The 72,089-nt window shown below is 45.0% G+C and overlaps 4 protein-coding genes and 1 long non-coding RNA gene across 5 annotated transcripts in view; 3 read left to right on the top strand and 2 right to left on the bottom strand.

Annotated features, from left to right (window-relative positions):
* Positions 1-2,144, top strand: part of LOC109751506 (uncharacterized) — a 4,270-nt gene extending 2,126 nt beyond the window's left edge. The window contains exons 3-5 of the mRNA XM_020310388.4: positions 1,511-1,562; positions 1,642-1,711; positions 1,903-2,144. Coding sequence (XP_020165977.1) covers positions 1,511-1,562; positions 1,642-1,711; positions 1,903-1,986 — 206 coding nt within the window. The 3' untranslated portion in view covers positions 1,987-2,144. The remainder of the gene's footprint in view (positions 1-1,510; positions 1,563-1,641; positions 1,712-1,902) is intronic.
* Positions 2,145-6,017: 3,873 nt separating this feature from the next.
* Positions 6,018-7,757, top strand: LOC109751505 (uncharacterized). The gene is made up of 2 exons (XM_073500540.1): positions 6,018-7,073; positions 7,151-7,757. The coding sequence occupies exons 1-2, from the start codon at positions 6,066-6,068 to the stop codon at positions 7,505-7,507; spliced, it is 1,365 nt and encodes a 454-aa protein (XP_073356641.1). The 5' UTR covers positions 6,018-6,065; the 3' UTR covers positions 7,508-7,757.
* A 39,825-nt stretch (positions 7,758-47,582) lies between these two features.
* On the bottom strand, positions 47,583-49,263 carry LOC109751504 (uncharacterized). The gene is made up of 3 exons (XR_002230122.4): positions 49,115-49,263; positions 48,366-49,016; positions 47,583-48,287 (listed from the first exon to the last, which is right to left on the bottom strand). It is a non-coding gene; the product is annotated as an uncharacterized lncRNA (long non-coding RNA).
* A 3,173-nt stretch (positions 49,264-52,436) lies between these two features.
* LOC109751502 (uncharacterized) lies at positions 52,437-53,454 on the top strand. The gene has a single exon (XM_020310386.4). The coding sequence runs from the start codon at positions 52,694-52,696 to the stop codon at positions 53,075-53,077; it is 384 nt and encodes a 127-aa protein (XP_020165975.1). The 5' UTR covers positions 52,437-52,693; the 3' UTR covers positions 53,078-53,454.
* Positions 53,455-54,992: 1,538 nt separating this feature from the next.
* On the bottom strand, positions 54,993-58,083 carry LOC109751501 (uncharacterized). Its single transcript, XM_020310385.4, has 6 exons — positions 57,654-58,083; positions 57,412-57,561; positions 57,073-57,331; positions 56,752-56,970; positions 55,692-55,834; positions 54,993-55,484 (listed from the first exon to the last, which is right to left on the bottom strand). The coding sequence occupies exons 1-6, from the start codon at positions 57,906-57,908 to the stop codon at positions 55,185-55,187; spliced, it is 1,326 nt and encodes a 441-aa protein (XP_020165974.1). The 5' UTR covers positions 57,909-58,083; the 3' UTR covers positions 54,993-55,184.
* Positions 58,084-72,089: the final 14,006 nt, after the last annotated feature.

Genomic DNA, 72,089 nt, shown 5'->3' with positions numbered 1-72,089 from the left:
TTCCTGGATTTGATGAGGTTGTAAGGAGTGGCTAGTCATTCATTTGCCTTTTAATCGCACTCTGTCATGGGGGCCAGCAACCATGGATGGAGACAGCCATCACTCCATATGTAATGGGGTACGGCTGTATGCATAAATTGCTTCTTTTGGAAGGGCATCCAACTAAGAAGAATAGTCTATCATCAATTACCAAGTTTAACAGCAGAAAAGAAACCACGAAACATGGCGAGCAGTGCTGGCGAGGGGCGTACCCAGTGCTGAAGGGCCCGTTTGGATTCAGCCCATGCGCGCCCTACCAATACTTGGCGCACCAATATATTGACGAGCAAATCCGCCACCAGCATTTCGCCCGCGTGCCTGCGTAAGATCTGAACTGCGAACTAACTTTTTGGCATGGTTCCGAAATTTTGGCCCCCATCCAAGCGGCAGCCAATCCTACAGGTCAACGCCAATTTTTTGGTGCGGCAACTCCCGGCTATATCCAAATAGCCCCATAAGCTTCATGCATGGAGGCCGGTTCGAACCCAAGACCTCGAGGCCACAAGTGGAGAGACTGTACCACTGTACTAGGCTCGCCCTTCCGAGCAGTGCTGGCGAGGCTTTGCATAAATCTATTATGTAACTAGAATTGCTGGGGCTAAGTTTTAATCTCTGTGCGGTCAATTAGCATTAAACATTTAACTTTAGAATATGGTACACACAGGCTGTATTATCCTAATTTGACAAAGTTGCTACATTTAGGAGATCTTATTTCGCAGCTCGAAACGAGCACAGGATTATTTAGGAATAGATATTCAAACTTACAATATTATGTAGTGTAGAGATCAAAAGAAACTTAGAAGATATCGACACCTTTTTTCTGTAGTGTGCTTGATCTTGATTGCTTTTTGCTGGATTTGATGAGATTTTAAGGAGTGGCTAGTCATTCATTTGTCTTTTAATTGCACTCTGTCATGGGGGCCAGCAACCATGGAGGAAGACAGCCATCCCTCCATATATAATTGGGGTACGGCTGTATGCATAAGTTTCTTCTTTCGGAGGGGCATCCAACTGTCTGTTGAAAGCTGTACTCAGCTAGCTCTAGCTGGCATAGATTGGTCCTTTGAGTGCATGCAATTAGAAAGTGTTGAGTATGGATTTCTTTGGAGCGTTTTCAGATCTGTCACAAAAGTAAAATTTATGGTTTAAAGTTCTGAAAGAAATGTCCTCCTAGTGTTAATTGTGTGTGTGTGTGTGCGCGCACTGTTTTTGTTAACATGTCAATGCTTGCATACAAGGTGAATATAGGAAAAGAACTTCAGAAAAAAACAATCGGACACAGAACTAGCTCAACTCACAGAGCTACAAGCTTTTGCACACTGATCCTGTGTCCTGCCTTGGCACTGGGTGTTTTGGCAAAAAATGGTTTTGCAGATGTTTGTTACATACAGGATACAGCTGTTGAAATGCTGATGGAGAATTTTGTGTATATTTTTGTTCAGTATGCATTCTAAAGCTTGTGTGCTTGTAGGCATTCATCGCCACTTCATTCTATACGGCCTCATGGAATACTTGAGAAAAAGGTGACCATATGAGAATTCTTCAGTTTGCGGTTCCATGAAATTAGCGGGATCTGGGCTGACAACCTATGAATTCTTTCAGCCTTGACAGACAATTCTCCGCGGATGAAGTTCTGCAACTGCTGGACCGCTTCTTCAACCTAGAGATGCTGGTGATTGAAACACTCATCGATTTGGACTACTTTGTTGCTGCTTCTCTTTTAGCTTTTGTGATTGTTTTGCATCGACGCTGACTCAAATGAGAGCTTGTCTTTTGAAGACATGTTTACTTTAATCTTCCTTTTCCTTAGTTTCGGGAGTATGGACGTTATTTTTACACACGGTTTTGTTAAACCAAATGCAGAAACCAGACGACGACGAGAAGGATAACTTCGGCCAGACTGAAGAATTCGCCTTGCCGGACAATTTTTTCAAGAAGGAAGATTGATGTGCAAGTTAGCTGCTGCTTTGTTTTCTTTTCGCCCTGTAGTCTTTGCCCTAGAGGCCTGGAACAGAACACCCATATATATGCTGAAGAGCTGTGTTGGTTGCTGGTTGGTGTTCACTGACTTGACCTGTGCTGTTGTACAGCTTCTGTTGTGCTCGGATACCCGACGAACTGTTATGAGTCTGCTCATTTAGGTTCAGAATCACGTGTTTCGCTTCGATTGTTCCCTCTGTGTCATCAGTCCGTTGTTAGCTGAAACTGAAAGTAGTCTGCCGATCTGGGCCCCCGCGGTGTGTGCCTGGGGATGATCGTGTGGCTGCTGCATATTGACTGCGATCACCCCGCCACCTCCGCTGGCACAAATCAGTCGTCTGCCCTCTCGTTGTTCAGCATGGGTGGTCCGGACAAATCTTTCAGGCGCTCTTTGGACTGCAAGGATTTTACAGGATTTCTTTCCTAAGGATTAGTGGATTGCCTTTGGATCAAATGAATGTTGGCACTCACATTCTATTCCATAGAAATTAGAGCATCCACTGGAACCCATTTTAAAAGTCAGTCATGTAGGATCGAGACTACTTTCCTGTGTTTGTCTATGTTCCATTCAAACGACTATTCCTGTATTTTTCAAGCAAATTCTACTGTCTTTGGTCCATATCAATCTTGAATAAATGACACGCGTATTTGAGAAACAAAATTTATCGTTCATTTAGGATCGAAAAGGCCCCGAGGCTTTTGTGGAGGGGACAAAGAACGAGTGAATCGTCGGGCACTTGTCAGGGCCTAGTTGTTCTACGAGATCAGAGTAGTAATTTGTGTGGACGAATTTCAGAGAATTGCGAGGAAAGAGACCCCGACTTGGGAGCTATATTACTATCGGTTGTGCCGTATACGTTTAGGGTTCATCCCTGAGAGGAATTCTGGAAGATTCGATGCCCAGCTCAGCCACAACCCGGCTGTTAAGTAGGTGGATGCCTCGCGGTAAACAGCGGAGTGTGAATAGTAACAGTAACGGAAAGTAAATCTAACGGTTGACGATGAAAGTAGCTTGAGGAGTCTCTTGGACCGTTGGATTGGCTGAATCGGTATGTGCCGGAAATGGCACAGTTAACTGAAGAATAATCTTCAGATACCGTGACCTAACATTACCTCCAACTTCAACTTGGCTAGTTGAAAAGCACAATTGGGAACTACAGCAGCAGAAAGCAGCAGACCTCCTCTAGCTACTGATACCGTTCTAGGTCTGACAAGGAGCAATTGACAGTTTGATTTAATAGCAAACTGTTCACTGATAAAAGAAGTTGAACTGCCTGAATCCAGTAGTGCTACTGCTCTTTTTCCATTGACATACACTATTACTGTAGGAGATTGTACAACAAGCTACTGGCCCATAGCATGTGCAGAGATAAACATTGCTTGCTCTTGCTGTTCTGTTCCTTCCTCTACTACTTCCTGTTGATCAATGTCAGTTTCATATGGACCAGTTTCTTCCATTTCTTGCTGTAACATGTGCACATTAGGTACTAAAGTGCATTTGTGGCCATGAAACCACTTATCTCCACACCTCCAACATTCACCTGCTTTCCTGCTTTTCTGAATATGACTGTTAACATGTTCATTGTTCTTTGTGTTACTAGTTGTTGGAGCTGTTGCAGTGTTGATCACCTGTTTCCCTGCTGTGGGCACTACATTTTTCTGCCAGTAGTTATTGTAAGGAGTTGTTGACTTCTTGATATGTGTCACAGGAGGGGGGTGACAAGGTTCAATCTCTTTTGCCAAACAGTAGGCATCAGTTAGGGAAGTGGGTCTAAGAAGTCTCAATTGGTACTTAATTCCATCTCTCATCCCATTAACATAGCACTTTACAAACCAGAGTTCAGATAATGTAGGATTTTCCTCCTGCAGTTCAGCCATTAAATCTTCAAACATCTTGGTATACTCTGACACTGAATTGCTTCCTTGTTTCAGAGAAGTGAATTGTTCAGTGAGGTCATAAGAGCCTTGGGCAGAAAATCTCTTAATGATTTCTTTTCCAAATTCTTGCCATGACAGTTGTTTCTTGAGTAGGCCAGATCTCCTCAACCATACATCAGCATCTCCTGTCATGTACATTTGAGAGAGTGATACCTTATATTCTTCAGGTGCTCCTGCCATTTGGAAGTACTTGTTGCACTGTCGAATCCAGCCAACAGGATCTTCACCAGAAAATCTAGGAAAATCCATCCTTGGACCTTTTGTCATTGCTTTCATGAACTGAACCTGCATATCCTGCTCATAGGTTCTAAAGTAATCCTGCCACAACTGTCTGTCTCTAGCTGGTTGCTGATATTGTTGGAAAGCAGGAGTATGATCTCCCCTTCTTTGTGTTACTGGTGTTCCCATAGCACTTGCTGTTTCCAAGTTAGCATGAGCTCCAAAACCAGGTGGTGCTGTAGTTCTGCCAGTCCTGATTGGAGGTAATTTCTGCATGTGTATCTCTTCCAGTTGTCTGGTCTTTTCCTTTTCCGCTTCTAATTGTTGCCTCAACTGTTCAGTTCTGCTAGGTGGTCTTTCTCAGGTTGTTTCTCTGCTCTAGTTCCTGACCCAGATGGAGCCACTAATTTCTGCAAGACCGAACTCATCGTGGACAATTGTTTCCCCAGATCTAACACAACTTTTTCAATTCCTCCAACTTGTAGAGCTATTTCGCCTTGTTTGGAACTAATTGACTGAACATCTTCCTGTAATTTTGACACATCAGTTCGCATCGTTGCGTTTTCCTGTTGAACCGCACCAAATTCATCTCGAAGAGAGAGGACCTCTTGCCACTCGGCCTCATCAATTGCCTTCGAGCGCCCCATCACCTTGATCCAGAGAAGAGAGGGGGAATTTTACCACCGCAGATGCGGCAACCAGCATCTCAATTCCAGATCCTGCCGCCGCCAAAGCTCCACGCCACCAAGGTACACGGATCAGCGAAGGACGTGGAATTTTACCTTGCTGGAAGGGATCCAGCACAACCACTCCGCGCTACTGATCTGCACCCGAACGAACACCGCCTCCTGCGCCGCCCTGGATCCGCCGCCGCCTGACGTCGCAGTGAAGGCACGCCTCCACCGCTCGCCTCAATCGTCGCCCGCCATCACCACACAACACAGGGAGGGAATTGGGTGGGTATTCTTGCCTCTCTTGGAAAAAAATTGATCCGATCAGAAGCTACCGAGGAACCACTGCTCCGATTACCAATTTGTCAGGACCTAGTTGTTCTACGAGATCAGAGTAGAGATTTGTGTGGACGAATTTCAGAGAATTGCGAGGAAAGAGACCCCGATTTGGGAGCTATATTACCATCGGCTGTGCCATATACGTTTAGGGTTCATCCCTAACAGCGTGTTTGGTTCGGGGGAATTCGAGATGGGGAATGGGAGTTGAGAGGTGGGGAGATTAAAAGTCCACTGTTTGATTAGAGGGAATGGGAGTTTAAGTAGGAAGGGGAATGGGAGTTGAGGAAGCCAATTCCCACCTATTTCTTCCCGGGGGTACCTTGTTAATTCGTGAGCAGAGTTTTATCCCACGCTAATTCCCATCATATACCAAACAAGGGAATGAGAGTAAAAATCTACTTCCCATGACTAATCCCTTCATAAACACCCTTGTGCAAACTCCCATTCCTCTGCCTAAGTGTTTACCAAACAGGCTGTAAGAGGAATTCTGGAAGATCCGATGCCCAGCTCAGCCACAACCCGGCTGTTAAGTAGGTGGATGCCTCGCGGTAAACAGCGGAGCATGAATAGTAACAATAACGGAAAGTAAATCTAACGGTTGACGACGAAAGTAGCTTGAGGAGTCTCTTGGACCGTTGGATTGGCTGAATCGGTATGTGCCGGAAATGGCACGACCTGACAGCACTGGGCAGTGGCACAACAGAACAGTCCAGTCCCCAAACCCTCACCAAACACACTTCGTGCGAGCCCGTGCAAACCCACGGGCTGCTTGATTTCCGTGCCTTGTGAGCAGATCTATGGATAAACCCTGGCGACGTCAGAGCGCGCCCCACCAGTCGGCGACCCACGCCGTGGCCGGCACCCCCTGCGGGCACGCACATGGGGACGGGGGCGCCACTCCCACTCGCGCACACTTCCTCCCCCGCTCCCTTTCCCTTGACGCCTTGCCGATGTGATCCCCCGCCGCCTCCGCCCGCACTCCGTCCCCGCGCCGATCCCATCGCCCCTCGCCCCCAGGAAATGTCTCGCCACCACCACCACGACCCGGCCCCGCCGCCCTGCTGCTCCTGCTGCGCCTGCGCCTGCGGCTGCTCCCCGCCGGCCCCCGCCCCGGCGCCGTGCGGCTACTACCCCGCGCCGCCTCCCCAGCCGGCGCCCGCGTCGGACCAGCTCCTCCACGCCATCGCCGCGCATCTCCTGCTAAGCTCCGCTCCCCCGCCTCCCACGCCGCCCCAGGCCCAACCGCCGCCCCAGCCCCACCCGCAGCACCAGCCCCACCCTCAGCCGCCGCCGAATTCCGCCGCGCACCACGCGAATCTCTACGCCTCCTACGCTTACCAGTACCAGCACCAGCAGCAGCCGGGATCCGCCCCCCACGCGGCCTATCCCCAGCCGCCCGCGGCCGCCCCTGCGCCGCCGCCGCCGCAGCATCAGCACCAGCAGCCGAACCCGCCCGACCACGGCCAGCTCCTGCTCCACTCTCTCCTGCGCCGCGTGGCCGCGCTCGAGACGACCTTGCCGCACTGCTTCCCCTCCCCTCCCGCGCCGCACCCCCAGCAGCCCAACCCTCGCCGGCACCACCGCGCGGGCGCGCACCAGGAGGGCCCGCGCTCGCGCTCGCCCTCGCCCCCGCCGCGTCGCGCGCGCCGGGGGCCGCAGCCGCCGACCGAGAGGGAGCTCGCGGCGCGCACCATCCAGGAGCACTTCCGGCGCTTCCTGGCGCGGCGCTCCCGCACGCTGCGCCAGCTCAAGGAGCTCGCCATGCTCCGCTCCAAGGCCGCGTCTCTCCGGGCGTCCCTCTCCGGCTCCGGCCGCCGCCGGTGCAAGGACCCGATGGCTATCTCGGAGGCCGCCCTGGGCATGCTCTACCGCCTCGACGGGATCCAGGTGATGCAACGACCTCTGTTCGGTTCCATCAGTTATGCCATTGGTGTGTCTGGTTTTGATGGTGGGTTTCGGACCAGGGAGGGGACCCCATGATCCGGGAGGGGAAGCACGCCGTGAGCCGGGAGCTCGGCAGGATACTGGAGTTCGTTGACAAGGTGCTCCTCAAAGAGCAGGAGGAGATGGGCATGGATGGCGCATTCGACGATTATCCTGAAGGTTGTCATGGGATGAATCGCCCAACTGTGAACAGGAAGGTAGGTTTCCGCGGTAATGAGGACAACACCGAGGCTGATGAGAGCTCTGAGAGCTCGAGTTCTACCGAGGCTGCTGAGACGAAGGCTGCAAACAGCAAGAAGAGTGCCAATGGCAAGCCTGGGCTTGCAGCCCCAGTGCCTGTACACATGGAGTCAAGGAGAACTGGAGGGGAAATGTGATAACTCGGTCTTGCATCTTGTAATGTTACCTCTTGTTTAGAATCATGGGGATTGTCTTGCTCTTACATTACCATGGTTCTTCTTCCGAACCGATGTTTCTTGAAATTAGATTGGAGCCTGCTAGATGGTAGAGTTTGTGCCGCAACTACGATGTTTAGACTGTTGTATTGCCTCTCTGTTACATTTGTTACTGCATTGTACTACTGGTAGTTTTGAACATTGAGAATCTAGCCTGGATCATTTTGTCGCACTTGTGGATCATTTTGTTGCGCTAATTATGTCATGGTTCTTGTGGGATCTTGGTCAAACAACATGTGTTCAGGTGAGCTGTACGTCATGCTCATCTCCTTATCAATGAACGCGCCTACACAACTGCACCTTGTTCTGATGTTGTCATTAATAGTTTTAGATCGCTTCTTGACCTTGACAGATTGAAGTTGTAGCTTTATCCTTTGGCCTGCTTGGTAATTATCGCATGGGGTCAGTTTGGTTGTGCCTAAGTAGGCTGCTTACATGTGCTGCATACGTTTTTATCCATTAGTTGGGCCATCCATGTGATGATGTTTTGAGCCATAACTTGTAACAAGTTTTCTCTGGGACTGGGTGTTTCATCGTTAAGTCGGTATTGTCTGAATCTGTTGAATGAAATCAACTTTTCCTATTTTGGATCAAGAAAATAACATTTTGCTTGGGGCTTGCTAACGTTTCTTGCTTCGTCTGATCGTTGGGCCTGATTTCTTATACAGGGTTGATCATTTTAGCAGGACCATGAAAAAGAACATGTGAATCGCAGCAGGGCTTGAGTCTCATCGGTGCTCAATATACACCGTCAGGTAGGCATTTATAGCATGACTGTACAGGGTTCTTGAAATTATAAATGAATAAGAGCCGTTACTGGCATTGTTCTAGAACATGGGACTTACTAAGGCTGAGGTGATGCTAGTTTTTGTATGCTGAAAAATTCATGTTGTTTTAACGCTTCAATAGAGGATCTGTGTTGTTTTTCGTAAATGTGTATTTTCTTTAGTTTTTGAGATTTGTGATAGCTCAGGCTTGCATCTTGTAATGCTGCCTCATGTTTAGAGTCATGTGGTTTGTCTTGCTCTTACATTACCAAGGTTCTTCTTCTGCACTGATGTTTCATGGGAAAAGATTGAAACCTTTTAGTTGGTTGAGTTTGTGCTGCAACTACTATGATTAGACTGCTCTATTGCCTCTGTTACATTTGTTACTGCATTGTACTACTGGTAGTTTGAACATTGAGAATATAGCTTGGATCATTTTGTTGCACTAATTTCGTCATGGTTCTTCTCGGATCTTGGGCAAACAGCATGTGTGTTGTTTGTCATGGTCATTTTTGTCAATGAATCAGAACGCGTCTACACAACTGCACTGAGTTCTGATGTTGTCATTAACAGTTCCAGATCGCTTCTCGGCCTTGATTGGTTCAAGTTGTAGCTTTATTCTTTGGCCCACTTGTTGATTATCGTATGGGGTCAGTTTGATTGTGTCTACATATGCTGCTTACATGTGTCACATAATTCTAGTGTTTCTCCGGGAGTTGGGCCATCCATGTGATGATGTTTTGAGACATAAGCCCATAACTTGTGACGAGTGTCTCTGGGTGTTTCATCGTTAAGTCGGTATTGTCTGAATCTGTTGAATGAAATCAGCTTGCCCATTTTGGATCCGGAAATATAATCTTCTTTGGGCCTTGCTAACATTTCTTTGCTGGGCCTGGTTCATTATATGGGGATTGATCATTTTAGCAGTACTATGAAAAAAGGACGTGATTCTCAAGAAAAAATAAAAATAAATGAAAGAAGGACATGTGAACTGCATCTTGTATCATGTTTAGACTGTTGTTTTTTATCTCTGTTACACGTGTTACTGAATTATACTAATAGTTTTAAACATTGAGAGTCTAGCTTGGATCATTTTGTCCCACTAATTATGTCATGGTTCTTGTGGGATCTTGGGCAAACAACATGTTAGGTGAACTGTACGTCATGCTCGCTGCCTTATCAATGAATCAGAACGCGTCTACACAACTGCACCGAGTTCTGATTTTGTCATTAATAGTTCTAGATTGCTTCTTGACCTTGACAGATTGAAGTTGTAGCTTTATCCTTTGGCCCGCTTGTTAATTATTGCATGGGGTCAGTTTGGTTGCGTCTGCTTATGCTGCTTACATGTGTTGCATAAGTGTTTCTCCATTAGCTGGGCCAAGTGTTTCTCCATTAGCTGGGCCATCCATGTGATGATGTTTTCAGCCATAACTCAGTAACAATTGTATCTGGATGTTTCATTGTTAAGTTGCTATTGTCTGCTCTGTTGATTGGAATCATCTTGCCCATTTTGGATCCGGAAATAAAATTTCTCTTATTCTTTTTTTTTTATCGCTGGGCTTGGTTCGTTATGCAGGGTTGATCATTTTAGCAGGACCATGATGAGAAGAACATGTGAACCGCAGCAGGGCTCGAGTCCCTTCGGTGCTCAATATACACTGTCAGGTAGGCATTTCTGGCATGATTGTACATGGACAGGGTTCTTGAAATTAGAAATGAATCAGCTCCGTTACTTGCCTCTTGCTTGAACATGCGACTTACTAAGGCTGAGGTGATGCTACCTTAATGTAGTTTTCTGTATGCTGAGAAGACTCGTGTTGTTTTAACGCTTCAGTTGAGGATCTGTGTTGTTTTTCGTAAATGTGTGGTCTCTGTAGTCTTCAGATAGTAGCTTAACTAATACTAGATGGAGGTTTGTGGCTGGAAAACACTGAGGTTAGACTCTCTAATGATGCTAGCTAGCCTGTGTTAGCCTGGGGTGCCTAATTATTAGCCAAGAGGGTGCCTCGGCCTTTGTCGTGTCGGTTTCAGACTTGGTTTTGGGAGAAGTTGTATTTAGCTTCTGGAAATGGTGGTGCTGGAAGGCCAAGACGCCAAGCTAGTGAAGCACCCTTGTAGACCTCCATGGAAGGAGAACGTGTCAGTTTTGCCTGTGCAACTGACGGAGAGTGAATCTGCAACCCTTAACTATTTGATGTGTACATACAAATGAAAGGATAACTGCGGCCAAAAGGAGGTATGCGTGTACAGTTTACATAGAAGCCTGGCTTCCCTTTCACTCGCCCACGCCATCATAGTGATTGACACCGCTGGTAGCAGCATCAGAGAAATCTTCCGTGTCTTGTGCTCGTTGACGTTTGGGTACCACGGTTTTAGTGCATCCCTCACACTTCTCGGGCAATAAAAGTTGCTCACACTCAGGTCTCAGATCATGTCTGCCATCACAAACGGGGGAGCCGACATCAATCTCGCCGCGTGCCCCGACCCGCACAGCGATCGCATACGCTTCGTTGGAGAGCGGTACATGGCCGTGGCGTGCGTCAAAACTTGGGATGGCAACCAGCTGGGGATGGCAAAACTTGGGAGCTGGGACCCTACCTACGGTTTTTGCGTCTTCTTCTTCCCACACGCCACTGGTGTCTGCCCAGCACAAGGCTTGCCGACAGAGGTGAGGTGAAACGGCTGCCCGGGCAGTTTTTGGACGAGCCGGGGAAGTAGGCGGATCTCAGGGTTTCATGGTGGCATGGGCCTCACGGAACTCTCAAAAAATGCATGCAATTTATTTATTGCCTTTGCCATAACTAGCAGATTCCCCCAAAAGAGAAGAGGTAGTACTATCTATATCTTCGGTTGGTTCGCTTGAGAATTTTGGTACATGTGAATGCATTTCAGAAAACGGTGATTCTTGCATAGTTCAAGTATGCTCAAAACTGCGACTTTTGTGTATAGCTTATAGTTATAGTAAAAGAAACACTTGAAGTTGTGTGTTTAACTAAAAATAAACTCAGTTGCATTTTTCCGATAGTATAAGAAAATCAACCTCGGTGGACTTAAATGTAGATGGACAGTTATATATCTTAGGCTAGTTGTTCAATTGTCCAAGTCAATGTAAACAATTTTTTTGATGAGATTGTTATGTTGTCGGTGTTGTGGTAAGTAGTTGGTGATATTTATAGCGGCGATCCAATAGTATGTGTGATGAATGGCACCCTTGATGATATAATCCAAGATCTGCTACAGCAAGGGAAAAATTGAGTGCCCATCTGTGAGTCTTTTGTGACTTGATTAGGTTGCCAAATTAAGACAAAAGTCTTTGATTCTCGCCACATTTCAGAAAAGGGTGGCTTTTAGCATAGTTTAAGGATACTGGAAATAGCAACTTATTTTCCAGAAAAAGTGTATCTTTGTAAAAAAAAAGAACTTGAAGTTGTGGGGTTTCATTAAATTAACGTTCCATCTTTTAGAATCAGACTTGGACATAAGAAAATCAATCCCAATCGACTTAATGTGGATGGACCGGTATATCTTAGAGCTTAGACTAGTTGCTTAATTGTCTAAGTCAATGTGAACCATTTTTGGGCGAGATTGTTATGCTGTCAGTGTCGTACTAAATAGTTGGTGATATTTATAGCAACATTTGAATAGTATGTCTGATGAATGGCACCCTTGATATAAACCGGGATCCATTGCAGCAAAGACAAAATTGAGTGCCCACCTGTGATTCATGTGTGATCTGATTAGCTCGTCAAATCAAGATACACGACTTTACTCCATTGCCACCTTTAATCCTAAAAGAGTGGCTGCGCTATTACCCTCCCTTCGTGTCGAACCATCTCTAGAACTGAAAAACCACATGTTATCGGCATAGAGGCCTAGATGGGTCTCTGCTTATCCATTTTTATCCGTTCTGATATAATGTCTTCTTCCTCATAGTCTAATCTCCCATTCTATTGTCGTTTGTGGCTACTTAATCAACATCGCATCTTATCGGTTATTTTTATTTTATAAGTCAATAACTAAATTCAATTACCAGCTAAAATCTACATTTGATACGTAACCACATTAACACTAAAAGAATTCTTCCACATCTTATTGACTTGAATAATGTCAAATAAAAGCATGTTTTTTTATCTCAATAAGTAGATTCAACGGGCACATATGTCCATTTTCAATATGTAATCACATCATAACAAAATACGAATCTTCACGTAAAATCAATGACATAGAATTTAGATGTGAGATGAAGTACGTCTTATCGGTTATGTTTTATTTTATAAGTCTTATCAATTATGTTTTATCTTATAAGTGAATAAGTAAACTAAAGTGGCGGCTAAAATCTACTTTTTTGTAGGTCAATAAGTAGATTCAATGGGAACATACGTCCATTTTCAATACGCAATCACATCATAATAATACATTACAATTATGTGCAATACTTATGGCACATCTAAATGTACTTTAGCAACAATAAAGACTTAACAAACTTCATTTGTTTTTGAGAAAAGTCCATTTTTCGTCCCTCGTCTCTTCAGTTTGGTCACTTTTAGTCCCTCGACTCTAAAACCGGACAGGTTGCACCACAAACTCTCCAAACCAGTCATTTTTCGTCCCTCCGCATAGCCGATGCGGTTTCACTACTGACTCAGCCCGTCTCTCTCCAGTTAGCTAAAGGATCTGAGGCGGTTTGACCCGCCATTTGATCCCCTTTATCGACCTGTGCCCGAACCCTAGCTACCTTTGGCGGCAACTTTGGCGGCGGCGGTGGTCGGTGGTGGAAGGAGGCGGCGGCGCACCAACATCTACTCTCTCCTGCTGCCGCGGATCACCGGCAGTGTGGCCCTCACTTCCCGTTGCCCACTCGGTTTCGTCGGAGTTTGCGGCCATGAGTTGTGCAGATGAAGAGGGCATGTTCTGGGCCGACGACAAGAAGGAGGCCGCTCGAGATGCAGAGCTAACATTTTGTATTTTCTGCTTGGTTTGGTGGTTGGGATGCATTGATGAACTAGGGTTTCAGCGGATTGGAGATTTTTGGTGAAATTGCGCCAAATTGACAAACCCGCATTTGGTCATGATTTTCCCATGAGGCAGAGCGTCTTGCACTAATAACTGGTTGGATTCCGGAAGCCATCCAAGATACTAGATTTTGCAGGTACGCGGTGGATAGCAAGCTCAAGTGCTAACATGGATTTGTTCCACTTAGACATGTTGCTTTTGAGGGGGTGGATACAGGTAGAAGATTCATTGGTTGCATGTGTAGTGATCACGAAGTGTGTAATTTAGTTGTTTGGCATGATCCAGAGCACCCACCTCATATGCAAAGAGCTCTGCAATTATTGTTGAGTATGGCTGAGGGTGGTGAGAAAATTAGGGCAGAAAATGTGGCCCTTGTCAACCAATTGGTTGTAGAAAAACTACAAGATGAAGAAAAGGACAGGGCAGAGGAGGAGAAGAGCAAGGCACTAGAGGAGAAGAAGAAGGTGACGGAGGAGAAGAACAAGGAAGCGGATGAACTGAAGGCTACATACCAGTTGAAGATTGATACGTCTCCAACGTATCTACAATTTTTTATTGTTCCATGCTATTATATATTCTATTTTGGATGTTTAATGGGCTTTATTATACACTTTTATATTATTTTTGGGACTAACCTATTAACCGGAGGCCCAGCCCAAATTGCTGTTTTTTTGCCTATTTCGGTGTTCCAAAGGAAAAGGATATCAAACGGAGTCCAAACGGAATGAAACCCTCGGGAACGTGATTTTCGGAACAAACGTGATCCAGAGGACTTGGAGTGGACGTCAAGCAATCAAAGAGGAGGCCACGAGGCAGGGAGGCGCGCCCCCTACCCTCGTGGGCCCCTCGTAGCTCTCCTGACCGACCTCTTTCGCCTATATATACTCATATACCCTGGAAACATCATATACGGAGCCAAAACCCTATTTCCACCGCCGCAACCTTCTGTACCCGTGAGATCCCATCTTGGGGCCTTTTCCGGCGCTCCGCCAGAGAGGGCATCGATCACAGAGGGCTTCTACATCAACACCATAGCCTCTCCGATGATGTGTGAGTAGTTTACCTCAGACCTTCGGGTCCATAGTTATTAGCTAGATGGATTCTTCTCTCTCTTTGGATCTCAATACAAAGTTCTCCTCGATTCTCTTGGAGATCTATTCGATGTAATCTTCTTTTGCGGTATGTTTGTCGAGATCCGATGAATTGTGGGTTTATGATCAAGATTATGTATGAACAATATTTGAATCTCCTCTGAATTCTTTTATGTATGATTGGTTATCTTTGCAAGTCTCTTTGAATTATCAGTTTGGTTTGGCCTACTAGATTGATCTTTCTTGCAATGGGAGAAGTGCTTAGCTTTGGGTTCAATCTTGCGGTGCTCGAGCCCACTGACAGTAGGGGAAACGACATGTATTGTATTGTTGCCATCGAGGATAAAAAGATGGGGTTTATATCATATTGCATGAGTTTATCTCTCTACATCATGTCATCTTGCTTAAAGCGTTACTCTGTTCTTATGAACTTAATACTCTAGATGCATGTTGGATAGCGGTTGATGTGTGGAGTAATAGTACTAGATGCAGGCAGGAGTCGGTCTACTTGTCACGGACGTGATGCCTATATACATGATCATACCTAGATATTCTCATAACTATGCTCAATTCTATCAATTGCTCGACAGTAATTTGTTCACCCACCGTAATACTTATGCTATCTTGAGAGAAGCCACTAGTGAAACCTATGGCCCCCCTGGTCTATTTTCCATCATATTAATCTGCCGTCAACAAGCTATTTCTGGCGCCGTTTATTTTGCTTTCTTTACTTTTAGTCTTTATCATAAAAATACCAAAATATTATCTTATCTCTCTATCAGATCTCACTGTTGCAAGTGGCCGTGAAGGGATTGACAACCCCTTTATCGCGTTGGTTGCAAGGTTCTTATTTGTTTGTGTAGGTGCGTGGGACTTGAGCGTGGTCTCCTACTGGATTGATACCTTGGTTCTCAAAAACTGAGGGAAATACTTACGCTACTTTACTGCATCACCCTTTCCTCTTCAAGGGAAAACCAACGCAGTGCTCAAGAGGTAGCAAAGATCAAAAATGAAAAGCTTGCTAGAGAACTAGGAGAAGTGAGTTGTGATGTCAGTTGGTTGTAATGTAGCCTTTGTTGCTTTCATCAATGGTATTTGTGCAATCAAGTTACCATTTTAGATGTAGCAGTGATCTTTAGTATGTATGAATGATGAACTGATGTAACTTGTTTGTCATGAATTCATTGCCATGCAATGAATGCAAGTTTATGTTGAACAAGTGACTGTAAGCTTTATGCTGAACAAGTGACAATTTTAGTTAAGTTTGTACTTGTCAGATCAAGTTCATTTTGCACTTGTGAATTTTTGTTCAGTTTGCTCTGACATTGCACTGGCAGTAAGTTCAGTTTGCACTTGTCAATTGTATTTTAGTTTGCACTTGTGAGTATAAGTACAGTTTGCACTGACAAAAACTTGGGAAACATGGTACAAAATTTTGCCATAGTTTTTTTTTGACAAATCTGAGAGTAACATCACACATAGTTCAAAGTTTCAATCAAACATAACAGGTTCTCATAGGAAACATACCAATTTGATAGTGCACACAAATTCTGATATGTTCACAACACACAAATAAGAGCACACATAGTTCCATACAAACAAATTAGATAAGTCCCAGCAGAGACATAACTGTTGGGGAACGCAGTAATTTCAAAAAAATTCCTACGCACATGCAAAATCCATCTAGGTGATGCATAGCAACGAGAGGGGAGAGTGTTGTCTACGTACCCTCGTAGACCGAAAGCGGAAGCGTTATGACAACGCGGTTGATGTAGTCGTACGTCTTCATGATCCGACCGATCCTAGTACCGAAAGTATGGCACCTCCGCGATCTGCACACGTTGAGCTCGGTGGCGTCCCACGAACTCTCGATCCAGCTGAGTGTCGAGGGAGAGCTACGTCAGCACGACGGTGTGATGACAATGATGATGAAGTTACCGGCACAGGGCTTCGCCTAAGCACTACAACGGTATGACCGAGGTGGGTTATGGTGGAGGGGGGCACCGCACACGGCTAAGACAATGTCAACTTGTGTGTCCATGGGGTGCCCCCTTCCCCCGTATATAAAGGAGTGGAGGATGGGGGAGGGCCGGCCCTCTATGGCGCGCCCTAGAGGAGTCCTACTCCCACCGGGAGTAGGATCCTCCCTTCCCTAGTTGGACTAGGAGAGGAAGGAAGAGGGAGGAAAGAGGAAGGAAAGGGGGGGGCCGGCCCCCACCCAATTCGGATTGGGCTTGGGGGGCGCGCCCCCTCCTAGGATCCCTTCTCCTCTCTCCCACTATGGCCCAATATGGCCCATATACTTCCCGGGGGGTTCCGGTAACCTCCCGGTACTCCGGTAAATGCCCGAACTCACCCGGAACCATTCCGATGTCCAAACATAGTCATCCAATATATCGATCTTTATGTCTCGACCATTTTGAGACTCCTCGTCATGTCCGTGATCATATCCAAGACTCCGAACTACCTTCGGTACATCAAAACACATAAACTCATAATACCGATCGTCACCGAACGTTAAGCGTGCGGACCCTACGGGTTCGAGAACTATGTAGACATGACCGAGACACGTTTCCGGTCAATAACCAATAGCGGAACCTGGATGTTCATATTGGCTCCCACATATTCTACGAAGATCTTTATCGGTCAAACCGCATAACAACATACGTTGTTCCCTTTGTCATCGGTATGTTACTTGCCCGAGATTCGATTGTCGGTATCTCAATACCTAGTTCAATCTCGTTATCGGCAAGTCTCTTTACTCGTTCTGTAATGCATCATCTCACAACTAACTCATTAGTCACATTGCTTGCAAGGATTATAGTGATGTGCATTACTGAGAGGGCCCAGAGATACCTCTCCGACAATCGGAGTGACAAATCCTAATCTCGATCAATGCCTGATACGTCTCCAACTTATCTATAATTTTTGATTGTTCCTTGCTATTATATATTCTGTTTTGGATGTTTAATGGGCTTTACTAAGCACTTTTATATTATTTTTGGGACTAACCTACTGACCCAAGGCCCAGTGCAAATTGCTGTTTTTTTGCCTATTTCAGTGTTTCACAGAAAAGGAATATCAAACGGAGTCCAAACGGAATGAAACCTTCGGGAGATTTATTTTTGGAACAAACGTGATCGAGAGGACTTAGAGTGGACATCAAGAAATCAACAAGGAGGCCATGAGGCAGGGAGGCGTGCCTACCCCCTGGGCGCGCCCCCACCCTCGTGGGCCCCTCGCAGCTCCACCGACCTACTTCTTCCTCCTATATATACCTACGTACCCCGAAAACATCGAGGAGCACCACGAAACCCTATTTCCACCGCCGCAACCTTCTGTACCCATGAGATCCCATCTTGGGGCCTTTTCCGGCGCTCCGCCGGAGGGGGCATCTATCACGGAGGGCTTCTACATCAACACCATAGCCTCTCCGATGATGTGTGAGTAGTTTACCTCAGACCTTCGGGTCCATAGTTATTAGCTAGCTGGCTTCTTCTCTCTCTTTGGATCTCAATACAAAGTTCTCCTCGATCTTCTTGGAGATCTATTCGATGTAACTCTTTTTGCGGTGTGTTTGTCGAGATCCGATGGATTGTGGGTTTATGATCAAGATTATCTATGAACAATATTTGAATCTTCTCTGAATTCTTTTATGTATGATTGGTTATCTTTGCAAGTCTCTTCGAATTATCAGTTTGGTTTGGCCTACTAGATTGATCTTTCTTGCAATGGGAGAAGTGCTTAGCTTTGGGTTCAATGTTGTGTTGCTCGATCCTAGTGACAGAAGGGGAAACGACACTGATAACCTACAAGTATAGGGGATCGCAACAGTTTTCGAGGATAGAGTATTCAACCCAAATTTATTGATTCGACACAAGGGGAGTCAAAGAATATTCTCAAGTATTAGCAGTTGAGTTGTCAATTCAACCACACCTGGATAACTTAGTATCTGCAGCAAAGTATTTAGTAGCAAAGTAATATGGAAGTAACGGTAACGATAGCAAAAGTAATATTTTTGGGTTTTGTAGTGATTGTAACAGTAGCAGCGGTAAAGTAAATAAGCGAAGAACAATATGTGAAAAGCTCGTAGGCATTGGATCGGTGATAGAGAATTATGCCGGATGCGGTTCATCATGTAACAATCATAACATAGGGTGACACAGAACTAGCTCCAATTCATCAATGTAATGTAGGCATGTATTCCGAATATAGTCATACGTGCTTATGGAAAAGAACTTGCATGACATCTTTTGTCCTACCCTCCCGTGGCAGCGGGGTCCTAGCGGAAACTAAGGGATATTAAGGCCTCCTTTTAATAGAGTACCGGAACAAAGCATTAGCACATAGTGAATACATGAACTCCTCAAACTACGGTCATCACCGGGAGTGGTCCCGATTATTGTCACTTCGGGGTTGCCGGATCATAACACATAGTAGGTGACTACAGACTTGCAAGATAGGATCAAGAACTCACATATATTCATGAAAACATAATAGGTTCAGATCTGAAATCATGGCACTCGGGCCCTAGTGACAAGCATTAAGCATAGCAAAGTCATAGCAACATCAATCTCAGAACATAGTGGATACTAGGGATAAAACCCTAACAACTAACTCGATTACATGATAGATCTCATCCAACCCATCACCGTCCAGCAAGACTACGATGGAATTACTCACGCACGGCGGTGAGCATCATGAAATTGGTGATGGAGGATGGTTGATGATGACGACGGCGACGGATTCCCCTCTCCGGAGCCCCGAACGGACTCCAGATCAGCCCTCCCGAGAGGTTTTAGGGCTTGGCGGCGGCTCCGTATCGTAAAACACGATGAATCCTTCTCTCTGATTTTTTTCTCCCCAAAAGTGAATATATGGAGTTGGAGTTGAGGTCCGTGGAGCGTCAGGGGGCCCACGAGGCAGGGGGGCGCGCCGAGGGGGGCAGGCACGCCTCCACCCTCGTGGACAAGGTGTGGGCCCTCTGACGTGGATTCTTCTTCCAGTATTTTTAATATTTTCCAAAAATATGTTCCATGGAGTTTCAGGTCATTCCGAGAACTTTTGTTTCTGCACATAAATAACACCATGGAAAGTCTGCTGAAAACAGCGTTAGTCCGGGTTAGTTCCATTCAAATCATGCAAGTTAGAGTCCAAAACAAGGGCAAAAGTGTTTGGAAAAGTAGATACGACGGAGACGTATCAACTCCCCCAAGCTTAAACCTTTGCTTGTCCTCAAGCAATTTAGTTGATAAACTGAAAGTGATAAAGAAAAACTTTTACAAACTCTGTTTGCTCTTGTTGTTGTAAATATGTAAAGCCAACATTCAAGTTTTCAGCAAAGATTATGACTAACCATATTCACAATAGCACTTAGGTCTCATGTTTACTCATATCAATAGCATAATCAACTAGCGAGCCATAATAATAAATCTCGGATGAAAACACTTTCTCAAAACAATCATGATATGATATAATAAGATGGTATCTCGCTAGCCCTTTCTGAGACCGCAAAACATAAATGCAGAGGACCTTTAAAGATCAAGGACTGACTAGACATTGTAATTCATGGTAAAAGAGATCCAGTCATACCCAATATAAATTAATAATAATGGATGCAAATGACAGCAGTGCTCTCCAGCTGGTGCTTATGATAAGAGGGTGATGACTCAACATAAAAGTAAATAGATAGGCCCTTCGCAGAGGGAAGCAGGGATTTGTAGAGGTGCCAGAGCTCGATTTTTGAAATAGAGATAAATAATATTTTGAGCGGCATACTTTCATTATCAACATAACAACCAAGAGACGGCGATATCTTCCATGCTACACACATTATAGGCGGTTCCCAAACAGAATGGTAAAGTTTATACTCCCCCACCACCAACAAGCACACTCCACGGCTGGTCCGAAACAACGGGTACCGTCCAACTAACAACAATCCTGGGGGAGTTTTGTTTGCAATTATTTTGATTTAGTTTGCATAAAGCATGGGACTGGGCATCCCGGTGACCAGCCATTTTCTCGTGAGTGAGGAGCGGACTCCACTCCTCTTGAGAATAACCCGCCTAGCATGGAAGATACGGACAGCCCTAGTTGATACATGAGTTATTCGAGCATACAAAACAGAATTTCATTTGAAGGTTTAGAGTTTGGCACATACAAATTTACTTGGAACGGCAGGTAGATGCCGCATATAGGAAGGTATAGTGGACTCATATGGAATAACTTTTGGGGTTTAAGGGATTGGATGCACAAGCAGTATTCCCGCTTAGTACAAGTGAAGGCTAGCAAAAGACTGGAAAGCGACCAACTAGAGAGTGACAACAGTCATGAACATGCATTAAAATTAATAAACATTGCGTACAAGCATGAGTAGGATATAATCCGCCATGAACATAAATATCGTGAAGGCTATGTTGATTTGTTTCAACTACATGTGTGAACATGTGCCAAGTCAAGTCACTTAAATCATTCAAAGGAGGATACCACCCCATCATACCACATCACAACCATTTTAATAGCATGTTGGCACGCAAGGTAAACCATTATAACTCATAGCTAATCAAGCATGGCACAAGCAACTATAATCTCTAATTATCATTGCAAACATGTTTATTCATAATAGGCTGAATCAGGAACGATGAACTAATCATATTTACAAAAACAAGAGAAGTCGAGTTCATACCAGCTTTTCTCATCTCAGTCAGTCCATCATATATCGTCATAATTGCCTTTCACTTGCACGACCGAACGATGTGAATAATAATAAGAGTGCACGTGCATTGGACTAAGCCGGAATCTGCGAGCATTCAATAAACAGGAGAAGACAAGGCAATATGGGCTCTTGGTTAAATCAACAATAATGCATATAAGAGCCACTTCAACAATTTAATTATGGTCTTCTCCTATCGACCCCCAAAGAAAAGAAAAGAAATAAAACTATTTACACGGGAAAGCTCCCAACAAGCAAAAGAAGAACGGGAAATCTTTTTGGGTTTTCTTTTTAATTATTACTACTACAACAAGAAAAATAAACTAACTAAAAGCTACACTATTTTTTTTGGTTTTCTTAAGGTTTATTAAACACACAAGAAGAAAGCAAGAAAAAGAAAATAAACTAGCATGGATATTACAGTGAAAAAGTATGAGCACCGACATCTAGCAATGAGTGTGTGTGAACATAAATGTAATGTCGGTGAGAAATACGTACTCCCCCAAGCTTAGGCTTTTGGCCTAAGTTGGTTTATTGCCACGGATGGCCTGGCGGATATCCATAGTTGTAGTTGGGGTCGTACTGAGATGCAGCGGTCATTGCATCCTGTGCTGCAGCTTGGAGGCGAGCTATCTCAGCCCTCCTCTTATACTCCTCCGCCTCCTCTCTGGTTATATAATATCTTCCTTTTACCTGGAAATCAAAGAAAGCAGGAGCAGGAAGAGCGACTCGATAGGTGCGTCGTCTGTCAAAGATTAGTCGGTACTGGAGAGGTTGTTCATTCATCCCAATAAACTGATGACGAACCATAGCCTCATAATCTAAATAAGCAGGAGGCAACTCAATATCATCCTCACGTATGTCTACACCAAGAAAATCAGTTAAGCGGGTTACATAAATTCCACCAAAGAAATCTCCATTATATCTATTGTGATGCAACCTACATGTGACAATGGCTCCCAAATTATAAGATTTGTCTCCTAACACAGCACTCCTAAGAATACTGAGGTCAGGGACACACATATGACATGCTTCATCTTTACCATTTATGCACCTACCTATGAAGAGAGCAAAATATTGTATAGCAGGAAAATGAATGCTCCCTATGGTAGCTTGCGCTATATCTCTAGATTCCCCCACAGTTATACTGGCAAGAAAATTTCTAAATTCAGATTTGCGAGGTTCACTAGCACCACCCCATTGTGGAAGTTTGCAAGCAGTGGTAAAATCCTCTAAGTCCATCGTATAAGATTTCTCATAAAGATCAAATAGGACAGTTGGAGAATTACGTGAAGATGAAAATTCAAACCTCCTCACAAAGGAACTAGTGAGATAGTGGTACCGGCGGCACTTTTCTCCCTCGAAGCTCACAAGATCAGCGTTACGCAAATATGCGTTAAATTCTTCCTTGATTCCCGCTCGATCCATAAAGTTTTCAGAAGGCCATTCACAAGGCCGCACTGGGGCGTTCCTTGGTGGCTCATCATTGGCATCACGCATTGCAAGCCTGGGTCCTTGCTTCCTTGAAGAACCACCTTGGTACATTTTCCTAAGCATATTTCTTCCTCTGAAAAATTTCTGAAATTTTTAGTAACTTCAAACAAAAGTGAACCAAGCTCAATAAAATTGATAGTAACTACTCCTACAAGTGCCTATAAACTATATCATGCATTAGAACTACTTGGAACCATATAAATTTGACATGCAAGCTCAGGAACATGGTCACCTAGGCAGCACAAATTTGCCATGAATAAAGCACTAGAACAAAAACTAATTGGACCAATGGAGGAGTCACATACCAAGGAACAACCCCCCCCCAAGCAGTTTTGTGAGAGGTGCTTTGAGCAAGGAGATCGAAAATCGCAGCAAAATGAGCTAGAACTCGTGCTTGAGCTGGATGGTGATTTTTTGGGAGGAAGAAGAAGTGTGTGGGTGCAGGAATAAGTGGAGGGGAGCCACCATGGGCCCACGAGGCAGGGGGCGCGCCCTGTAGGGGTGGGCGCGCCCTGGACCCTCGTGGCCAGGTGCTTGCTCCCCCTGCTGTGTTCTCAATGCCAGATATTCTCAAATATTCCAGAAAAAATCATATTCCATTTTCAGGGCATTTGGAGAACTTTTATTTTTGGGGTATTTTTATATTGCACGGATAATTCAGAAAACAGACAGAAAAATACTATTTTTACTTTATTTAAACTAAATAACAGAAAGTAAAAGGAGGGTACAGAAGGTTGTGCTTTCTAGTTTCATCCATCTCATGCTCATCAAAAGGAATCCACTAACAAGGTTGATCAGGTCTTGTTAACAAACTCATTCCGACCAACATGGAACCGGAGAAATTTTGAATAACACTATGTTACCTCAACGGGGATATGCACATCCCCAATAATAAGAATATCATATTTCTTCTTGACAGTAGGAAGAGGAAATTCAAAATCTCCAAAAATAATCGATGAAAATTTTCCAATAGAGTTGATACTATGAACTTGAGGTTGTTTCCTCGGAAAGTGAATCGTATGCTCATTACCATTAACATGAAAAGTGACATTGCCTTTGTTGCAATCAATAACAGCCCCTGCAGGATTCAAAAAGGGTCTTCCAAGAATAATAGACATACTATCGTCCTCGGGAATATCAAGAATAACAAAGTCTGTTAAAATAGTAACGTTTGCAACCACAACAGGCACATCCTCACAAATACCGACAGGTATAGCAGTTGATTTATCAGCCATTTGCAAAGATAGTTCAGTAGGTGTCAACTTATTCAAGTCCAGTCTACGATATAAAGAGAGAGGCATAACACTAACACCGGCTCCAAGATCACATAAAGCAGTTTTAACATAATTTCTTTTAATGGAGCATGGTATAGTTGGTACTCCTGGATCTCGTAGTTTCTTAGGTATTCCACCCTTGAAAGTGTAATTAGCAAGCATGGTGGTAATTTCAGCTTCCAGTATCTTTCTTTTATTAGTGACAATTTCTTTCATATACTTAGCATAAGGATTCATTTTGAGCATATCAGTTAATCGCATACGCAAGAAGATAGGTCTAATCATTTCAGCAAAGCGCTCAAAATCCTCATCATCCTTTTTCTTGGATGGTTTGGGAGGAAAAGGCATGGGTTTCTGAACCCATGGTTCTCTTTGTTTACCGTGCTTCCTAGCAACAAAGTCTCTCTTATCATAACGTTGATTCTTTGATTGTGGGTTATCAAGATCAACAGCAGGTTCAATTTCTACATCATTGTCATTGCTAGGTTGAGCATCATCATGAACATCATCATTAACATTTTCACTAGGTTCATGTTCATTACCAGATTGTGTTTCAGCATCAGAAATAGAAATATCATTGGGATTCTCAGGTGGTTCAGGAATAGGTTCACTAGAAGCATGCAAAGTCCTATCATTTTTCTTTTTCTTCTTTTTAGAAGAGCTAGGTGCATCTAAATTATTTCTCTGAGAATCTTGCTCAATTCTCTTAGGGTGGCCTTTAGGATACAAAGGTTCCTGAGTCATTTTACCGGTTCTAATAGCCACTCTAACATCATAATCATTATTCTTACTATTTAATTCATTGAGCAAATCATTTTGAGCTTTAAGTACTTGTTCTACTTGAGTGGTAACCATAGAAGCATGTTTGCTAATGATTTTAAGTTCACCTTTAACTCTAGACATATAATCACCCAAGTGTTCAATCATATAAGCATTTTGTTTTAGTTGTCTACCAAAATAAGCATTAAAATCTTCTTGCTTAACCATAAAGTTATCAAACTCATCCAAGCATTGGCTAGCAATTTTAGTAGGAGGGATTTCAGCTTTATCATATCTATAGAGAGAATTTACCTTTACTACCTGTGTCGGGTTATCAAGATCATAAGTTTCTTCAATAGGTGCGGGATTAAGATCATATGTTTCTTCAACAGGCAGTAAATTAAGACCATGTATTTCTTCAATAGGAGGTAAATTCTTAACATCTTCAGCTTTAATACCTTTTTCTTTCATAGATTTCTTTGCCTCTTGCATATCTTCAGGACTGAGAAATAGAACACCCCTCTTCTTTGGAGTTGGTTTAGGAATAGGCTCAGGAAGTGTCCAATTATTTTCATTTGTCAACATATTATTCAATAAAATTTCCGCTTCATCCGGTGTTCTGTCCCTGAAAACAGAACCAGCACAACTATCCAGGTAATCTCTGGAAGCATCGGTTAGTCCATTATAAAAGATATCAAGTATTTCATTTTTCTTAAGAGGATGATCAGGCAAAGCATTAAGTAATTGGAGAAGCCTCCCCCAAGCTTGTGGGAGACTCTCTTCTTCAATTTGCACAAAATTATATATATCCCTTAAAGCAGCTTGTTTCTTATGAGCAGGGAAATATTTAGCAGAGAAGTAATAAATCATATCCTGGGGACTACGCACACAACAAGGATCAAGAGAATTAAACCATATCTTAGCATCACCCTTTAATGAGAACGGATTTTTTTAAGGATATAGAAGTAGCGAGTTCTCTCATCATTAGTGAACAGGGTGGCTATATCATTTAATTTAGTAAGATGTGCCACAACAGTTTCAGATTCATAGCCATAAAAAGGATCAGATTCAACCAAAGTAATTATATCAGGATCAACAGAGAATTCATAATCCTTATCAGTAACACAGATAGGTGAAGTAGCGAAAGCAGGGTCAGGTTTCATTCTAGCATTAAGAGATTGCTGCTTCCATTTAGCTAATAACTTCTTAAGATCATATCTATCCTTGCAAGCAAAAATAGCTTTAGCAATTTCTTCATCCATAACATAGCCCTCGGGCACAACAGGATATTCATATTTATTAGGGGTAGAGTCTTCATCATCACTTACATCAATATTATCAGTTTCAATAATTTCATTCTCTCTAGCCCTAGCAAGTTGTTCATCAAGAAATTCACCAAGTGGCACAGTAGTATCAAGCATAGAAGTAGTTTCATCATAAGTATCATGCATAGCAGAAGTGGCATCATCAATAACATGCGACATATCAGAGTGAATAGCAGAAGCAGGTTTAGGTGTCGCAAGCTTACTCAAAACAGAAGGTGAATCAAGTGCAGAGCTAGATGGCAGTTCCTTACCTCCCCTCGTAGTTGAGGGATAAATTGTTGTCTTAGCGTCTTTTAAGTTCTTCATAGTGACCAGCAGATATAAATCCCAAGTGACTCAAAGAATAGAGCTATGTTCCCCGGCAACGGCGCCAGAAAATAGTCTTGATAACCCACAAGTATAGGGGATCACAACAGTTTTCGAGGATAGAGTATTCAACCCAAATTTATTGATTCGACAGAAGGGGAGCCAAAGAATATTCTCAAGTATTAGCAGTTGAGTTGTCAATTCAACCACACCTGGATAAATTAGTATCTGCAGCAAAGTATTTAGTAGCAAATTAATATGGAAGTAACGGTAACGATAGCAAAAGTAATATTTTTGGGTTTTGTAGTGATTGTAACAATAGCAGCGGTAAAGTTAATAAGCAAAGAACAATATGTGAAAAGCTCGTAGGTATTGGATCGGTGATGGAGAATTATGCCGGATGCGGTTCATCATGTAACAATCATAACATAGGGTGACACAGAACTAGCTCCAATTCATCAATGTAATGTAGGTATGTATTTCGAATATAGTCATACGTGCTTATGGAAAAGAACTTGCATGACATCTTTTGTCCTACCCTCCCGTGGCAGCGGGGTCCTAGCGGAAACAAAGGGATATTAAGGCCTCCTTTTAATAGAGTACCGGAACAAAGCATTAGCACATAGTGAATACATGAACTCCTCAAACTACGGTCATCACCGGGAGTGGTCCCGATTATTGTCACTTCGGGGTTGCCGGATCATAACACATAGTAGGTGACTATAGACTTGCAAGATAGGATCAAGAACTCACATATATTCATGAAAACATAATAGGTTCAGATCTGAAATCATGGCACTCTAGCCCTAGTGACAAGCATTAAGCATAGCAAAGTCATAGCAACATCAATCTCAGAACATAGTGGATACTAGGGATCAAACCCTAACAAAACTAACTCGATTACATGATAGATGTCATCCAACTCATCACCGTCCAGCAAGCCTACGATGGAATTACTCACGCACGGCGGCGATCATCATGAAATTGGTGATGGAGGATGGTTGATGATGACGATGGCGACGGATTCCCCTCACCGGAGCCCCGAACGGACTCCAGGTCAGCCCTCCCGAGAGGTTTTAGGGCTTGGCGGCGGCTCCGTATCGTAAAACACAATGAATCCTTCTCTCTGATTTTTTTCTCCCCGAAAGTGAATATATGGAGTTGGAGTTGAGGTCGGTGGAGCGTTAGGGGGCCCACGAGGCAGGGGCGCGCCCCCCACCCTCGTGGACAGGGTGTGGGCCCCCTGACGTGGATTCTTCTTCCAGTATTTTCAATATTTTCCAAAAATATGTTCCATGGAGTTTCAGGTCATTCCGAGAACTTTTGTTTCTGCACATAAATAACACCATGGAAAGTCTGCTGAAAACAGCGTTAGTCCGGGTTAGTTCCATTCAAATCATGCAAGTTAGAGTCCAAAACAAGGGCAAAATTGTTTGGAAAAGTAGATACGACGGAGACGTATCAGACACGTATTGTATTGTTGCCATCGAGGATAAAAAGATGGGGTTTATATCATATTTATTGAGTTTATCCCTCTACATCATGTCATCTTGCCTAATGCGTAACTCTGTTCTTCTGAACTTAATACTCTAGATGCATGCTGGATAGTGGTCGATGTGTGGAGTAATTGTAGTAGATGCAGGCAGGAGTCGGTCTACTTGTTGCGGACGTGATGCCTATATACATGATCATGCCTAGATATTCTCATAACTATGCACTATTCTATCAATTGCTCGACAGTAATTTGTTCATCCACCGTAATACTTATGCTATCTTGAGAGAAGCCAGTAGTGAAATCTATGGCCCCCGGGTCTATCTTCCATAATATTAATCTCCCGTCAACTAGCTACTTCTGTCGTCGTTTGTTTTGCAATCTTTACTTTTAATCTTTATCATAAAAATACCAAAAATATTATCTTATCATCTCTATCAGATCTCACTTTTGCAAGTGGCCGTGAAGGGATTGACAACCCCTTTATCGCGTTGGTTGCAAGGTTCTTATTTGTTTGTGTAGGTACGAGGGACTTGCGTGTGGCCTCCTACTGGATTGATACCTTGGTTCTCAAAAACTGAGGGAAATACTTATGCTACTTTGCTGCATCACCCTTTCCTCTTCAAGGGAAAACCAACGCATGCTCAAGAGGTAGCAAGAAGGATTTCTGGCGCTGTTGCCGGGGAGTCTACGCACAAGTCAAGACATACTAAGTACCCATCACAAACTCTTATCCCTCGCATTACATTATTTGCCATTTGCCTCTCGTTTTCCTCTCCCCCACTTCACCTTTGCCTTTTCTCCGCCTTCTTCCTGTATGTCTTTTTGTTTGTGTTTCCACGTGCCTTCTATTTGCTTGCATCTTTGCTTGCTAAAAATCTATTGATATGGATCCACTTAAAGTGTTCTACTTGGATCATCTTCGATCCTTATGCGCTCGTGCTGAAACCCCAACTAGCCTAGTTGATGGGAAATCTTTAGATGAGCATGCTCATTTTGTGCGTCACCGTTTGTCTGAAAAGGGGAAACTCTTATGGGATCAAATAAACAGTTTGCTTTTCTATGCTTGGAATCTTTGTGAAATTTATGATTTTACTTGTTGCTCTAAGAACCCTAAAAAACACCTTCCCTACCTATGTGAGTTTAATGATAATGAAATCTTATCTTCTTGTGGAAAGGGTGTTTATAGTTACTATGATATCAAACGAATTGAAGAATTTGTCATTTTTAAGGGTGCTCATGAAGTTGCTTCTTTGATTGAAAAGTATGATATTACTCTCTACAAATCTGAAAATTTTGACATACTTAAATATTGCTATGAAAAATAATGTCTATGTCAAAGAAATTATTGAGAGAATGACCGTTGCTTTGGAAGAAAATAATGATATGCATGAATCTATAGATAATGATGATTTCGATGATTTGATTGAAATTTCCCTTAATGAACATGATGCTTGCTATTCTTGTGGCCATGATGCCAATATTGTTGAAGACGAATTTGCTATAATTCCTTATGTTAAACATGAGAACGTTGCTATTGTGCCCATACTTGATAGTTCCTTTGATAAAAAGCATGATTGCAATGATGTTATTATAAATTCTCTTGATGTCAATTGTGCTAATAATATGCAAAACCCTAAGCTTGGGGATGCTAGTTTTGCTATGACTACTATTTGTTGGAATGATCATGATTGGGGTGATTCTCCTTTTGATCTTGAAAATTTATTTAAGCCCCATGATGAATATGAGATTGATAGTAGTGTTTGCAATATTATTGAAAGTGGGTTTGGAAGAGTGTCAACTTTAGATCCCACATATTTGGAGAATGTTCAATCTTATGAAATTTTTGATAAAAGTGGGTTTGGAGAGGTCATGACTTTAGTTAATGATAATCCCACTATTTTGGAAGAGTGTCAACTTTGCATAGATGTGGATCGTGTTAAGAATATGTTTTGTGATAGCTATATTGTTGAATTTGCTTATGATCCTACATGTAATTATTATGAGAGAGGAAAATATGGTTGTAGAAATTTTCATGTTACTAAATTACCTCTCATTATGTTGAGATTGCTATTGTTTCTTTCCGCTTCCTTGCATATGCTAGTTTTTGCTTGCCTTGATAATTTGTTTGCCTATAAGATGCCTATGCATAGGAAGTATGTTAGACTTAGATGTGCTTGTCACGTGTTTCATGATGCTCTCTTTGTGCTTCAATTCTTGTCTTTCATGTGAGCATCATCGAAATCTCAATGCCTAGCTAGGGGCGTTAAACGATAGCGCTTGTTGGGAGGCAACCCAATTTTATTTTTGTTACTTGCTTTTTGGTTATGTTTAGTAATAAATAATTGATCTAGCCTCTGGTTAGATGTGGTTTTATGTTTTAATTAGTGTTTGTGCCAAGTAGAACCTATAGGATCTTCTTGAATGATAGTTATTTGATCTTGCTGAAAAAGTCAGAAACTTTCTGCTCACAAAAACAATTGTTAAAAATCACCAGAACGTGATAAAATACTGATTCCAATTGCTGTAGATCAATAAACAAATTATATAGGTCTTCCTATTTTGGTAGATTTTTCTGAGTTACAGAAGTTTGCGTTAGATACAGATTACTACAGACTGTTCTGTTTTTGACAGATTCTGTTTTTTGTGTGTTGTTTGCTTATTTTGATGAATCTATGGCTAGTATCGGAGGTTATGAACCATAGAGAAGTTGGAATACAGTAGGTTTAACACTAATATAAATAAATAATGAGTTCATTACAGTACCTTTAAGTGGTTGTTTTGTTTTCTTTCGCTAACGGAGCTCATGAGATTTTCTGTTAAGTTTTGTGTTGTGAAGTTTTCAAGTTTTGGGTAAAGATTTGATGGATTATGGAACAAGGAGTGGCAAGAGCCTAGGCTTTGGTGTTACCAAGGCACCCCAAGGTAAAATCCAAGGACAACCAAAAAGCCTAAGCTTGGGGATGCCCCGGAAGGCATCCCCTCTTTTGTCTTCGTCCATCGGTAAGTTTACTTGGAGCTATATTTTTATTCACCACATGATATGTGTTTTGCTTGGAGCGTCTTGTATGATTTGATTCTTTGATTTTTAGTTCACCACAATCATCCTTGCTGTACACACCTTTTGGGAGAGACACACATTAATCGGAATTTATTAGAATACTCTATGTCCTTCACTTATATCTTTTGAGCTAGAAAATTTTGCTCTAGTGCTTCACTTATATCTTTTAGAGCACGGCGGTGGTTTTATTTTATAGAAATAATTGATCTCTCATGCTTCACTTATATTATTTTGAGAGTCTTTTAGAACAGCATGGTAATTTGCTTTGGTTAAAATTTTAGTCCTAAAGTAATGAGCATCCAAGATAGGTATAATAAAAACTATCATACAAAAAGTGCATTGAATACTATGAGAAGTTTGATACTTGATAATTGTTTTGAGATATGAAGATGGTAATATGAGAGTCATGCTAGTTGATTAGTTGTGGATTTGAGAGATGCTTGTGTTAAAGTTTGTGATTCCCGTAGCATGCACGTATGGTGAACCGTTATGTGATGAAGTCGGAGCATGATTTATTTATTGATTGTCTTCCTTATGAGTGGCGGTCGGGGACGAGCGATGGTCTTTTCCTACCAATCTATCCCCCCTAGGAGCATGCGTGTAGTACTTTGTTTCGATAGCTAATAGATTTTTGCAACAAGTATGTGAGTTCTTTATGACTAATGTTGAGTCCATGGATTATACGCACTCTCACCCTTACACCATTGCTAGCCTCTCTAATACCGCGCACCTTTCGCCGGTATCATACACCCACCATTTACCTTCCTCAAAACAGCCACCATACCTACCTATTATGGCATTTCCATAGCCATTCCGAGATATATTGCCATGCAACTTACCACCGTTCCGTTTATTATGACACGCTTCATCATTGTCATATTGCTTTGCATGATCATGTAGTTGACATCGTATTTGTGGCAAAGCCACCATTCATAATTCTTTCATACATGTCACTCTTGATTCATTGCATATCCCGGTACCCCGCCGGAGGCATTCACATAGAGTCATATTTTGTTCTAAGTATTGAGTTGTAATTTTTGAGTTGTAAGTAAATAAAAGTGTGATGATCATCATTATTAGAGCATTGTCCCGTGTGAGGAAAGGATGATGGAGACTATGATTCCCCCACAAGTCGGGATGAGACTCCGGACTAAAAATAAAAAAAAAGAGAAAGAAAAGAGGCCATAAAAAGAGAAAAAGGCCCAAACAAAAAAAATGAGAGAAAAAGAGAGAAGGGACAATGCTACTATCCTTTTACCACACTTGTGCTTCAAAGTAGCACCATGATCTTCATGATAGAGAGTCTCCTATGTTGTCACTTTCATATACTAGTGGGAATTTTACATTATAGAACTTGGATTGTATATTCCAATGATGGGCTTCCTCAAAATGCCCTAGTTCTTCGTGGGCAAGCGAGTTGGATGCACACCCACTTAGTTTCTTTCGTTGAGCTTTCATACACTTATAGCTCTAGTGCATCCGTTGCATGGCAATCCCTACTCACTCACATTGATATCTATTAATGGGCATCTCCATAGCCCGTTGATACGCCTAGTTGATGTGATACTATCTTCTCCTTTTTTGTCTTCTCCACAACCACCATTCTATTCCACCTATAGTGCTATGTCCATGGCTCACGCTCATGTATTGCGTGAAGATTGAAAAAGTTTGAGAACATCAAAAGTATGAAACAATTGCTTGGCTTGTCATCGGGGTTGTGCATGATTTAAATACTTTGTGTGGTGAAGATAGAGCATAGCCAGACTATATGATTTTGTAGGGATAACTTTCTTTGGCCATGTTATTTTGAGAAGACATGATTGCTTTGTTAGTATGCTTGAAGTATTATTATTTTTATGTCAATATTAAACTTTTATCTTGAATCTTTCGGATCTGAACATTCATGCCACAATAAAGAAAATACATTGAGGAATACGTTAGGAAGCATTCCACATCAAAAATTCTGTTTTTATCATTTACCTACTCGAGGACGAGCAGGAATTAAGCTTGGGGATGCTTGATATGTCTCCAACGTATCTATAATTTTTTATATTTCCATGCTATTATATATTCTGTTTTGGATGTTTAATGGGCTTTACTAAGAACTTTTATATTATTTTAGGGACTAACCTACTAACCCAAGGCCTAGTGCAAATTGTTGTTTTTTTGCCTATTTCAGTGTTTCGCAGAAAAGGAATATCAAACGGAGTCCAAACGAAATGAAACCTTTGGGAGAGTTATTTTTGGAACAAACATGGTCCAGAGGACTTCGAGTGGACGTCAAGAAATCAACGAGGAGGCCACGAGGCAAGGAGGCGCGCCTGCCCCCCTGGGTGCGCCCCCCACCCTCGTGGGCCCCTCGCAGCTCCACCGACCTACTTCTTCCTCCTATATATACCTACGTACCCCGAAAACATCGAGGAGCACCACGAAACCCTATTTCGACCGCCGCAACCTTCTGTACCCGTGAGATCCCATCTTGGGGCCTTTTCCGGCGCTCCGCCGGAGGGGGCATCGATCACGGAGGGCTTCTACATCAACACCATAGCCTCTCCGATGATGTGTGAGTAGTTTACCTCAGACCTTCGGGTCCATAGTTATTAGCTAGATGGCTTCTCTCTCTCTCTCTCTCTCTCTCTCTCTTCGGATCTCAATACAAAGTTCTCGATCTTCTTGGAGATATATTCGATGTAACTCTTTTTGCGGTGTGTTTGTCGAGATCCGATGAATTGTGGGTTTATGATCAAGATTATCTATGAACAATATTTGAATCTTCTCTGAATTCTTTTATGTATGATTGGTTATCTTTGCAAGTCTCTTCGAATTATCAGTTTGGTTTGGCCTACTAGATTGATCTTTCTTGTAATGGGAGAAGTGCTAAGCTTTGGGTTCAATCTTGCGTTGCTCGATCCTAGTGACAGAAGGGGAAACAACACGTATTGTATTGTTGCCATCGAGGATAAAAAGATGGGGTTTATATGATATTGCATGAGTTTATCCCTCTACATCATGTCATCTTGCCTAATGCGTTACTCTGTTCTTATGAACTTAATACTCTAGATGCATGCTGGATAGCGGCCGATGTGTGGAGTAATAGTAGTAGATGCAGGCAGGAGTCGGTCTACTTGTCACGGACGTGATGCCTATATACATGATCATACCTAGATATTCTCATAACTATGCTCAATTCTATCAATTGCTCGACAGTAATTTGTTCACCCACCGTAATACTTATGCTATCTTGAGAGAAGCCACTAGTGAAACCTATGGCCCCCGGGTCTATCTTCCATAATATTAATCTCCCGTCAACTAGCTACTTCTGTCACCGTTTATTTTGCAATCTTTACTTTTAATCTTTATCATAAAAATACCAAAAATATTATCTTATCATCTGTATCAGATCTCACTTTTGCAAGTGGTCGTGAAGGGATTGACAATCCCTTTATCGCGTTGGTTGCAAGGTTCTTATTTGTTTGTGTAGGTACGAGGGACTTGCATGTGGCCTCCTACTGGATTGATACCTTGGTTCTCAAAAACTGAGGGAAATACTTACGCTACTTTGCTGCCGAGGGAAAACCAACGCATGCTCAAGAGGTAGCAATGCCAACTCAACAAACACCATTGGAGACACCTGTAGATCACCTTTATAATCACCCAGTTATGTTGTGACGTTTGGTAGCACACTAAGTGTTCCTCCGGTATTCGGGAGTTTGCATAATCTCATAGTCATAGGAACATGTATAAGTCATGAAGAAAGCAATAGCAAATAAACTAAACGATCAAGTGCTAGGCTAACGGAATGGGTCAAGTCAATCACATAATTCTCTAATGATGTGATCCCGTTAATCAAATGACAACTCATGTCTATGGCTAGGAAACTTAACCATCTTTGATTCAACGAGCTAGTCAAGTAGAGGCATACTAGTGACACTATGTTTGTCTATGTATTCACACATGTACTAAGTTTCTGGTTAATACAATTCTAGCATGAATAATAAACATTTATCATGATATAAGGAAATATAAATAACAACATTATTATTGCCTATAGGGCATATTTCCTTCAGTCTCCCACTTGCACTAGAGTCAATAATCTAGATTACACAGTAATGATTCTAACACCCATGGAGTCTTGGTGCTGATCATGTTTTGCTCGTGAGAGAGGCTTAGTCAACGGGTCTGCAACATTCAGATCCGTATGTATCTTGCAAATCTCTATGTCTCCCTCCTTGACCTGATCGCGGATGGAATTGAAGCGTCTCTCGATGTGCTTGGTTCTCTTGTGAAATCTGGATTCCTTTGCCAAGGCAATTGCACCAGTATTGTCACAAAAGATTTTCATTGGACCCGATGCACTAGGTATGACACCTAGATTGGATATGAACTCCTTCATCCAGACTCCCTCATTTGCTGCTTCCGAAGCAGCTATGTACTCCGCTTCACACGTAGATCCCGCCATGACGCTTTGCTTAGAACTACACCAACTGACAGCTCCACCGTTCAATATAAACACGTATCCGGTTTGTGACTTAGAGTCATCCGGATCAGTGTTAAAGCTTGCATCGACGTAACCATTTATGACGAGCTATTTGTCACCTCCATAAACAAGAAACATATCCTTAGTCCTTTTCAGGTATTTCAGGATGTTCTTGACCGCTGTCCAGTGATCCACTCCTGGATTACTTTGGTACCTCCCTGCTAAACTGATAGCAAGGCACGCATCAGGTCTGGTACACAACATTGCATACATGATAGAACCTATGGCTGAAGCATAGGGAATGACTTTCATTTTCTCTCTATCTTCTGCAGTGGTCGGGCATTGAGTCTGACTCAACTTCACACTTTGTAACAAAGGCAAGAACCCTTACTTTGCTTGATCCATTTTGAACTTCTTCAAAACTTTATCAAGGTATGTGCTTTGTGAAAGTCCAATTAAGCGTCTTGATCTATCTCTATAGATCTTGATGCCCAATATATAAGCAGCTTCACCGAGGTCTTTCATTGAAAAACTCTTGTTCAAGTATCCTTTTATGCTATCCAGAAATTCTATATCATTTCCAATCAACAATATGTCATCCACATATAATATTAGAAATGTTACAGAGCTCCCACCCACTTTCTTGTAAATACAGGCTTCTCCGAAAGTCTGTATAAAACCATATGCTTTTATCACACTATCAAAACATTTACTCCAACTCCGAGATGCTTGCACCAGTCCATAAATGGATCGCTGGAGCTTGCACACTTTGTTAGCATCCTTTGGATTGATAAAACCTTCAGGTTGCATCATATACAACTCTTCTTCCAGAAATCCATTCAGGAATGCAGTCTTTACACCCATTTACCAAATTTCATAATCATAAAATGCAGCAATTGCTAACATGATTCAGACGGACTTAAGCATCGCTACGGGTGAGAAAGTCTCATCGTATTCAACTCCTTGAACTTGTCAAAAACCTTTCGCAACAAGTCGAGCTTTGTAGACAGTAACATTACCATCAGCGTTAATCTCTTCTTGAAGATCCATTTATTCTCGATGGCTTGCCGATCATCGGGCAAGTCAACCAAAGTCCACACTTTATTCTCATACATGGATCCCATCTCAGATTTCATGGCCTCAAGCCATTTTGCGGAATCTGGACTCATCATCGCTTCCTCATAGTTCGTAGGTTCGTCATGGTCAAGTAACATGACCTCCAGAACAAGATTACCGTACCACTCTGGTGCGGATCTTACTCTGCTTGACCTACGAGGTTCCGTAGTAACTTGATCTAAAGTTATATGATCATCATCATTAGCTTCCTCACTAATTGGTGTAGGAGTCACAGGAACTGATTTCTGTGATGAACTATTTTCCAATAAGGGAGCAGGTACAGTTACCTCATCAAGTTCTACTTTCCGCCCACTCACTTCTTTCGAGAGAAACTCCTTCTCTGGAAAGGATCCATTCTTAGCAACAAATGTCTTGCCTTCCGATCTGTGATAGAAGGTGTACCCAACAGTCTCCTTTGGGTATCCTATGAAGACACATTTCTCCGATTTGGGTTCGAGCTTATCAGGTTGAAGCCTTTTCACATAAGCATCGCAGCCCCAAACTTTAAGAAACGACAACTTGGGTTTCTTGCCAAACCACAGTTCATAAGGTGTCGTCTCAATGGATTTAGATGGTGCCCTATTTAACGTGAGTGCAGCCGTCTCTAAAGCATAACCCCAATACGAAAGTGGTAAATTAGTAAGAGACATCATAGATCGCACCATATCTAGTAAAGTACGATTACGACGTTCGGACACACCATTACACTGTGGTGTTCCGGGTGGCGTGAGTTGCGAAACTATTCCACATTGTTTCAAATGAAGACCAAACTCGTAACTCAAATATTCTCCTCCACGATCAGATCGTAGAAACTTTATTTTCTTGTTACGATGATTTTCCACTTCACTCTGAAATTCTTTGAACTTTTCAAATGTTTCAGACTTATGTTTCATTAAGTAGATATACCCAGATCTGCTCAAATCATCTGTGAAGGTGAGAAAATAACGATACCCGCCGGAGCCTGAATATTCATCGGACCACATACATCAGCATGTATGATTTCCAACAAATCTGTTGCTCGCTCCATTGTTCCGGAGAACGGAGTTTTAGTCATCTTGCCCATGAGGCATGGTTTGCAAGTACCAAGTGATTCATAATCAAGTGATTCCAAAAGTCCATCAGAATGGAGTTTCTTCATGTGCTTTACACCAATATGACCTAAACGGCAGTGCCACAAATAAGTTGCACTATCATTATCAACTCTGCATCTTTTGGCTTCAATATTATGAATATGTGTGTCACTACTATCGAGATTCAACAAAAATAGACCACTCTTCAAGGCTGCATGACCATAAAAGATATTACTCATATAAATAGAACAACCATTATTCTCTGATTTGAATGAATAACCGTCTCGCATCAAACAAGATCCAGATATAATGTTCATGCTTAACGCTGGCACCAAATAACAATTATTCAGGTCTAAAACTAATCCCGAAGGTAGATGTAGAGGTAGTGTGCCGACGGCGATCACATCGACTTTGGAACCATTTCCCACGCGCATCGTCACCTCGTCCTTAGCCAATCTTCGCTTAATCCGTAGTCCCTGTTTCGAGTTCCAAATATTAGCAACAGAACCAATATCAAATACCCAGGCACTACTGCGAGCATTAGTAAGGTACACATCAATAACATGTATATCACATATACCTTTGTTCACCTTGCCATCCTTCTTATCCGCCAAATATTTGGGGCAGTTCCGCTTACAGTGACCAGTCCCTTTGCAGTAGAAGCACTCAGTCTCAAGCTTAGGTCCAGACTTGGGTTTCTTCACTTGAGCAGCAACTTGCTTGCCGTTCTTCTTGAAGTTCCCCTTCTTCCCTTTACCCTTTTTCTTGAAACTGGTGGTTTTGTTGACCATCAACACTTGATGCTATTTATTGATTTCTACCTCCGTAGCCTTTAGCATTGCGAAGAGCTCGGGAATTGTCTTATCCATCCCTTGCATATTATAGTTCATCACGAAGCTCCTGTAGCTTGGTGGCTGTGATTGAAGAATTCTGTCAATGACACTATCATCAGGAAGATTAACTCCCAGTTGAATCAAGTGATTGTTATACCCAGACATTTTGAGTATATGCTCACTAACAGAACTATTCTCCTCCATTTTGCACCTGTAGAATTTATTGGAGACTTCATATCTCTCAATCCGGGCATTTGGTTGAAATATTAACTTCAACTCCTGGAACATCTCATATGCTCCTTGACGTTCAAAATGTCGTTGAAGTCCCGGTTCTAAGCTGTAAAGCATGGCACACTGAACTATCGAGTAGTCATCAGCTTTGCTCTGCCAGAAAGTTCATAACATCTGGCGTTGCTCCTGCTGCGGGTTTGGCACCAAGCGATGCTTCCAGGACGTAATTCTTCTGTGCAGCAATGAGGATAATCCTCAAGTTACAGACCCAGTCCGTGTAGTTGCTACCATCATCTTTCAACTTAGCTTTCTCTAGGAATGCATTAAAATTCAACAGAACAACAGCACGGGCCATCTATGTACAACAACATAGACATGCAAAATACTATCAGGTACTAAGTTCATGATAAATTAAAGTTCAATTAATCATATTACTTAAGAACTCCCACTTAGATAGACATCCCTCTAATCATCTAAGTGATCACGTTATCCAAATCAACTAAACCATGTCCGATCATCACGTGAGATGGAGTAGTTTTCAATGGTCAACATCACTATGTTGATCATATCTATTATATGATTCACGCTCGGCCTTTCGGTCTCAGTGTTCCGAGGCCATATCTGCATATGCTAGGCTCGTCAAGTTTAGCCCGAATATTCTACGTGTGCAAAACTGGCTTGCACCCGTTGTATGTGAACGTAGAGCTTATCACACCCGATCATCATGTGGTGTCTCGGCACGACGAACTTTCGTAACGGTGCATACTCAGGGAGAACACTTGTACCTTGAAATTTAGTGAGAGATCATCTTATAATGCTACCGCCGAGCTAAGCAAAATAAGATGCATAAAGGATAAACATCACATGCAATCAATATAAGTGATATGATATGGCCATCATCATCTTGTGCCTTTGATCTCCATCTCCAAAGCACCGTCATGATCACCATCGTCACCGGCTTGACACCTTGATCTCCATCGAAGCATCGTTGTCGTCTCGCCAACTATTGCTTCTACGACTATCGCTACCGCTTAGCGATAAAGTAAAGCAATTACATGGCGATTGCATATCATACAATAAAGCGACAACCATATGGCTCCTTCCACTTGCCGATAACTCTGTTACAAAACATGATCATCTCATACAATAAAATTTAGCATCATGTCTTGACCATATCACATCACAACATGCCCTGCAAAAGCAAGTTAGACGTCCTCTACTTTGTTGTTGCAAGTTTTTACGTGGCTGCTACGGGCTGAGCAAGAACCGTTCTTTCCTACGTATCAAAACCACAACGATTTTTCGTCAAGTGTGCTATTTTAACCTTCAACAAGGATCGGGCGTAGCCACACTCGATTCAACTGAAGTTGGAGAAACTGACACCCGCCAGCCACCTGTGTGCGAAGCACGTCGGTAGAACCAGTCTCGCGTAAGCGTACGCGTAATGTCGGTTCGGGCCGCTTCATCGACCAATACCGCCGAATCATAGTATGACATGCTGGTAAGTGATAACCCACAAGTATAGGGGATCGCAACAGTTTTCGAGGGTAGAGTATTCAACCCAAATTTATTGATTCGACACAAGGGGAGCCAAAGAATATTCTCAAGTATTAGCAGTTGAGTTGTCAATTCAACCACACTTGGATAACTTAATATCTGCAGCAAAGTATTTAGTAGCAAAGTAGTATGGAAGTAACGGTGACAGTGGCAAAGGTAACAATAGCAGTTTTGTAGTAATTGTAAAAGTGGCAACGACAAAGTAACTAAGAAAAGAGCAATATGTGAAAAGCTCGTAGGCATTGGATCGGTGATGGAGAATTATGTCGGATGCGATTATTCATGCAACAGTTATAACATAGGGTGACACAGAACTAGCTCCAATTCATCAATGTAATGTAGGCATGTATTCCGAATATAGTCATACGTCCTTATAGAAAAGAACTTGCATGACATCTTTTGTCCTACCCTCCCGTGGCAACGGGGTCCTATTGGAAACTAAGGGATATTAAGGCCTCCTTTTAATAGAGTATCGGACCAAAGCATTAACACTTAGTGAATACATGAACTCCTCAAACTACGGTCATCACCGGGAGTGGTCCCGATTATTGTCACTTCAGGGTTGCCAGATCATAACACATAGTAGGTGACTATAGACTTGCAAGATAGGATCAAGAACTCACATATATTCATGAAAACATAATAGGTTCAGATCAGAAATCATGGCACTCGGGCCCTAGTGACAAGCATTAAGTATAGCAAAGTCATAGCAACATCAATCTCAGAACATAATGGATACTAGGGATCAAACCCTAACAAAACTAACTCGATTACATGATAAATCTCATCCAACCCATCACCATCCAGCAAGCGTACGATGGAATTACTCACGACGGCGGTGAGCATCATGAAATTGGTGATGGAGGATGGTTGATGATGACGATGGCAACGGATTCCCCTCTCCGGAGCACCGAACGGACTCCAAATCAGCCCTCCCGAGAGAGTCTAGGGCTTGGCAGCGGCTCCATATCGTAAAACACGATGAATCCTTCTCTCTGATTTTTTTCTCCCTGAACGTGAATATATGGAGTTGGAGTTGAGGTCGGTGGAGCACCAGGGGGCCCACGAGGCAGGGGGCACGCCCAGGGGTGTAGGCGCGCCCCCCATCCTCATGGACAGGGTGTGGGCCCCATGGCCTTGATTCTTTCGCCAATATTTTTTATTAATTCCAAAAATAATCTCCATGAAGTTTCAGGTCATTCCGAGAACTTTTATTTCCGCACAAAAATAACACCATGGCAATTCTGCTGAAAACAATGTCAGTCCGGGTTAGTTCCATTCAAATCATGCAAGTTAGAGTCCAAAACAAGGGCAAAAGTGTTTGGAAAAGTAGATACGACGGAGACGTATGAACTCCCCCAAGCTTAAACCTTTGCTTGTCCTCAAGCAATTCAGTTGACAAACTGAAAGTGATAAAGAAAAACTTTTACAAACTCTGTTTGCTCTTGTTGTTGTAAATATGTAAAGCCAGCATTCATGTTTTCAGCAAAGATTATGAACTAACCATATTCACAATAACATTTAGGTCTCATGTTTACCCATATCAATGACATAATCAACTAGCGAGCAATAATAATAAATCTCGGATGACAACACTTTCTCAAAACAATCATAATATGATATAACAAGATGGTATTTCGCTAGCCCTTTCTGAGACCGCCAATACATTAATGCAGAGCACCTCTGAAGATCAAGGACTGACTAGACATTGTAATTCATGGTAAAAGAGATCTAGTCATAGTCATACTCAATATAAATTAATAGTAATGGATGCAAATGATAGCGATGCTCTCCAACTGGTGCTTTGCATAAAAGTAAATAGATAGGCCCTTCGCAGAGGGAAGCGGGGATTTGTAGAGGTGTCAGAGCTCGGTTTTGAAATAGAGATAAATAATATTTTGAGTGGTATACTTTCATTGTCAACATAACAACCAAGAGATCTCGATATCTTCCATGCTACACACATTATAGGCGGTTCCCAAACAGAATGGTAAAGTTTATACTCCCCCACCACCAACAAGCACACTCCACGGCTGGTCCGAAACAACGGGTACAGTCCAACTAACAACAATCCTGGGGGAGTTTTGTTTGCAATTATTTTGATTTGATTTGAGCATGGGACTGGGCATCCCGGTGACCAGCCATTTTCTCGTGAGTGAGGAGCGGAGTCCACTCCTCTTGAGAATAACCCGCCTAGCATGGAAGATACAGACAGCCCTAGTTGATACATGAGCTATTCGAGCATACAAAACAGAATTTCATTTGAAGGTTTAGAGTTTGGTACATACAAATTTACTTGGAACGGCAGGTAGATACCGCATATAGGAAGGTATGGTGGACTCATATGGAATAACTTTGGGGTTTATGGAATTGGATGCACAAGCAGTATTCCCGCTTAGTACAAGTGAAGGCTAGAAAAAGACTGGGAAGCGACCAACTAGAGAGCGACAACAGTCATGAACATGCATTAAAATTAATAAACATTGAGTGCAAGCATGAGTAGGATATAATCCACCATGAACATAAATATCGTGGAGGCTATGTTGATTTTGTTTCAACTACATGTGTGAACATGTGCCAAGTCAAGCCACTCGAATCATTCAAAGGAGGATACCACCCTATCATACCACATCACAACCATTTTAATAGCATGTTGGCACGCAAGGTAAACCATTATAAGCTCCTAGCTAATTAAGCATGACATAAGTAACTATAATCTCTAATTGTCATTGCCAACATGTTTATTCATAATAGGATGAATCAGGAATGATGAACTAATCATATTTACAAAAACAAGAGAGGTCGAGTTCATACCAGCTTCTCTTATCTCAATCAGTTCATCATATATCGTCATCATTGCCTTTCACTCGCACGACCGAACGGTGTGGAAAATAATAATAGTGCACGTGCATTGGACTAAGCTGGAATCTGCAAGCATTTAATAGAAAGGAGAAGACAAGGTAATATGGGCTCTTGGTTAAATCAACAATAATGCATATAAGAGCCACTTCAACATTTTCATCATGGTCTTCTCCTCTCGACCCCCGAAGAAAAGAAAAGAAATAAAACTATTTACACGGGAGAGCTCCCAACAAGCAAAAGAAGAATGAGAAATCTTTTTGGGTTTTCTTTTTAATTACTACTACTACAAGCATGAAGAGTAAACTAGCTAAAAGCTACAACTTTTTTTGTTTTCTTAAGGTTATTCAAACACAAGAAGAAAGCGAGAAAAGGAAAATAAACTAGCATGGATAGTACAATGAAAAATTATGAGCACCGACAACTAGAATGAGTGTGTGAACATGAATGTAATGTCGGTGAGAAATACGTACTCCCCCAAGCTTAGGCTTTTGGCCTAAGTTGGTCTATGCCCATGGATCAAAGTTGTAGTTGGGGTCGTACTGAGATGCAGCAGCTACTGCCTCACGAGCTGCAGCTTGGAGGCAAGCTGCCTCCGTCCTCCTCTCGTACTCGTTCGCCTCCTCCCTGGTTATAACATATCCCCCTTTTGCCTAAAAGTCAAAGAAAGTAGGAGCAGGGAGAGCAATATGGACAGCGCGACGTCTGTCAAAGATTAGCCGGTACTGGAGAGGCTGTTCATTCCTCTCAATAAACTGATGGCGAACCATAGCATTAAAATCTAGATAAGCAGGAGGCAATTCCATATCATAATCATGAATGGGTACCTCAAGATAATTAGCTAAACGGGTTGCATAAATTCCACAAACAAATCTCCACTTATACCGTTATTATGCAACCTACGCGCAACAATGGCTCCCAAGTTATATTGTTTATCTCCTAATACAGCACTCTTGAGAACACTAAGATCAGGAACACACATGTGGCATGACTCATCCTTACCGTTTATGCATCTACCTATAAAGAGAGCAAAATAATGTATAGCAGGAAAATGGATGCTACCTATGGTAGCTTGTGTTATTTCTCTAGATTCCCCCACAGTGATACTAGCAAGAAAATCTCTAAACTCAGATTTGCGAGGTTCACTAGCACTACCCCATTGCGGGAGTTTACAAGCAGTATTAAAATCCTCTAGGTCCATGGTATAAGATTTATCATAAAGATCAAATAGGACCATGTGAGAGTTGCGTGATGATGTAAATTTAAATCTTCTCACAAAGGAATCAGTAAGGTAGTAGTACTGGAGGCACTTATCTCACAAGAAGCCCTCCAAGTCAGCGTTACGCACATATGCGTCAAATTCCTCCTTAATTCCTGCTCGAACCATGAAGTTTTCTGACGGCCATTCACAAGGCCGCACTTGAGCTTCCCTTGGTGGTTCATGGTCCGGCTCACGTATTGCGAGCCTGGGTCCTTGCTTCCTTGAAGAACCACCTTGGTACATTTTCCTAAACATGTTTCTTCCTCTGAAAAAGTTCTGAAATTTTAGTAACTTCAAATAAGAAGTGAACCAAACTCATCAAAATTGATAGCAACTACTCTCACAAGTGCCTAGAGACTATATCATGCATTAGAACTACTTGGGACCAAATAAATTTGACATGCAAGTTCAAGAACAGGGTCACCTAAGCATAATTTTTTTGCAATGCATAAAGCACTAGAACAAAAACTAATTGGACCATTGGAGGAGTCACATATCGAAGAACAATCCCCCAAAGCAGTTTTGTGAGTGGAGCTTTGAGCAAGGAGATCGAAAATGGCAGCAAGATGAGCTAGAACTCGTGCTTGAGCTGGCTGGTGATTTTTTTGGGAGGAAGGAGTGTGTGGGTGCAGGAATAAGTGGGGGGGGGCACCAGGGGCCCATGAGGCAGGGGGCGCGCCCAGGGGGTGTGGGCGCGCCCTGGACCCTCGTGGCCAGGTGCTTGCTCCCCCTGATGTGTTCTCAGTGCCAAATATTCTCAAATATTCTAGAAAAAATCATATTTCAATTCCAGGGCATTTGGAGAACTTTTATTTTCGGGGTATTTTTTATTGCACGGATAATTCAGAAAACTGACAGAAAATACTATTTTTGCTTTATTTAATCTAAATAACAGAAAGTAAAGGGAGGGTACAGAGAGTTGTGCTTTCTAACTTCATTCATCTCTAGTTAGAGGGTACAGAAAGTAATGGATACTAGGGATCAAACCCTAACAAAACTAACTCGATTACATGATAAATCTCATCCAACCCATCACCGTCCAGCAAGCCTACGATGGAATTACTCACGCACGGCGGTGAGCATCATGAAATTGGTGATGGAGGAAGGTTGATGATGACGATGGCGATTGATTCCCCTCTCTAGAGCCCCGAACGGACTCTAGATCAGCCCTCCCGATAGAGTTTAGGGCTTGGCGGCGGCTCCGTGTCGTAAAACGCGATGAATCCTTCTCTTTGATTTTTTTCTCCCGGGAGTTGGAGTTGAGGTCGGTGGAGCACCAGGAGGCCCACGAGGTAGGGAGGCGCACCTAGGGGGGTAGGCGCGCCCCCACCCTCGTGGACAGGGTGTGGGCCCCCTTGCCTTGATTCTCTCGCCAGTCTTTTTTATTAATTCCAAAACTAATCCCCGTGAAGTTTCAGGTCATTCCGAGAACTTTTATTTCTGCACAAAAATAACACCATGGCTATTCTCCTGAAAACAACGTCAGTCCGGGTTAGTTCCATTCAAATCATGCAAGTTAGAGTCCAAAACAAGGGCAAAAGTGTTTGGAAAAGTAGATACGACGGAGACGTATCAGTAAGCAGTATGACTATTATTGCCCACAACTCTTTGTGTTCTACTCGTGCATATAACATCTACGCATAGACCTGGCTCGGATGCCACTGTTGGGGAACGCAGTAATTTCAAAAAAAATCCTACGCACATGCAAGATCCATCTAGGTGATGCATAGCAACGAGAGGGGAGAGTGTTCTCTACGTACCCTCGTAGACCGAAAGCGGAAGCGTTATGACAACGCGGTTGATGTAGTCGTACGTCTTCACGATCCGACCGATCCTAGTACCGAAAGTACGGCACCTCCGCGATCTGCACACGTTCAGCTCGGTGACGTCCCATAAACTCTCGATCCAGTTGAGTGTCGAGGGAGAGCTTCGTCCGCACGACGGCATGTTGACGATGATGATGAAGTTACCGGCGCAGGGCTTCGCCTAAGCACTACAACGGTATGACCGAGGTGGATTATGGTGGAGGGGGGCACCGCACACGGCTAAGACAATGTCAACTTGTGTGTCAATGGGGTGCCCCCTTCCCCCGTATATAAAAGAGTGGAGGAGGGGGAGGGCCGGCCCTCTATGGCGCGCCCTCGAGGAGTCCTACTCCCACCGGGAGTAGGATCCCCCTTCCCTAGTTGGACTAGGAGAGGAAGGAAGGGGGAGGAATGAGGAAGGAAAGGGGGGCCGGCCCCCCACCCAATTCGGATTGGGCTTGGGGGGAGGGGCGCCCCCTCCTAGGCTCCCTTCTCCTCTCTCCCACTATGGCCCAATAAGGCCCATATACTTCCCGGGGGGTTCCGGTAACCTCCTGGTACTCCGGTAAATGCCCGAACTCACCCGGAACCATTCCGATGTCCAAACATAGTCATCCAATATATCGATCTTTATGTCTCGACCATTTCGAGACTCCTCGTCATGTCCGTGATCATATTCGGGACTCCGAACTACCTTCGGTACATCAAAACACATAAACTCATAATACCGATCGTCACCGAACGTTAAGCGTGCGGACCCTACGGGTTCGAGAACTATGTAGACATGACCGAGACACGTTTCCGGTCAATAACCAATAGCAGAACCTGGATGTTCATATTGGCTCCCACATATTCTACGAATATCTTTATTGGTCAAACCGCATAACAACATACGTTGTTCCATTTGTCATCGGTATGTTACTTGCCCGAGATTCGATCGTCAGTATCTCAATACCTAGTTCAATCTCGTTACTGGCAAGTCTCTTTACTCGTTCCGTAATGCATCATCTCGCAACTAACTCATTAGTCACATTGCTTTCAAGGCTTATAGTGATGTGCATTACCGAGAGGGCCCAGAGATACCTCTCTGACAATCGGAGTGACAAATCCTAATCTCGATCTATGCCAACTCAACAAACACCATCGAAGACACCTGTAGAGCAGCCTTATAATCACCCAGTTATGTTGTGACGTTTGGTAGCACACTAAGTGTTCCTCTGGTATTCGGGAGTTTGCATAATCTCATAGTCATAGGTACATGTATAAGTCATGAAGAAAGCAATAGCAAATAAACTAAACGATCAAGTGCTAGGCTAACGGAATGGGTCAAGTCAATCACATCATTCTCTAATGATGTGATCCCGTTAATCAAATGACAACTCTTGTCTATGGCTTGGAAACTTAACCATCTTTGATTGAACGAGCTAGTCAAGTAGAGGCATACTAGTGACACTCTGTTTGTCTATGTATTCACACATGTACTAAGTTTCCGGTTAATACAATTCTAGCATGAATAATAAACATTTATCATGATATAAGGAAATATAAATAACAACTTTATTATTGCCTCTAGGGCATATTTCCTTCAATAACAGCACACATAGTTCCACACAAACAAACTATAGATAGGTCTTAGCAGAGGCATCACATCGGACATAGTAGCACAACACTCAGTCCAGCAGTCTTGTGGGTACTTTCCTTGGCCTTTTTGCCTCCCTTCCAAGTGCCTTGAACTATCAATTAGCACTTCCAGATTTCACATTGACAGTGAGGCGGCGACACCTTTCATTGCAGCCTTTGAGGAGGACGCGTTCTTCTGAATACTCTTGTCTTTCCCTTGGACATTAGGCTTAGGAGGCTGGACATGGGTAGTGGTCTCTTTGTGCCTCTGGATGTGCCTGCAACATTGGTGCTCTGTTGAGAAGGCTTGGACATGGGTGGTGGTCTCTTTGTCCCTCTGTATGTGCCTGTAGCATTGGGAACTAACCTGGTTATTGCCCTTGCACCTTTGATAGTTTCTTGCTAACTTTGCCCTTGCCAAGTTGAAAAGGCTTACAAAAGAGACCTTTTCACAATTCCAGAAAGTTTTTGCCACTCTTTCACTCTGAATTCTCTTCTCCAATTGGCATACACATGTCTTGCACAATTTCTTTGTCCTGCAAGAGGGGCCCAATTATGTACACCTGTGATGATACCCTGCACACAAATTGTGTTAGACATTGCATCATATACATCATATATTCATGTGTAAATGAAAGACAACATATAACTTACTTTGTGTTGGTATGAAATTATTACCTAGCCTTCACCATCATATACATTGACATCTTGAAGAGTAATGAGAAAAACTAGTCCCAAGAATCATTGTAACTCGCATTGCTTCATCTTCTTCTTATACTCTACATATTTCTTGATTATCTCATTTCCTTCTTCCAAAGATTCTCATATCCAAGAATATAGTCACTGTCTTCTTCATCTGTATCATCTTCGGCTGTCGGCGCGGATACTTGTATCACTTCTATCGTTACTTTATCCACGGGACAATTTGCCCCTCCTGATTTCCCCCCTCTTCTTCATATGATGGCATAACACTTGCCAATATATGATATTTAGCAATGTTCTCTACATATATTTTAGTTACTCCTCCCTCTTCAATTGCAGAAACCATGCTCAAACATGACACATCATCATGCAACAAACCAATCCCATCTTGCAGTTCTTTCCTCCCATGATTTAGCCAGTGGAACTACACTTCCTTGCAATGAGCTTCCTACCAATTATCTCCGGCAATGACATTTTGTCTCGGTCCAAATGCGACATTCCGACAACACCATCAACATAGTGTACATACTGCCCATCGTTCACAAAGTGACCGCCGAAATGAAATCTTATAGGCAAAAAGTCCAGAGGATCCATCTCACATCCCTACATTAAGCAGATCGCAAATTAACCTACTAATCTACAAACTAGCCATCTACTAGAACTAACCGACCACAAATCGATCTATTTTACCACTGACTGACCTTGATTTGGAGCTTCTCATCGTCTGCAGCCGCCACTCTGCTCTAGCCGGCGCTCCGTGGCAGCAAGAGAAAGCAGATCTTGGTGCGCCGCTGCCGCCGTCCACGGTTGACCGCCGCGGCGCTGCGCTGCCGCCGACTGCCGCCGCCGCTGCGCTGCCGCCGACTGCCGCCGCCGCCTACATTACCACAACTGCCACCAAAGCTAGATAGGGTTCCAGCACGGGTCGAAGAAGGGGATCGAATGGTCGGTCAAACCGACTCGTGTCCTTTAGCATACCAGAGAGAGAGAGAGAGAGAGAGAGAGAGAGAGATGCGCCACGTGGGCAACGACCGGTCAAACCCGGGCTGAGTCAGCAGCGAAACCGCGTCGGCTCTGCGGAGGGACGAAAAATGACCGGTTTGGAGAGTTTGTGGTGCAACCTGTCCGGTTTTAGAGATGAGGCCTTGGGCTCCCCCATCTCCCTTGTTGCATGGTCCTTATAGAAACATCGAAACTCCATCATCTTCGACGGTTCACAGCCATCTACCAGCTGGCTCGCCCAAGCCATCCGCGATGAGGCCCAAATCTGGGCTAGGGCAGGCGCCAACGGACTTAGCACGATCATCCCCGCAACCAACCTAGGCTATGTTAAACTAGGGCTGAGCACCCCCTCTTTCTTCTGCTCAAACCAGCGGTCGTGACTATGCCCCCTCCCTATGTGTAACGTAGTCCACGACTTGCAACCTTGTACTTTCTAAACTCTTCCTACCAATGGAATGATACGCACCTAGCATATTCGAAAAAAAAGTGACCAGACCGAAGAGTTGAGGGACGAAAACTGGACTTTTATCTTTGTTTTTCGAGCGAGAGGGTCGTCCTTTTGCATAACTTGCTTGCCTCTAAGAGCATCTCCAGCCGTTTGGCCCCCCAGGGCGCCGAAAAACTGCGCCCTGGGGGCGAGCCGGCGCTAGTTCGGCCCCTGGGGGCGGCCTAGCTCCCAGCCACGGCCCCAGGCGCCCCCCAGCCTTGGCAAATTCAAACGTAGTTCATTCCCGCGCCCAAAAATAAACGCCACAATCCGGCGATCAAGCGGTGATCGGCGATCGATGAAAAGTTTGGTGTACAAAAATCAGAACAGAAACGCGCATCAGACGGCGAGGTCGGCCTCCGGCGTCGGCGGAGTCGGCGTGCGCGGGCTTGACGGGGTCTCTGTGCTTGGCGGCGTGGCTTCTGTGCTGCGGGCAGTCTCGGCGGCATCATCGGTCGAGCTTGTTGGTGGCGTTGGCGTGCGCGTGGGCGTGGGCGGCGTCGTCGTGGGCATGGGCGGCGTCGTCGAGGGAAGCTGGTCCAGGATGACGCCGACATGCGCCCTGTACCACGCCTTGACCGCCTCGTCGGTGCTCTGGAGCATGTCCGCCCCGCCCAGCAGGAAAGCCAGGTCGGTGTTCCTCTTCTTCGCGGCGACGTTGGTCCGGAGTAGGTCGAGCTTGACGGCGCTTGTCGACTTCAACGCCGACCACCGCGCCTCGGTCTTCTGTTCACGAAGGACGGCCCGGGCCTGTGCTTCGGCGAGGTAGTGCTGGATGGATTCCTGCACGCGAGCGGTGGCCGCGTCGGCGTGTTTCCCCTTCTTGGCACCTTTGTTGCGGTCCGGCCGCCCTTCTGACGCGCCCGGAGCCGTCGCGTCCGGCTTGTATGTCTCCTTGGCCTTCTCGAGGGTGCGCCACACTTCTGCCCACTTGTCGCACTTGTCAATGCGCTTGTAAACGTGGAGGTACTTGAACTCGGCGTCGTTGTTGCTCTGCCTATACAGGCCGAACATGCGCAGCAACTGCGCGGGGACGAACAAACAGTTGGCGGGCGCACATGGCGAAGAGAGACGGGAGACCGGCGTGGCATACCTGATCCTCAATGCTGGCGCCGCTCTCTGGGCGAGCGGCCACCTCCTCGATGACACCATGCCATTTGTTGCACGCCCCTGGATGCGCCCCCAATGGTTCGCCATTGCCTTCGACCCGCGCTGCATGTAGACGCCTTTGAAGTAGGGGTCGGCGAGCTTGCGCTCGTCGAACTCGGCCTTGATGCGCGCCCAGTACGTGTCGATGCTCTGGTTCGCGCCGGTGGTCGGGTCGAGGCAGACGACTTTCCATGCCTCGGCGAGGCATTCCTCCTCCTTGGACGCCCACTTGATGCGCGGCTCGGCTGACCTGGCCGTCCGCTTCTTCTTCTTGCGCCTCCTCGCCGGCTCCTCCTTGTCCTCGTCCTCCTCCTCGTCCTCTTCCTCCTGCTCCTCGTCGCCGTAGACGTAGCCGAGCTCGCCGTCCATGCCGCCGCTGAGATCCACCGCCTCATCCGCGGTGAACCCGGGAGACGCGGCGGCCGCGGCCGATCCTTCCGCGATGATGTCGTCCATGCCGGTCTCGGTCTCGTCGGCGTCGCCGAGGTGCGAGAAGGGCAGTGCGCAACGGCGAAGAGGGGGCGTCGGGGAGGACGCGTACGCGGGCGGCGAGTAGTTGTATGGAGGGTACTGCACGCCGGTGAAGGCGGGCGAGGGCGTGCGCTGGGCCGGGTGTCCATGGGGGAACGTAACATTTGGGTTGAACCCACCGTGCACGTCCCCGTCGGCGTAGCCCGGCGATCCCCATGGCCGCGGCGTCGGAGACCCGACACCTTGCTGGCCCCAGGGCGCGTGGTTGTCAGGGGATTCATCATCCCCGCGCGTGCCGCCTCGGCCTCGGCCTGGTCCGCGGAAGCGGAAGCGGCAGCGGCACCCGCAGCCGCGCGTGCCGCGTTGTCACGGGCCTTCTTGGCGAGGGCCCTGTTCCGCCGGTCGGCGGTGACGGCCTCCCGTCGCTGTACTTCTACCCTCCAATTGGCGTTTGTCATGCCCGGCGGCTTGGACGGCGGCGCCCTCGGCTTCCTCTGCTTTGGCTGGGCGACGGAGGCGGTCGCGGTTGCCGCGGCGCGGGGGACGACGTACTTCTTCGGTGCCATGGCGGCCGGCTGGGAGGCGAGCGGGAGAGAGAATGGCGGGAGGAAAGGAGAAAATGGAAGGGAACTGGAGGAAAAGCGGGGAGAAACGGCGGGAAGAGGCGCTTGACTCGCCGACAGGGCGGACCCACGCGCGCCTTTTCGCTTGTGCCGGCGTCCCAGGCGCCCTCCAGGGCGCCGGGTTCTGCCTGGGTCCGCCGGCACCAGATTCGGCCCGAGCCGGCGAAAAACGGGCTTCTGAGGGGGACGACTTGGCCGTTTTTTTGACGCCGGCGCGGCAAAAACGCCTGAAAAAGGCCTGTTGGGGACGTGGCTGGAGATGCTCTAAATCAGTTGGGGGGTCGAAATCCCCAGATACGTACCGTAGCTTGACTTCGCCTTTGGCCCGTCTCTGTTTTCCAGCTCCTCATGCACCTCACGCCACCGCCTTTAAAGCCAACCGCGTCCCTCTCGGCTCAACTCCCCCGCCCGTCACAGCCCCCTTCCACCTCTCGCCGGGCCGCCCCTCGCAGCGCACGCGCTCCCCGGGCCACCATTCCGCCCTCCAAGAACCACCGGAGCGACGCAAGACAGGCGGTCCAGTCGCGCCCGCGTGCGCCGGCGCAGCCATGGGGCGTTCTTGGTCCTGCGCCCTCCGCCTCCTCTTCTTGGCGTCCCTGCTCCTCCTCTGCTCCGCCCTGCCGCCGCCGCCGCCTCCGGGACGCGGGAGCGCGAGCGCGAGCCCCGCGGAGCTGACGGCCGCCGACGAGGCGGTCCTCGCCAGGATGTGCAACCCGCGCGCCGGCCCGCGCCCGGCGTGGTGCGAGGAGCTGCACCTGATCAGGCGGCGCGTCCTGAGGGGAGGCGCGCGGCACCGCCACGGCGGCCACCACCACCACCACCAGGGCGCGCCCACGGTGCCGCTGCCCCCGCCGGGCCGCGACGAGGTCGACATGCGCTACGGCGTCTCCAAGCGGCGCGTCCCCACGGGCCCCAACCCGCTGCACAACTGAGGCCGGCCGGCCCGCAACGACGGCGGGGCCAGTTCTTTCTTTCTTGGACGGACACCGGCAGGCGGCCGGCTGGGTTCTTCAGCGACGACCGATCGATCGTCCTCTCTTGTTCCTGCTTTCCGCGGCGGCGCACCCCTCGACTGCGCGGCCGGAAAGGACTTACAATGGAGGATCGATCGACGCTCATACATCTCTGCGTGCCAGTAACATAGATATAGCATATGTATAGGCCAGTGCTTCTTCTTCCTCCTCCTCCCCCCAAATTCTTGGTTCTTTCGTGTCATTTTTGCTCTAGTCTAGTAGTAGCATAATTTCGCCGTTACCCGGCTCGCACCATCAATGCAAAGGAAGAAAAACCCGCAAGTTTTTGCGCCGCCGCCGACGTGACGTCCGCTCGATTGTCAATTTCTCGCTGTGGCTGACGGCGCGGACACCGGCGCCATTATTTTTCTTCTCTTTCACACGTATGATGTATCCGTTCCGTTGTCAAACAGAAAATGAGGTCAGGCTTGGCGTGCCCTGTATCTGACCACCAGAAGACGAGGCCATGCGTGCCAGCGTCTGTGGTGCGCGCTCTCGCTGCCACGGCCGCGGACGGCGTCGGCGGTCGGCGGCCGCGCCGCGCCGCTGGGGTTTAATGTGCTCTGCGCCTCCCTGTGACGGCGAGGCAAGGTTGGAGGAGATTTAATGGCGCACCACCGTCTGTCTGCGTGTGTCCGTCTCGCCCTTGTGTTGTGTGGCATTCATTTCGCTAGCTCGTGGTTGATTTCGATCTGCATTGCGAAGTCACAGTGGAAGTGCGGTAGTAATTCACTGGTAAATCTTTTTACTTGTGATGATGACTTCATTCTGACTTGTGGCCGTGGTAACCAACTTAACTACCTGGTCTGGGCCTGACAGGGATACGGACACGCAGTGAGGCCTCTGACTTTGTGAGTAGGACAAGTCGCGAGTACTACTGTAACTACTGTGCCCACGTGTAGTGGTGCTACACCGCTACCGTTTTCAGCGTGCAGAAAGTGTAACGTTTTCACATCTGTTTACAGGCATAGTGCAACATTAGAGAGAGGTCAACATTTCTCCGTCGCGTTGCCGTCGCATTTACCCGTACGCGGTGTCTTCGGTGCCAAGGCTCCGTCTTTTCCTTAAATGGAACATTTATCACCCGCGACCTCCTGCGTCAACGACGCATATAGATAGCCAAATAATTCATGTTTATTAAAGGGTGTGTCTAGGACACATCTAACCTGATGTCAACTCTATTTGTAGTCTATTTTTTTGTCCTAGTTTTTTTATTTCTTATTGTTGCATTATATATTTGTGGGAGTTTAGATATGACATCCTTAAAAAACATTTAGATGTGAATTAGACAAACTGTTTATTAAAAGCTCGAAAGCTAAACGTTGAGGTTGAGCCCATCAACAAAAGTGAAAACCGGGGTACCAGCCCACTTAACCATGAACCACAAAATGATGTACGCGTACGTCTTACAACAACTGATGTACTGCAAGTTCTCAAAAAAAAAAAACTGATGTACTGCAGCGTGGTACAGCAAAGCTGACTGCGGTACACATGATGTGGTACTCAACGAGCGATGTACGTACGTGCAGGTTAATGAGGCAACTGTCTGCCGCGTGAAGATGGTGCAGTGCAGCTCCCGTACTTCCTTCACTCCCCGTGTGCCCGCCGGCTCATGGAGGCAGCCCCCGTGCATTTACTCAGCGGAAACTGGATCGGTCGGGCCGTGGAATTAACTCCCAATCCACCGTGCATATCATCCCAATCTTGTGCCGTCTCAACAAATTCACACGTCCGTGCCCTCCGTCCGGGGGCCGGCCAACGAAATGTGCACTGCAAACTGCAGCAAGATGTACACAACGGCAAAATGCTTCACTTTATCCTGGCCGATTCTAGCTTTCGGATCACAAATTTTCTATTGAAATATGTAACCATTTCATCGTACTATATAATCTACTAGGTACAGTAACTAACTCTATACACGCATTCTGCAACAATGTGCATAGATCGTTTACAGCAGCAACCAGTGAAACCAGTGACGTTTTTCTTGACAAAACTATGGACAGCGCAGCGGTCTCTGCGGTATGCATCATCGCTTCCTTCCGGAGACGGTCTTCTTGACGGCGCCGACGGAGACCAGGAAGTCGTCCAGCGACGAGAGGGTCTTCATGTCGTCCGGCGGGAAGTAGCTGGCCGCCTTGCCCATGAGCGACGCGAAAATGAGGGAGAGGCCGGGCGACCCGGCGGGGCGGTCCGGGAGGAACTCGTCGAGGAAGGCGAAGGCGGCCAGGAAGTCAGACCGGCTCGCGTTGATCGGGGCAGCAAAGTGCGCCGGGATGATCCGCCGGAACGGCCAGTCCGCCGCGATCCTGTCCACCCAGTCCCTCACCTGCACAAGAAGAAGATGATGTTAGCACAAACGTAAGAATGACAGAAGTGTAACCATTTAGTGTAGTACTCCTTCTGTAAATAAATATAAAACCATTTAGATTACTACTTTAGTGATCTAAACACTCTTATATTTCTTTACTGACGGAGTACTTCCTATCTATGTCCGCTTTCGAACTTCCCAGAAGCCAGAATGGACAAAACGTACCTTCTCTGGAACCTTGCTGAAAACGAGCGTCTTCACGATTGGTGAGACGATCAGTTTCTGAGACATTTGAGCGAAGCTCGCATTCGGCTCCAGAAGATTTGAGGGGCCGAGAAACAGTATTTGAAGTACCATCCTCTCCCACCCTGTTATATCATAGATGAGGTTATGATGATGCTATTCGCAAAAATTAAAAGAGGTTACTATAATTCTGTCGATGTTGTTGATGCAAATATGCAATACAAGATTGTTGGTACATCAGTATATGATTTCTCCTATGCAACTAGCAATTATAATGTTGCTTCTATCCATCACGTTTAAGCTTCAAACTGAAAGTTGACAGTTTTCTTCTTCTGGGGAAAGAAAGCTAACAGGTTTAATCATTGACAATCTTGAAACAATAGACATGATCAGGATTGATGATATACATATCAAGAATTCAGTGACAAGATAGTAGAAAAATGAGAAAACCCAGCCACAAGCGGCGTACTCTACTACTTTCTTCTAGGACATGGAATCACTGAGGACAAAGATTGTCATGTAAACAACATTCAGATACACAAAGCTTAAGCAACAGGAACAGGAACAATAGACCGATACTGGCAAGATGACCTTCCTACTTAATGTTGCTGCTTTTTAAATTCGAAAAAAGGCTAACAAAAGTTAATAAGTTAATAGGGACAAGTTTCTGCACTAACATTTTTTCCGAGCAATACATACCTAGATGCCTAGATGGAAATTAATCTAGTGTTCTACTACACTACATTCTACCTTGCGCAATTGTGATAATAATTAGTATAGAATGGAAGCACTTCCACTATTAGACTGCTGAATGGTGCTCCTTTCAAAATGTGGAAAAACTAACTGAAAAAAGTGAACGGGGACAGATTTCTGAAAACACTTCTCTGGATGAGCATATATAGATGGGAAACAATCTTGCTAAGGTGTTACTACTACACTACCTCAATTCTAACATGAAGTTCAGATCTCACTGCTTCCAGCTAATTCTTGTTTCAGTTTACGTCACAAAATTAGTTCAGAAATGGCATCAAACTGTATTTACCAGTCTGCCGGGTCAGCTTGTTGTCCTCAACGGGATCATCAGGAACCTCCCTCCCTTTGCTCAATATCTTCACTGCCAAGCCGTTCTTGGCAGCTGCCAACAAGGACTCTTTGCTGATGCAATCGGGCGGCTGCCGAGGAACAAAGATCACAGCATCCGTCACCAGCAATGTCCTGGAAGGCTTATGGTAGAACGCCACCTCCACATACGGCCCAATCCCTGAAAGCACCCAATTTACACGGGAATTATCATGTAAGTATGCATCAATGCGTTCACGATGGTGTTCAGAGATGAGAATGCGCGGTGAGGAACTGGGAGTACCAACTTCCGGCGAGCTGAGCACCTTCTGCTCGATCTCGGCGGCCCAGGGCGTGGCGTCGTCCTCGTCCTCGAGGGGCTTGGAGCGGAAGACCCCGAAGAACTCGAGCGGCAGGTTGACGGGCCAGCTCCACTGGCGCGGCGCCACCCACACCTGCGCCCTGGGGAACTTCCTGGAGAAGGGCCCGAGGAAGACCTTGTGCTCGTACGCGAAGGTCGGCAGCACGATGTGCTCCACCGGCGCGCCCAGCTCCTTGATCAGCTGCGCATGGCACGGCACCGGATTAGTGTCGAACAGGAGCCGCGCGAACTGTTGCTTCCTTTGCTGAAACTGAAGCGTACCTGGATGCATTCCTTGGTGGGGGCGATGGGGGCGTGCACCCACAGCCCGCCGGAGCGGAGCTTGACGACGGTCATGCGCGTGTTGGTGGAGACGCTGCTGAAGCCCAGCGCCTGCTCCTGCTCGAACAGCCATACGCTGCCCTTCACCGCCTGCATTCGGAGAGGAGTTCAGACTTCGGAGAGCAAGCGAAGTGTGGCGAAGAGTTGGGAGATGAGCAGGCTGAGGTGCGGTTGTCTTCTACCTCGGTGCGGGTGGTGCGGCGGTTGAGGAAGGGGCCGAGCGGGAAGGGGAAGCCGGTGAAGTTGAAGTAGAACCGGGACGACGACGAGGAGGAGGCGCTGCTGGTTTCTTCGGCGGAGGAGGCCGAGACGGCGAGGCGCGGCCTGCGGAGGGCGTGGGGCGGCGCGGCGTAGTGGTGGCGGCAGGGCGCGCAGGGATGCCGGCGCGGCGTCGCGCGGAGCGGGCGCGGGGCGGAGGCGACGGATGTGGCTGCCATTCGTTTGGGCGAGCTCGGTCGGAGGGAGCTCGCGGCTGGGGAAGTTCGAAGGGGGCTCCGAGGTGTGGTGCACCTGGGTTCGGGCTGATGGTTGGATTGGGAGACGCGTGGAGACGCGCCAGCCGTTGAGTGGGAAGCTTTGGAAGAATGTGGGTTTGCAGATGGTTCTAGGATATGCAAACCGCGTCTAGGAGCCGCATGCATCACTCTAATGCAGACGCCGGGGATGATCCTTCTTTTCTAAAAAAAAGTTTCGGCACATGAACCCCGAGATTGCTGATACCGGCGATCCGAAATGTGGTGAATTCTCTTCTCCATGCACAGAGCCGCACGTACGCCGCTTTTGTGGCCAACCAGCACGCAACGGAGCACACACGCGGTTGCGGCCAGCCAGCCCGCAAGCACGCGACGGTGTGTTACACCCTCACTCGATCTACCACACGGGATTCATTTCATATACAAGGAAGAAAGAGTTCCTGGCGTCACGCTGAGGTTCAAATCAAGAGAGCGACCTTGGGGAAGGGGGAGAAGGAATTCAAATTTGGAACGGAGGGAGTAGTAGAGATAACAAGTAATGGATTTATTTTACATCAAACCGATGGCTAATTGCATTACATGTCGCATACACACTACATCCATGGCGATATGGCACTGCTCCACAGTCAACGTCCACTTGGTCTTGTTCACGGGCCTCATGGGCTGGCCTTTTTTCGCGACGGCCCTGAGTGCACGTGCTTTCCTTTTTTTATCTCTGTTCTTGACTCTCTTCTATTGTCTACATGTCTCTGTCTTAAATTTTGTTCGGTTTGACCAAGCATTAGACTTTTTTGGCAAAAAGTTGTTTGTGAAAAACTTCCTTATCAAATCTTTCTTTGTGACACACAAATTCAAATACCCCGTTTGCTTGGGAGCTTCCTTTATGAAGCCTTTCCTCTTGCATATGATTATATTTGTATGGCTTCGTTCCTTGTTCGTGTATTACGCCAGAATATGCACCATGTTGACTTAAGTGTTCCGCAAGCTGGGTTGCCTTGCTCCTGTGTTTACTCCTACGTTCCCGATTATTCGGCTAGGGAGTAAAGAGAGCACCTCTGCGATTGTCACGATCGGGTCATCCGAGCTCGGACCTCAGACTGGGTGAAGCCAAAAGCTAGTGCTCTTATTGTTTTCAATCATGGTCGGCACACAACGGAACTCATGAGTACAAAAAATCTATTGCACAAGTCTCATAGTAACAATGAGCAACCGAAGAAAGGTATCGGCGGGGGTACTATTTTCTTCGAAGATACTTCTTACACTTCGTCAGTAATATAGCATAAGTTCCCTGAGCGTGCTTTGTCTGTTACAGCCTTATGGCCTGATTGCGTGTTTATCGGAAACACCATCGATATTCTCGACAGGTGGAGTACATAACACTTTTCGGCCCTTGACCGAAGAGGGAGAAGCCGACGGTCGGTTAAGACGCGTTTAAAGTTCGGGTGAACACATATATGATATAAGTACTTCGGTACATACAATCATTATACATAAATTTTTTATACCCAAGTCACTTGGGGGCTCTTAAATTAGTATGAGCCCTTTTTGTTAGTCGTTGCACAGTCTTTTTCTACCACTCCTTTTCAACTCGAGTGTATGGTCAATAGCCGGATAGCCTAGCTTCTCTCTAAAGCCGCTCGAGTTTAGTTCGCTAAACTGGCCTCGGAGAAGCACTCCGCCTTCGGGATAAGGAGCTTGAAGCCGTAGGCTGACCCGCTTGAAGTCTTGAGATCGGATGTGTCATGTTAAAGCACGACAGAAGCGCAATTTTTTTAAAGACCAATTTTCGGATTGGCAACAAAATCTCGGATTAGTCCGGACGTCAAGCTTTTACATAAGTTTGGATTTTTGAGCCTATGGCACTTTTAAACTATTTGTGTGTTTCTAGCGTAAGTCTCGTAGTGCAACGCCGGACACCTTTAGAGATTCTGCAAAAACATTCTCGGATATTGCTATATATGCATCGGTTTCGAATTGTGTCTTTGGTCAATAGTTGGGTTGCCCGGCTCCTGTGCTTGCCTCCTACGTTCCGCTTTGTTCGGCTAGGTGTGCAAAGGGAGAACCACTGCGATTGTGCTTCCAGCTCGCATGGTTAAGCACCTCAGTGGAGAAAGCCGAAAACTGACTGTCATAATAAGCGTAAACTGGTCAGCAATCCGATGACTGTGTTAAATGACGGGCCGTTCATAACATTGGCCGAAGTGTTTACGGCTTGACCTCGGCTGTCGCCGAACACTAACCAGGGGCTAGTAGCTGGCCTCCCAACTTTAAGCTCCTATGACTAAGTGAAAGTTATAAAGCCCGCATATCTGATTGCCTCGTTTCCGCTAACACAACCGCCTCAGGGCACTGAGACGTCGGCTAAGGGTTGTCTTGTTATTGCGGAAACACCCTGCGTAGTATCTACAAAGGGGTAGAAGCCGACGATGGGCCACTTTCAACTGATAAACGGTCGCAATGGAGTCAAAATAAACATATCATCCGCATTTGTATTCAGTATACAAGCGCTGCCTTCCATAATCATTGTTATAAAGCCATAAAAATGCATCAATTTGACTTATGATTTTGGCCATGCTGGGTTGCCTGGCTTCTGTGCTTACCTCTACGTTCCCGATTGTTCGGCTAGGTGGTAAAGGGACCACCTCTGTGATTGTTACTACCGGGTCATCCGGGTTAGTACCTCAGACTGGGTGAAGCCGAAAGCTAGCCATCTTAAAGGATATAATTGGTCGGCAACGATGGAAGTGAAAATTTCGGTTCCTTTTGTGGACAACAGAGTTCGGGAACTTTTCCCCTAACTAAATCCTCCTAATTTTCCTCCCACATTGATTGGAGGTGAGGTTGCATGATCATGATCAGCATGACAACCCAAAGAAAGAAACCGATAGCGAGACTATTTTCTTTGGAAGATGTTTCTTACATTAAAACGTAATATAACATATCTCTCCGTGTACCTTTGTTTATAAAACTGTATGGCCGGATTGCCTTGTTTGTCGTAAATTTTTGCCCTCATAAAGGCTTTATAAAGTGGGACAAACACTCCCCGACTACTGGCCGAGGAGGTTGAAGCCGATGGTCGGTCAACAAAGTTTTGTACAATGCGGATCCGAGCATTAATGAAGTGAAGTACTTGGATACATAGAATCATTACAAAAATTTGTGACTTTACTCTGGATTTCGATCCTTAATTCGGCCACCCGTGCCCACATTAAGGCTCGGGGGCTACTGGGCTTCGTGCTCATTATTTATAAAAGGGGCACATCGATCCCCTGATCTGGTGTTGCCACCCGACCAGTGTCTCGGGGGCTACTGCATTGCTTATTCAATGCAGAGAATTCAAAGTGCTCAGTTTTCGGCATGACCGAACTATGGGAAAGCGCTTATTCGGACAACAATAAGTACCATCTGGGACATATCCGGCATCAAGCTAATATATCACGACGACTTCTCACAACCCTCCCTTAGGGGCTTGTCCGCCGATCATTATTTCTAATATATTACACTGCGTTTCTATTTCTACGTATGCTGCCGAGCTAGGAGTTGATCCTCAGGCCGATTTCGCGAATCGACCTGAGTCTCAGGGGCTACTAGGAACAACGGTTTTCATGTTTTCCTTCATGTGCATCTCGGGTTTTAGTCCGACACACACCTTGAGGGCTACTGGTTATACATATTGACAGCAAATAAAATCCGCAAACAATCAGCCCATGACCGAGGTGCTGAGCTGAAGGAAATATGCCCTAGAGGCAATAATAAAGTTATTATTTATTTCCTTATATCATGATAAATGTTTATTATTCATGCTAGAATTTTATTAACTGGAAACATGATACATGTGTGAATACATAGACAAACAGAGTGTCACCAGTATGCCTCTACTTGACTAGCTCGTTAATCAAAGATGGTTATGTTTCCTAGCCATAGACAAAGAGTTGTCATTTGATTAACGGGATCACATCTTTAGGAGAATGATGTGATTGACTTGACCCATTCCGTTAGCTTAGCACTTGATCGTTTAGTATGTTGCTATTGCTTTCTTCATGACTTATACATGTTCCTATGACTATGAGATTATGCAACTCCCGTTTACCGGAGGAACACTTTGTGTGCTACCAAACATCACAACGTAACTAGGTGATTATAAAGGTGCTCTACAGGTGTCTCCGAAGGTACTTGTTGGGTTGGCGTATTTCGAGATTAGGATTTGTCACTCCGATTGTCAGAGAGGTATCTCTGGGCCCACTCGGTAATGCACATCACTTCAGCCTTGCAAGCATTGCAACTAATGAGTTAGTTTTGGGATGATGTATTAAGGAACGAGTAAAGAGACTTGCCGTTAACGAGATTGAACTAGGTATTGAGATAACGACGATCGAATCTCGGGCAAGTAACATACCAATGACAAAGGGAACAACGTATGTTGTTATGCGGTTTGACCGATAAAGATCTTCGTAGAATATGTGGGAGCCAATATGAGCATCCAAGTTCCGCTATTGGTTATTGACCGGAGACGTGTCTCGGTCATGTCTACATAGTTCTCGAACCCGTAGGGTCCGCACGCTTAAAGTTTGATGACGGTTATATTATGAGTTTATGTGTTTTGATGTACCGAAGGTAGTTCGGAGTCTCGGATGTGATCACGGACATGACGAGGAGTCTCGAAATGGTCGAGACGTAAAGATCGATATATTGGACAACTATATTTGGATACCGGAATGGTTCCGGGTGAGATCGGGATAATACCGGAGCACCGGGAGGTTATCGGAACCCCCGGGAGGTATATGGGCCTTAATGGGCTTTAGTGGAAAGGAGGGGAAAGGAGCAAGGGAGGGCCCCCCCAAGCCCAATCCGAATTGGGAGGGGGGGCGCCCCCCCTTTCCTTCCTCCCTCCTTCCTCTTCCTTCCCTCTCCCTCTCCAAATAGGAAAAGGAGGAGTCCTACTCCCTAGGACTCCCCCCTTGGGCGCGCCTCCTCCCCTTGGCCGGCCCTCTCCTCCCCCTTTATATACGGAGGAGAGGGGCACCCCATAGACACAACAATTGATCTCTTGAATCTTTTAGCCGTGTGCGGTGCCCCTCTCCACCATAGTCCACCTCGATAATATCATACCGGTGCTTAGGCGAAGCCCTGCGTCGGTAGAACATCATCGTCGTCACCATGCCGTCGTGCTGATGGAACTCTCCCTCAAAGCTCGGCTGGATCGGAGTTCAAGGGACATCATCGAGTTGAACGTGTGCAGAACTCGGAGGTGCCGTGCGTTCGGTACTTGATCGGTCGGATCGTGAAGACGTACGACTACATCAACCGCGTTGTGCTAACGCTTCCGCTTTCGGTCTACGAGGGTACGTGGACACACTCTCCCCTCTCGTTGCTATGCATCACCATGATCTTGCGTGTGCGTAGGAATTTTTTTGAAATTACTACGTTCCGCAACAGTGGCATCCGAGCCTGGTTTTATGCGTTGATGTTATATGCACGAGTAGAACACAGGTGAGTTGTGGGCCATACAAGTCATACTGTTTACCAGCATGTCACACTTTGGTTCGGCGGTATTGTTGGATGAAGCGGCCCGGCCTGACATTACGCGTACGCTTACGCGAGACTGGTTCTACCAACGTGCTTTGCACACAGGTGGCTGGCGGGTGCCAGTTTCTCCAACTTTAGTTGAACCGAGTGTGGCTACGCCCGGTCCTTGAGAAGGTTAAAACAGCACTAACTCGACGAACTATCGTTGTGGTTTTGATGCGTAGGTAAGAACAGTTGTTGCTCAGCCTGTAGCAGCCACGTAAAACTTGCAACAACAAAGTAGAGGACGTCTAACTTGTTTTTGCAGGGCATGTTGTGATGTGATATGGTCAAGGCATGATGCTATATTTTATTGTATGATATGATCATGTTTTGTAACTGAGTTATCGGCAACTTTATCACTAAGCGGTAGCGATAGTCGTACTAGCAATAGTTGGCGAGACGACAACGATGCTACGATGGAGATCAAGGAGTCGCGCCGGTGACGATGGTGATCATTACGGTGCTTCAGAGATGGAGATCACAAGCACAAGATGATGATGGCCATATCATATCACTTATATTGATTGCATGTGATGTTTATCTTTTATGCATCTTATTTTGCTTTGATTGACGGTAGCATTATAAGATGATCTCTCGCTAAATTTCAAGATAAAAGTGTTCTCCCTGAGTATGCGTCGTTGCTGAAGTTCGTCGTGCCCAGACACCACGTGATGATCGGGTGTGATAAGCTCTACGTCCATCTACAACGGGTGCAAGCCAGTTTTGCACACGCAGAATACTCAGGTTAAACTTGACGAGCCTAGCATATGCAGATATGGCCTCGGAACGCTGAGGCCGAAAGGTCGAGCGTGAATCATATAGTAGATATGATCAACATAGTGATGTTCACCATTGAAAACTACTCCATTTCACGTGATGATCGGTTATGGTTTACTTGATTTGGATCACGTGATCACTTAGATGATTAGAGGGATGTCTATCTAAGTGGGAGTTCTTAAGTAATATGATTAATTGAACTTCAAATTTATCATGAACTTAGTACCTGATAGTATTTTGCATGTCTATGTTTTTTGTAGATAGATGGCTCGTGTTGTTGTTCCGTTGAATTTTAATGCGTTCCTTGAGAAAGCAAAGTTGAAAGATGATGGTAGCAATTACACGGACTGGGTCCGTAACTTGAGGATTATCCTCATTGCTGCACAGAAGAATTACGTCCTGGAAGCACCGGTAGGTGCCAAACCTGCTGCAGGAGCAACACCAGATGTTATGAACGTCTGGCAGAGCAAAGCTGATGACTACTCGATAGTTCAGTGTGCCATGCTTTACGGCTTATAACCGGGACTTCAATGACGTTTTGAACGTCATGGAGCATATGAGATGTTCCAGGAGTTGAAGTTAATATTTCAAGCAAATGCCCGGATTGAGAGATATGAAGTCTCCAATAAGTTCTACAGCTGCAAGATGGAGGAGAATAGTTCTGTCAGTGAGCATATACTCAGAATGTCTGGGTATAACAATCACTGGATTCAACTGGGAGTTAATCTTCCGGATGATAGCGTCATTGACAGAATTCTTCAATCACTACCACCAAGCTACAAGAGCTTTGTGATGAACTATAACATGCAAGGGATGGATAAGACGATTCCCGAGCTCTTCGCAATGCTAAAGGCTGCGGAGGTAGAAATCAAGAAGGAGCATCAAGTGTTGATGGTCAATAAGACCACCAGTTTCAAGAAAAAGGGCAAAGGGAAGAAGAAGGGGAACTTCAAGAAGAATAGCAAACAAGTTGCTGCTCAAGAGAAGAAACCCAAGTCTGGACCTAAGCCTGAGACTGAGTGCTTCTACTGCAAGCAGACTGGTCACTGGAAGCGGAACTGCCCCAAGTATTTGGCGGATAAGAAGGATGGCAAGGTGAACAAAGGTATATGTGATATACATGTTATTGATGTGTACCTTACCAGAGCTCGCAGTAGCACCTGGGTATTTGATACTGGTTCTGTTGCTAATATTTGCAACTCAAAATAGGGACTACGGATTAAGCGAACACTGGCTAAGGACGAGGTGACGATGCGTGTGGGAAATGGTTCCAAAGTCGATGTGATCGCCGTCAGCACGCTACCTCTACATCTACCTTCGGGATTAGTTTTAGACCTAAATAATTGTTATTTGGTGCCAGCGTTGAGCATGAACATTATATCTGGATCTTGTTTGATGCGAGACGGTTATTCATTTAAATCTGAGAATAATGGTTGTTCTATTTATATGAGTAATATCTTTTATGGTCATGCACCCTTGAAGAGTGGTCTATTTTTGATGAATCTCGATAGTAGTGATACACATATTCATAATGTTAAAGCCAAAAGATGCAGAGTTGATAATGATAGTGCCACTTATTTGTGGCATTGCCGTTTGGGTCAGATTGGTGTAAAGCTCATGAAGAAACTCCATACTGATGGACTTTTGGAATCACTTGATTATGAATCACTTGGTACTTGCGAACCATGCCTCATGGGCAAGATGACTAAAACACCGTTCTCCGGAACTATGGAGCGAGCAACTGATTTGTTGGAGATCATACATACTGATGTATGTGGTCCAATGAATGTTGAGGCTCACGGCGGGTATCGTTATTTTCTCACCTTCACAGATGATTTAAGCAGATATGGGTATATCTACTTAATGAAACTGTTGGGGAACGTAGTAATTTCAAAAAATTTCCTACGCACACGCAAGATCATGGTGATGCATAGCAATGAGAGGGGAGAGTGTTGTCCACGTACCCTCGTAGACCGACAGCGGAAGCGTTATCACAACGCGGTTGATGTAGTCGTACGTCTTCACGATCCGACCGATCAAGTACCGAACGTACGACACCTCCGAGCTCTACACACGTTCAGCTCGATGACGTCCCTCGAACTCCGATCCAGCCGAGTGTTGAGGGAGAGTTTCGTCAGCACGACGGCGTGGTGACGATGATGATGTTCCACCGACGCAGGGCTTCGCCTAAGCTCCGCAACGGTATTATCGAGGTGTAATATGGTGGAGGGGGGCACCGCACACGGCTAAGAGATCTCAAGGATCAATTGTTGTGTCTCTCGGGTGCCCCCTGCCCCCGTATATAAAGGAGCAAGGGGGAGGCAGCCGGCCAAGGGGAGAGGCGCGCCATAGGGGGGAGTCCTACTCCCACCGGGAGTAGGACTCCTCCTTTCCTTGTGGGAGTAGGAGAAGGGAAGGGGGAAGGAGAAAGAAGGAAGGGTGCGCCCCCCCTTCCCTAGTCCAATTCGGACCAGACCACGGGGAGGGGTGCGGCCACCTTTTGAGGCCTTTCTCTCCTTTCCCGTATGGCCCATTAAGGCCCAATACGAATTCCCGTAACTCTCCGGTACTCCGAAAAATACCCGAATCACTCGGAACCTTTCTGAAGTCCGAATATAGTCGTCCAATATATCGATCTTTATGTCTCGACCATTTCGAGACTCCTTGTCATATCCCCGATCTCATCCGGGACTCCGAACTCCTTCGGTACATCAAAACTCAATAAAACTGTCATCGTAACGTTAAGCGTGCGGACCCTACGGGTTCGAGAACTATGTAGACATGACCGAGACACGTCTCCGGTCAATAACCAATAGCGGGACCTGGATGCCCATATTGGCTCCCACATATTCTACGAAGATCTTTATCGGTCAGACCGCATAACAACATACGTTGTTCCTTTTGTCACCGGTATGTTACTTGCCCGAGATTTGATCGTCGGTATCTCGATACCTAGTTCAATCTCGTTACCGGCAAGTCTCTTTACTCGTTCCGTAACACATCATCCGCAACTAACTCATTAGTTACAATGCTTGCAAGGCTTATAGTGATGTGCATTACCGAGTGGGCCCAGAGATACCTCTCTGACAATCGGAGTGACAAATCCTAATCTCGAAATACGCCAACCCAACAAGTACCTTTGGAGACACCTGTAGAGCACCTTTATAATCACCCATTTACGTTGTGACGTTTGGTAGCACACAAAGTGTTCCTCCGGTAAACGGGAGTTGCATAATCTCATAGTCATAGGAACATGTATAAGTCATGAAGAAAGCAATAGCAACATACTAAACGATCGAGTGCTAAGCTAACGGAATGGGTCAAGTCAATCACGTCATTCTCCTAATGAGGTGATCTCGTTAATCAAATGACAACTTATGTCTATGGCTAGGAAACATAACCATCTTTGATTAACGAGCTAGTCAAGTAGAGGCATACTAGTGACACTCTGTTTGTCTATATATTCACACATGTATTATGTTTCCGGTTAATACAATTCTAGCATGAATAATAAACATTTATCATGATACAAGGAAATAAATAATACTTTATTATTGCCTCTAGGGCATATTTCCTTCAGAAACATAAGTCTGAAACATTTGAAAAGTTCAAACAATTTCAGAGTGAAGTTCAAAATCATCGTAACAAGAAAATAAAGTTTCTGCGATCTGATAGTGGAGGAGAATATTTGAGTTACGAGTCTGGTCTACATTTGAAACAATGCGGAATAGTTTCGCAACTCACGCCACCCGGAACACCACAGCGTAATGGTGTGTCCGAACGTCGTAATCGTACTTTACTAGATATGGTGCGATCTATTATGTCTCTTACTAATTTACCGCTATCGTTTTGGGGTTATGCTTTAGAGACATCCGCATTCACGTTAAATAGGGCACCATTGAAATCCGTTGAGACGACGCCTTATGAACTGTGGTTTGGCAAGAAACCAAAGTTGTCGTTTCTTAAAGTTTGGGGCTGCGATGCATATTTGAAAAAGCTTCAACCTGATAAGCTCGAACACAAATCGGAGAAATGTGTTTTCATAGGATACCCAAAGGAAACTGTTGGGTACACCTTCTATCACAGATCCAAAGGCAAGACATTCGTTGCCAAGAATGGATCCTTTCTAGAGAAGGAGTTTCTCTCAAAAGAAGTGAGTGGGAGGAAAGTAGAACTTGATGAGGTAACAGTACCTGCTCCCTTACTGGAAAATAGTTCATCACAGAAACCGGTTCCTGTGACGTCTACACCAATTAGTGAGGAAGTTAATGATGATGATCATGAAACTTCAGATCAAGTTATTACTGAACCTCGTAGGTCAACCAGAGTAAGATCCGCACCAGAGTGGTACGGTAATCCTGTTCTGGAGGTTACGTTACTAGACCATGACGAACCTACGAACTATGAAGAAGCGACGGTGAGCCCAGATTCCGCAAAATGGCTTGAGGCCATGAAATCTGAGATGGGATCCATGTATGAGAACAAAGTATGGACTTTGGTTGACTTGCCCGATGATCGGCAAGCCATCGAGAATAAATGGATCTTCAAGAAGAAGACTGACGCTGACGGTAATGTTACTATCTATAAAGCTCGACTTGTTGCAAAAGGTTTTCGACAAGATCAAGGGATTGACTACGATGAGACCTCACCCGTAGCGATTCTTAAGTCTGCTCGAATCATGTTAGCAATTGCCGCATTTTATGATTATGAAATTTGGCAAATGGATGTCAAAACTGCATTCCTGAATGGATTTCTGGAAGAAGAGTTGTATATGATGCAACCGGAAGGTTTTGTGGATCCAAAGGGAACTAACAAAGTGTGCAAGCTCCAGCGATCCATTTATGAACTGGTGCAAGCCTCTCGGAGTTGGAATAAACGTTTTGATAGTGCGATCAAAGCATATGGTTTTATACAGACTTTTGGAGAAGCCTGTATTTACAAGAAAGTGAGTGGGAGCTCTGTAGCATTTCTGATATTATATGTGGATGACATATTGTTGATTGGAAATGATATAGAATTTCTGGATATCATAAAAGGATATTTGAATAAGAGTTTTTCAATGAAGGACCTCAGTGAAGCTTCGTATATATTGGGCATCAAGATCTATAGAGATAGATCGAGACGCTTAATTGGACTTTCACAAAGCACATACCTTGACAAAGTTTTGAAGAAGTTCAAAATGGATCAAGCAAAGAAAGGGTTCTTGCCTGTGTTACAAGGTGTGAAGTTGAGTAAGACTCAATGCCTGACCACTGCAGAAGATAGAGAGAAAATGAAAGATGTTCCCTATGCTTCAGCCATAGGCTCTATCATGTATGCAATGCTGTGTACCAGACCTGATGTGTGCCTTGCTATTAGTTTAGCAGGGAGGTACCAAAGTAATCCAGGAGTGGATCACTGGACAGCGGTCAAGAACATCCTGAAATACCTGAAAAGGACTAAGGATATGTTCTCCTTTATGGAGGTGACAAAGAGGTCGTCGTAAATGGTTACGTCGATGCAAGCTTTGATACTGATCCGGACGATTCTAAATCGCAAACCGGATACGTGTTTTTATTGAACGGTGGAGCTGTTAGTTGGTGCAGTTTTAACCAAAGCATTGTAGCGGGATCTACATGTGAAGCGGAGTACATAGCTGCTTCGGAAGCAGCAAATGAAGGAGTCTGGATGAAGGAGTTCATATCCGATCTAGGTGTCATACCTAGTGCATCGGGTCCAATGAAAATCTTTTGTGACAATACTAGTGCAATTGCTTTGGCAAAGGAATCCAGATTTTGATACGTCCATTTTGCATCGTGCTTTTATATCGATATTTATTGCATTATGGGCTGTTATTACACATTATGTCACAATACTTATGCCTATTCTCTCTTATTTCACAAGGTTTACATAAGGAGGGAGAATGCCGGCAGCTGGAATTCTGGGCTGGAAAAGGAGCAAATATTAGAGACCTATTCTGCACAACTCCAAAAGTCCTGAAACTCCACGGAAGTTATTTTTGGAAATAATAAAAAATACTGGAAGAAGAATCCACGTCAGGGGGGCCTCCACCTGTCCACGAGGGTGGGGGCGTGCCCTACCCCCCTGGGCGCGCCCCCTGCCTCATGGGCCCTCTGTTGGCTCTCCGATGCCCATCTTCTGGTATATGAAGTCTTTCGTCCGAAGAAAAATCATAAGCAAGCTTTCGGGACGAGACTCCGCCGCCACGAGGCGGAACCTTGGCGGAACCAATCTAGGGCTCCGGCAGAGCTGTTCTGCCTGGGACACTTCCCTCCGGAGGGGGAAATCATCGCCATCGTCATCACCAACGCTCCTCTCATCGGGAGAGGGCAATCTCCATGAACATCTTCACCAGCACCATCTCCTCTCAAACCCTAGTTCATCTCTTGTATCCAATTCTTGTCTCTAAGTCCGGGATTGGTACCTGTAGGTTGCTAGTAGTGTTGATTACTCCTTGTAGTTGATGCTAGTTGGTTTATTTGGTGGAAGATCATATGTTCAGATCCATTATGCATATTAATACCCCTCTGATTATGAACATGAATATGCTTTGTGAGTAGTTACGTTTGTTCCTGAGGACATGGGAGAAGTCTTGCTATTAGTAGTCATGTGAATTTGGTATTCGTTCGATATTTTGATGAGATGTATGTTGTCTATCCTCTAGTGGTGTTATGTGAACGTCGACTACATAACACTTCACCATTATTTGGGCCTAGAGGAAGGCATTGGGAAGTAATAAGTAGATGATGGGTTGCTAGAGTGACAGAAGCTTAAACCCTAGTTTATGCGTTGCTTCATAAGGGGCTGATTTGGATCCATATGTTTCATGCTATGGTTAGGTTTACCTTAATACTTTTGTTGTAGTTGCGGATGCTTGCAATAGAGGTTAATCATAAGTGGGATGCTTGTCCAAGTAAGGACAGCACCCAAGCACCGGTCCACCCACATATCAAATTATCAAAGTACCGAACGCGAATCATATGAACATGATGAAAACTAGCTTGACGATAATTCCCATGTGTCCTCGGGAGCGATTTTCTCCATATAAGAGTTTGTCCAGGCTTGTCCTTTGCTACAAGAAGGATTGGGCCACCTTGCTGCACTTTATTTACTTTTGTTACTTGTTGCTCGTTACAAATTATCTTATCACAAAACTATCTGTTACCTATAATTTCAGTGCTTGCAAAGAATACCTTGCTGAAAATCGGTTATCATTTCCTTCTGCTCCTCGTTGGGTTCGACACTCTTACTTATCGAAAGGACTACGATAGATCCCCTATACTTGTGGGTCATCAAGACTCTTTTCTGGCGCCGTTTCCGGGGAGTGAAGCACCTTTGGTAGGTGTTATTTGGTAAGGAAAAAATTATAGTGTGCTGAAATTTACTGTCACTTGTTACTATGGAAAGTAATTCTCTGAGGGGCTTGTTCAGGGTATCTTCACCCCGACCAGTAGAGCAAAGAGTTGCTCCTCAACCTACTGAACCTACTGGAAATGAAAATGTCCACTTTGAAATTCCTTCGGGTATGTTAGAGAAACTGCTAGCTAATCCTTTTGCAGGAGACGGAACAAAGCATCCTGATGAGCACCTAATCTATGTGGATGAAGTTTGTGGATTATTTAAGCTTGCAGGTATACCCGGTGATTTTATTAAGAAGAAGGCCTTCCCTTTATCTTTGAAGGGAGATGCATTGACATGTTATAGGCTATGTGATGATACGGGGTCATGGAACTACAAACGATTGAAATTGGAATTTCATCAGAAATTTTATCCTATGCATCTTGTTCATCGTGATCGCAA

Source organism: Aegilops tauschii, chromosome 1 (assembly GCF_002575655.3).
Source record: "Aegilops tauschii subsp. strangulata cultivar AL8/78 chromosome 1, Aet v6.0, whole genome shotgun sequence".
In the NCBI taxonomy this organism is placed as follows: Eukaryota; Viridiplantae; Streptophyta; class Magnoliopsida; order Poales; family Poaceae; genus Aegilops; species Aegilops tauschii.
Note: the sequence above shows the minus strand (reverse complement) of the source record. Positions and strands in the feature narration are given on the sequence as shown.

Coding starts and splice junctions, on each gene's coding strand:
- LOC109751501 (XM_020310385.4), bottom strand. CDS start 57,908: ATGGCAGCCACATCCGTCGCCTCCGCCCCGCGCCCGCTCCGCGCGACG. Junction 57,332..57,411: donor CCACCAAGGAATGCATCCAG/GTACGCTTCAGT, acceptor TGCCATGCGCAG/CTGATCAAGGAGCTGGGCGC. Junction 56,971..57,072: donor GCTCAGCTCGCCGGAAGTTG/GTACTCCCAGTT, acceptor GGGTGCTTTCAG/GGATTGGGCCGTATGTGGAG.
- LOC109751502 (XM_020310386.4), top strand. CDS start 52,694: ATGGGGCGTTCTTGGTCCTGCGCCCTCCGCCTCCTCTTCTTGGCGTCC.
- LOC109751505 (XM_073500540.1), top strand. CDS start 6,066: ATGGGGACGGGGGCGCCACTCCCACTCGCGCACACTTCCTCCCCCGCT. Junction 7,074..7,150: donor ACCGCCTCGACGGGATCCAG/GTGATGCAACGA, acceptor GTTTCGGACCAG/GGAGGGGACCCCATGATCCG.